This window comes from Zalophus californianus, chromosome 9 (genome assembly GCF_009762305.2).
Source record: "Zalophus californianus isolate mZalCal1 chromosome 9, mZalCal1.pri.v2, whole genome shotgun sequence".
Lineage (NCBI taxonomy): Eukaryota > Metazoa > Chordata > Mammalia > Carnivora > Otariidae > Zalophus > Zalophus californianus.
This window is the reverse complement of record NC_045603.1, coordinates 3,971,807-4,040,693: the sequence shown is the minus strand read 5'-3', so window position 1 is coordinate 4,040,693 and position 68,887 is coordinate 3,971,807. Positions and strand designations below refer to the sequence as shown.

General features: G+C 61.9%; 1 protein-coding gene across 2 annotated transcripts; it reads right to left on the bottom strand.

Moving 5' to 3' along the window:
* Window positions 1-9,545: 9,545 nt before the first annotated feature.
* Window positions 9,546-55,942, bottom strand: WNT7B (Wnt family member 7B). 2 transcript variants are annotated; one of them, XR_004820291.1, is made up of 5 exons: window positions 55,625-55,942; window positions 34,946-35,172; window positions 18,608-18,879; window positions 10,591-12,091; window positions 9,546-10,174 (listed from the first exon to the last, which is right to left on the bottom strand). XR_004820291.1 is itself a non-coding variant. In XM_035729286.1 (4 exons), exons 1-4 carry the CDS (start codon window positions 55,705-55,707, stop codon window positions 11,612-11,614), a joined length of 1,062 nt encoding a protein of 353 aa, XP_035585179.1. In that variant the 5' UTR covers window positions 55,708-55,942; the 3' UTR covers window positions 9,546-11,611. The 2 variants fall into 2 exon arrangements, 1 of the variants encoding a protein (XP_035585179.1); XM_035729286.1 differs by having other exon boundaries at window positions 9,546-12,091.
* Window positions 55,943-68,887: the final 12,945 nt, after the last annotated feature.

Sequence of the window (68,887 nt, the reverse complement as noted above, 5' to 3'; positions counted from 1 at the left end):
TCCAAGGGTCCTGGGCAGACCCTAACCAAGTTGGAGGTGAACCCGACAGCCCTGGGCAGGAGGGAATGGGTGGGGACAGAGCCGTCTCGAGAATGATAAGAGACACGGCTTACCGAATGTTTACTGAGGCAACACCTCGAGGGCGAGGGAGGACCCACGGAGCCAAGGACCGTGGTGACCCACATGGCTTCTTGATGGCTCTGGAGTGTGAGGGATGCCAGCCCAGGCCTGTTTCGCCCCATCGAGGCCCTCAACTGCCTGGTAGCCCGTGATGCAACAAGAGCTTGTGTTTCTCTCCAAACCCAAATTCTGGGTGCCGCAGTTTCTGGTCTGCCCTCTGCCTTGGTGGACTTCTCCCTGCTTTGCCCACTTCTCTTCCGGGAGAGTCTGTCTTCATGGAGACTTCACGGAGTCTCTCAGCCTCAGGGACATCCAGGTTCTAATCCCAGAGCCTGTAAGTGTTTCCCTCTATGGGACATGTGATTAAGGGAGGGTTTTGAGATGGGGGATGACCTGACCCTGGATTGTCCTCGGGCCTCAAATGCCATCACAGGGGACCTTCTGAGAGGGAGCAGAGGGGGGTCTGGTGCACACGGAGGAGCAGGGCACACAGAGAGACGGGCAGATGCTGGCCTTGGAGGCTGGAATGACACGGCCATAAGCCAAGCATGCTGGCAGCCGCCGGGAGCTGGAGCGGTCCTCCCCTCGAGTCTCAGAGGGAGGCAGTCCTGCGGACACCTTGACTTTGGACTCTGGTCTCAGAACCCCCAGAAAGTAATTGTCTGTTGTTCAAAGCTACCCTGGCTGCTGTCATTCATCAGCGCGGCCCTGGGCAAGGCGCCCAGCACGCAGGGAAGCCAAGTTGCCATCCTCGTGGTGCAGCTCAAACATTGCCGTGCCTCTCCCTGAGGCCGTGAGCCCCCTGGGGATGTCCTCCTCACGTCTGCTTCCCTGGGACACAGCTCGGGAGCTGACACGGAGCAGTCAGAATGGTGCTCCTCAATAGGGCCGTCTGCCCCCCCCCCCCCCCCCCGCCACCGTTGTTAACGGAAGGGGCTGGGGGACTGCAGGGAATCCGAAGCAGGGGAAGGCTTCCGCAGAGCAGGAATTTCTAGAATGCCAGATTTCCAAGCCGGAGGCCCGTAAAGAGAGGGGCCGGCGGTCCAGGCCGGAGGGACACCAGGCTGAGCAAGGCGGGAGGCGGGAAGTTGCCTGGCTAGTTCCGTAAAGGACAGCAAGGGTGGGTGGGGCCCCGAGAGGCTCCTGGAGCCGCAGGGTGGGGTCCCCAGGAGGGAGCGCAGGGTGGGGCGTGTGGGGACAGGCGAGGCTTCCTCCAAGCCAGCGTGGCTCAACCAAGCGTGTGCTTCAGGCCCCAAACCCGCCACCCGAGCCCTTTTAAGAATAAAAACAAATATTTGTGTTGCATGTTGTGTGTGTTGGGGTTTAGTTTTCCTCTGGAGGCTAAAAATAGGTGCATCTTAGCGTCCCCGCGGGGATTCCTCCCCCTGCGCCCCACCCCGCGTTGTGCAAGGCCTGGCCGGGCGCTCTGGGGCTCGTGCCAAGTTTTGACTTAACTGCCAGTGACAGGGGTATGAAGGTATCAGAAGATGATTATGGGATGAAGGTACCCATTACGGCTGCGCAGGAGGCAAGTCCTCGCCGGCCAGCCACACCCAGGTGGGCAGGCGGCAGGGCCAGGGGCACGCACCCTTCACCCGACAGCCGTCACAATCACCCACCCGCCTTTCAGCGTAAACGGACAACAATAACATGGCCTGATGGCGGTAGTGCAGGGCACCTGGTGCAGAGCGGGGCATCCCAGAAGAAGTGACCTCAGGGCCACCAGGAGGGAGGTCGGAGGGCCCCAAGGAGGGTGGAAGGGAGGGGTGGGTGAAAAGCCTGAAGGCCTGTGGGGGATGGAAGGGAAGTGGGGAAATGTGATTGGCCAGTTCAAGGGGTCTGAGCAGGGTGGGGGCCCACCAGACGGCCCAGGTGCCCCAGCTGCACAAGGCGGCATTCCAGGGGTACAGCTGGAACATGAACCTGGGGGTCCTTGGGGAGGGGGGTCGGCCAGGCTGCAGGGAGGAGTCCCGGGCAAGAGGCCCCAGGGAGTCCCAGAGGGACAGACGCAGTTCGGCGGGATGTGCTGGGTGCCTCTGGTGGGAGCCGATGGCCAAAGAGATCAGTGGCCACGGCAGCCAGAACGACAGACAGCTTCCTGGCCATGAAAGCCCCGCGAAGGGGACAGGGGGGGACCCTGGGGTCCCTGAGGCCTAGCCTCAGTTGGGGGCCAGCCAAAGGCAAGAGGCCCCCAGGAGGAGATGGAGAGGGGAAGGGCACCAGCTGAGGGGGACGCTTGAAGACCAGGGAGAGGCTGGGACCTGGGGCTTCCAGGCCCTGAGCCAGAATATAGTCCTGGGGACCTCCATAAGCTGTAAAGTGTAGTGACTACACGAGGGCAGGGCGCTGGTGTCTTCCCAAAGCGCTGCATATTTCTTAGCAGCCCCGATGCCTTCTCAGGTACCTGTCTTCCCCGGAGAGACAGTCAGGCTTTCACGTCAGGGAAGGATAGGGAGGGGTCTGCCAGGCCCTACAGCACCCCTCCACTGATGAGCCTGCCCAGTGAAGGGGCCCCTGAGCAGGTGGGAGGTAAAGGGGCTCCCCAGCATTAATGTTTGCCTGTCAGCTTGAGGGGCACGTTCGCCCCTCTGTTCCTCAGTTGGCCTGGATGGTGGGGGGGGGGGCGGTGGGGGAGGGGGTGGCTGCTGACTTCTGCTGACTCATCACTGGCCACCCCGTGGGACCCTCCTCACAGTCCCTAGGCAGGCATTCTCATCCTACCTTACAGAGGGGAAACCGAGGCAGAGTGGGGCTGAAGTCCCACAGGCAGGACGTATGGGACCCAGAGCCCCAGCGTGCTCCCAGGCACAGCTGCCCTGGCCACTCCTTTGATCCACAGGCTACACGGGGGTGGCGGAAAAGGGCAGGTGTTCCTCCAACATCCCTCTGAGCAGCAGGGGGGACTGCGTCCTGGTTCCTCCTGATCCTGCACGAGCCCTGGGGTAGGTCCTTCCCCACTGCCCTCAAGGGACAGCCGGGGTGCCCAGCCTGGGCTGAGCCTGGAGTTGGCCTCCTCTGGCCTTCCCCTTTCTGGGGATTCCTGTCCAAGGCCTGGGACAGGAAATGCATCGGGAAATGCTGCTGACCTGCCTGCCAAACCCACCCAGAATCCTCTGCTTCTCCCACGGCACTTCCCACCTGGACTAAGTCAGTCGCCCCCTCACCCTGTCTCCTTACTTCCTGGCTACAGGGAGAAGCCCCTGAGACCTTTCCCAGCAGAGAATCCTATGAGAGATGAAGGTAGACCCACAGCCCTACCTGCCAAAAACCTTGCAGTGCCTGTGGCTGGGAGAAAAAGCTCAAGACCTCACAGGCGCCCATGACCCAGAGCTGCTGTCTGTCCAGCCACTTCCCTGCTCTCCCTTCCCTCACTCTGTTCCAGCCACGGCGCCCCTGCAGCTCCCCCAGCCTGCCCCTCATTCTCTTTCCTCCACACCTCTGGCCTGGCTGTCCTTCTGCCTGGAAGTCCCTCCACGTCTTCCTGGTCTCCCTCATGCGCTGGTTCATCCACGTGGCCCACTCTGACCCCGCTCATCTGACGTAACCTGCCCTGACTTTTTCCTTCTGCCATGCCAAATACTTGATGGTTCGTGATGTTTTCCCATTCTCGGTAGACGCTTTTTGCCTAGTGCACCCTCCAGACCATCGCCCCCCCACTTGGTGGCTTCCCCAGCACCTGACACATGGGGGTGCACAATATTTGTGGAATGCATGAACAAGGGTGAGGCAAAGAGCGTCTCACCTCCAGAGGGAACTCCAGTGTCAGGGCAGCCTTCTCTGAGCCTGGCACAGTCCGCCCTCCTCCCCGACCCAGAACTGTGATGTCTCCCAACCACAGAACCTAGAGTCCTGGACCCAAGCTGCACAGCACATACTCTCCAAGTCTGAGAATCGTGGGATCAGAGTACCAGAGAACTGCATACCTCCCTCTCCATTACATGGAGATCAAACCATACTTGGATTCCTCCAGTGACTGTCAGGAACTCCCTCTTTATATAGCTTTGGCTGTGAGAAAGTTCTCCTAATATGGCCTGAGGCCTGTCCCCTGCTGGGCCTCCCAAGGCTGTCCCAAAGTCTCCTCAATGAGGCGCTGGCTGACCCTGATGGCCTGCAGGCCCCTCCATGAGAGAGGGGCCCTTTGAGTAAGGGAGCACCCCACTCTGCATCGGGCACTCCCTTCGTTCCCAGAGAGAATCAGCTCAGCTATGTTGCCACCAACTTCCCCGCCTCTCCCAGAGTGCTTGTCACTGAGATTTAATCGATCTCTCTTCCCTGGGAACCCAGAAGGGGAAGCGGGTGTTAATCACCCCGCCCATGTCAGGACACATCGACAAGGCCATCCCCACTCTCTCAGCAGGCAGGGTGTGCCCTCCCAGATTGGAAGACAAGGAGAAGCTCAAAATCCTGGTGTGGCCTTGTTAGCCCAAAGAGGCCAGCCCTGGGGGTGGCCTGCTCAGGGCTCACCCAGGCTGGGCCCATCCTGGCTCTGATGAGGACCCTAGGATCAGCCAGTCCAAACAGAGCAACTGAGGCCCAGGGAGGCCTCTCCTCGAGTGTTTTCACTGAGCCGGTGGGACCTCATAAAGCAGCCCAAGGCCTGGAAAACCCTTGGTAACCAGCAGCCCTGGCCCTCTATGGAGCCCAGCAGAAGGACGGGGAGGTAGCCAGGAACAGCCTCAGGAGGGCCCCCCGTGCCCAGCCCTCACTCCCCACCCCCTTCACAGCCCGAGGGCCCTTATTTGAGATACTTTTCTACTGGAAAACCGGGGCTCCAGACAGAGTGTCAGGGAAGCCAGCTGGTATACAGGCCCTTTGCCCAGAAGGCATGGGATTCTGTCGGCCACACGGGGAAGGGTGCCCGGAGTGTTCCTGCCAGATGCTGAAAACCGTGAGGTTCAAGTGCAAGGTTCCCTCATGGCCTTCCAGAGCCTTCCGGAACCTTATCAGGTGTGGGGCGGCTCTTCAAGCTCTGTTCTCCCCCCTGCCCAGCCCCCCAAGCCGCAAGCTCCCCCATCCACAGTCACCCCAGGCCACGTTAGAGCCTCTCCCCTCCAGCCTCGTGCCCGAAGCATCGCTTTTCCTTCTGCGGCCCCCTCCCACCCCCTTTCTCTCTTCCCTTTTCTTCTGGGCCTCGGCCTGGACGCCAGCTCCTGTAAGAAGCCTTCACCCTCCACCCCAGCGTCCACCCAAAGCTGGGTTCCACACTCCTCTGCACTCCCAGGCCCTACTGCCCTCCGCCGCAGCCCTGGGTATGGGGGGGCACTGAAGGGGCCTGTTTGTTCACCCTTCTGACCCCTATCCCAGCCTGGGACTAACTAAGAGAAGAGCTCATCTCACATTCAGCTCTGGAACCCCCGGGCCGTAGCCAAGCGCTGGGCACTGAGGAGCTCAGCAATGATGGACAAAAGAACGTGTGAATGGTTGGATGCCGTACCCTGCTCGGTGGAAAAGCCGGGGGCTCAGGAACCAGAAGTGAGGGTTTGAGCCAGAAACCGGGGGACAGACCTTAGGCAAAGCCCCCCTCCTCACCAGCCCACATTGGGGTGGATGGAGTACACAGGCCAAGCCAGCGGAAGGGCCCCGGTTGTGGCCCAGACCCAGCAGCTCAGACAGGGGGCTTCTGGAGCTGCAGACACCTGGAGAGGCCTCCCCAGGTGTCCTGCCCGGAGGTGCCAGCCTAGACCCCCTACTGGGTCGGTCCTGGAAGGACTGGCGTCCTAAAGGCCACCCTCAGGCCTCAAAGTGGGTGGGTTGGCCACCCCCGAGAGACCAGCGGCCCCAAGAAGGCCACCTGTGTCCACCATCTGGAGGGTGTCCCAGAGCTGCCCTGTCGGCCACTGGCATCTGCCTGCAGGTGGAGTAAGAGGACCCCTGATCCTGGACCTGCACGGCCTGCCTCTGGGTTCCTTCCTTGCAAGGCCATGAGGGCTTTTTTTTTTTTCTACCCCGTCCCAGACGGCTGCAGAATTCGTGCCATGTCCAAAGACACAGGGGAAGGGCCAGGCAGGGGAGCCAACCAGGCAGTTCCGGCCTTATCCCGGGCGGGCTGTAAGGGAGCCCCAAGCCCCAGTGTCTTTGCCAAACCCCGACCACCGCCCAGGCCTCTGTTGGGCCCTGCAGTGGCTGCCAAGCCCACAGCCCTCTCGGGCCTTCCGAGACTCACAAGGGCCTGGGACACCCAGGCCAGACTGCTGAGTCCCCGGGCCCTGCAAGGCCAAGGACTTGATGGGCAGGCAGGCAGCACCCCAGAGAAGGAAGGTGGACACAAGCTCAGACCCAGAGGAGGGAAGAGGCCAGGACGCGGCAGCAGGCGAGCTCCAGACTGACATCCAGCTGGACCTCTTGGCTCCTGGCTGTGCCCCATTCCTGGCTGGCCTGGTGCCTCCCAGGAGCAGCCCTGGCCGCCCCACTCAGAGGAACTCGCACTTTCCCTGTTTGCCTGAGTACGAGGAGCCCCAGCCTCCGCTCGCCTCTCTTCCCCAGCCCACCTGCCTCCCAGCTCAGGGGAGGTGTGAAGTTCACCCAGACGTGTAACCCAGATCCTGCCTGCTGCCTGCAACCTGGTCTTTCCAGTTCTGTCCTCGGCCAAGACAGAGCATGGCCATCACCTCCTCCCCAGGACTTGCCTCAGCCATTCCCTTCCCGCTCGTCTCTGTACGGCCTTGGGCAAGATCCCAGGGCCTCAGTTTCCCCTCATGGGGGGAGGCATATGAGTTGGGTAGAAGGAAGACCCTGGAGGACAGGAGTTCAAATCCTGATTCTGCCTCTGCCGGCTATGTGTGACCTTGGGCAGAACGCTTTTGTTCTCTGTGCCTGGGTTTGCCCATCTGTAAAATGGAGCTAGCCCTGACCTGTGTAGGGAAGGGGTATTGTGAAGGTGGTGCGTCCCTGTGAACCAGACCCCGTGTCCGGCATAGTGGGAGTGTTCAGGGTTCCATAAAGCCTCTCACTTCTAAGGCCCCTAGGCCTGCTGGGTGCAGGGACAGTCATGGCAGCGACAGCCCTCTCTGTCAGGGTAAAAACTGGGCTGGAGGGTGAAGGAGGGAGCAGGGCCCCAGCAAGCTTGCTGGGAAGGTGGGCATTATGGGAAGGAGGGGTGTGGGCAAGGAATGTGGTAGAAAGGCCATCCCGGTGGGAGGGCACAGCAGGGATGGAGCCCGGGCAGGGGCAGGAGGTGGTGTGGAGCTCCATGGGGAGCTCTGGGGAGGGCTGGCTTGCCAGCAGGGCAGGGGGCTCTGTATGGAGGCAGGGTGGAGATGGGCTGTAGGAGATGGACTCTGAAGGCCACACCAAGGAGCAAACCTCTACCTACCAGGGCCACGGGACCCTGTGAGCTCCCACCACAGACAGCATCTGGGTGGACAGCCTGCGCAGCCCTGGGCGGGGGGCAGGTGGGAAGTGGTCCTGGTGCTAAAGCTCAGCTCGTGAGCGAAGTGTGGGCAGGGGCACCCTCCACACAGAGAAAGAGGGAGCCGGGCCTGGCCGGGCATTTCTTGCTCCCCTATACCCATTCTAGAGAGGAAAACTGAGGCCCAGAGCTGTGCAAGCACCCACCCAAAGCCTTTTCCTGTCTTTCAGGCTGTCTCAGCCAGCAGCTGCACCTGAGAATAGGTGGCTGCTCAGGGCAGGGGAGCCAAGTGAAGAGCCAGAGCCCCTGGAGGTCAAGGCCAGGCATGAGCCCCCACTGTTCCCGGGGCCCAGCCTCCAGCGCCACAGAACAAGTGAATGCGCAAGAAATGAATGAATGCCTGGTAGCCTGCCCACATCCGACACCTGCTTGGTGACTGCCTCTTGGAGCACAGCGGGAAGGCAAGTCTGGAGAAGGAGCGCCCCTGGCAAACGCGGAGAGGCAGGAAGGCACCTGGCATGCCCGGGGCCAGCTAAGTGCAAGGCGACCAGAGCCGAGGGGACAGGGACGCCACTCGGATGGGAACGAGCCACTGTCGGGGCTGGAGGCTGCCTGGGGATGCTCCTGAAATCTTAGCCTCAGAGGTGGAGCCCGGGGCTGGGGGTCAGGTGGGTCCCCAGGCAGGCTGGGCCATGTGAGCTCGATGCCTCAGGCAGGGCCCCTCGGAAGGATGTGCCGGGCGGCCCTGGGAGGCCGGGGCTGGGGTTGAACCATGGCCAAGAAGTAAGTACAGTCTGGGCACCGGGGCCGAGGCATTCTCGAAGCTCTTTCCTCATTCCTGGCCCTGTGGGAGTAGCCGGACCCCGGCGTTCTGCTGCAGCCACCGCCGCGGATTTGCTTACCGTCTCGCAGGGAACCGGGGCCTCCTGCCAAACTGCCCAGCCCAGGCCCCAGCCCCACGGGCCCCACTAACCACCAAGTGCTGGCCTGGGCCACCTCCTGCTCTCGGATGGGGAAACTGAGGCCATATATCGGGTAGGGCCACCCTAGTGGCTGTCCATGCCCGGGTGTCAGAAGGGAATGGGCTTCGGCTTCAAGTCCAGGGATTTTTGCATCTGTCTCCCCGTCTCCACACCCTCCAGGGACACGTGCTCCTCCAGAAGCCCACTGGGTGGCCCCTCCACTGGGATCTGGGTCTGGGGCCAGGCTCCGTGGGTGCCCCGGCGGGCACAGTGTGGACGGGGCCTTGTTGGATCAGCGGTTCCGCCCGATGCCAGGCTGCCGGGACAGCGGGCAGTGGCCAAACCGGCCCCGCCGCATGCCTTCCAGCCCTCGGCAGGAATGCCATTCATCCTCCTGTGCTCACACGGTTACCACAAGTGCGGAGGCCTGGTGGCACCCAGGCCTCTAGGGAGAAACAGCAGGGCCTGGTGGCCAGCCAGGGGCTGCCTAGCTCCCAGGGGCCCCGGGCTGTCTTCCCACGCCCGGAGAGGGCTAAGAGCACCCCAAGGGGGGCACTTGAGCCAACCCCCCCCCCCGCCAAGCACAACTGATGGACCCGTAGGGATCCTAAGACCTGTCGGGGTCCAAAGCAGAAGGGAGACACAGAGGGAAACAGATGGAACCGGGGCCTCCTGGCTGCGGGTCCCCCACCTCCAAGCCCCCCATTCTCCTAAGAACAGTCCCCACCCAGCCCCGTGAGTTGATTCTGGCACCAGACCCGTGGCCTCTTCTCCCCATACCCGGAGCCCAGGCTGTCCAGAGAGGCCTCCGGGTCTGTGTCCAGCCACCACCAGTGGCTCTTGCTGGGTGGGGTGGCCCCCAAATGTGCCTGGAGGCTTCGATGGCTCAAGGCCTCCCTTGGGACCTGGGCAAGGTAGAAGGACGGAGGTACATGGGCACAGAGCCTGCCCAGCCTGCAGGGAGAGGTGAGGAAGTCAGAAAGGTGGGGCACCTGAGGGCCAAGGCGCTTGAGACTCAGGGTCCTCCGTGGACAGCACGTACGTCCCCACCCCCAGGGGAAAAGAGCTGCAAGGGCGTCGCATGGGTTCCACACACACTCACTTCTGATTCCAGCTTTATTGGAGCCGGGCGCTCCCCTCCAGGGAAGGCAGGACACAGCCCATCCGAAACCCACCAGCTCTCCTCAAGTGTGAGCGCCACAGGGACACACGGGGCCCTGACCGCCACCGCCCCACCTGGGCCACATTGACCCCCTCTCCCCCAAGGGAAGGGCTGCCGCTGACAGACTATGGAGGAGGGTCTCGGCAGAGGCGCCTGGACAGTGCGCTTGTCAATGGCATCAGGGGTCCCAAGAGTCCGTTTCAAGCAGAAGGAGGAGCCTGGCTCGGGGGAACGCACGAGGCTGTCCCCTCCCTCCAGTACCCAGTGTAGGTCACAATAATTTAAAAGACATGATAGACATTTCAACGCTATAAACAATATAAGTTAACCAGGTTCCTTGGCAGAGGGCGCCGGGCCCGTGGACTCAGAGTGTCCTGGGACCCGGGGAGGTGGGGGGGCCGGGGGCGGGTCATTCACCGTGGCCTGGAAGTACCCGGAACAGCAGCTGATGGAGTGTCCTGGCATCGTCGGGGGCACATGGGGTAGATGGCAGGGCCGGGCCCCGGACAGGGTCACTCGGCCCAGGCTAATGTCTAGCCCACTTGGCTTGTCAGCTGCCTGAGGACACATTTCCACAGGTTTCTGCAAGAAAATACCATAAACCTGGGGCAGGGGGTGGGCGCACGGGCAGTGGAGGGCAGCACACCAGAAGCCACCTTGCCTCCTTGCCGGCAAGTCACCCCCTCGATGCCTTAGACTCCCCAAGGGACAGTGGAGTGCTCACAGAGGACACCTCAGCCCCAAGTCCCAAGGCTCTGGCCTCTCCCCACAGCATGCACGGTTGAGACCTGAGCGGGGGCCCCTTCTCGAGTTTCAGGGTGAGCTGAACTTCAGGGGAGCGTGTGCACCCTGGGAGGGTCTGGAGGGCAGACACCTGCCGGGACAGCAGGCAGGGCCCTGGCCAAGTGACACCCTGGATCCGAGCTTTCCCAGCATCGGAGTCAGGGCCCAAGGAGGAGGACTGGACACGAGGCCGCTAGAGGAACCCCGGCAGGTACCTTTGGGGGTGCAGGTCCCCGTGCAGCTGACGGCAGGGGAGGAGGGGCACAGCCAGATCTCTCAAATCACGGGGCAGTCTCATGCCACCATGGGGGTCCCCAGAGCACGCAGCCCAGAGTCATAACTTTAGGGTCTCTGGCTCATTCTCGAGCCCTTCTGGGCCTCAGCGCCTGCATCTGTCAAAGAAGGAAGACAGCCCTGAACCGTCCCCACCCCGCCATCCCACTGCCAGCGCAGGGCTATCCGAGGGTTCCGGCTGGCTCCCAGCGAGGGGCAGAGGGGAGGGTGAGGAAGGGCGGGGAGGGGGCTCTGTAAACTGAGGCTGCCAGCCTGGCAGGGGCGCTGGGCGGGTGACAGCATCGGGGAGGGGACACAGCACTCCTGGAGCCTGACGTGGGTGACATTTTGCTTTGTGTGATATGACGTTCAAGAAGAAAGGTCCCTGTCCATGGCTCTCCTCAGAGGCCCTCTCGGGGCAGGGCCAGAGGGTGCTGTGCACGGGGATGCTCCGCCGGGCCAGAGAGGCGGGGAGAGGAAGCAGAGGGCCACCGGGGATGCGCTAACACGGAGTACAGAGTTAGGACTGGCTATGCCTTGGTGCTAAGAATTCTCTTCTGATACTAAGAACACATAAATAAACTTTGTCAACATCTGCCCAGACCACCCCGAGGCCCCGGCGGCTGATGGGGTCCCGCGTGGCGTCGGCCGGCCGGCATGGCATTTCCACGTCCGTCCGTCCATCCGCCCGTCGGTCCGTGCCGCCAGGTGGGGGAGGGGGACGCTCGGAGTCTCGTCACTCTGCTTTTTCCAGGAGGGTTCGCTTCCCCAGAGAAAAGCAGAGGAACTCCCTGGGCCCCAGAGGGACACCAGGGCCGTCGGCCTCGCCCTCTCGGCCGGGTCTGGGGCACGGCTCGGCCACAGGAAGCGCCCAGCGGGGTCCGGAGGAGCCCCTGGGGGCGGCGAGGGGCGCCCGGCGCGGTGTGCGCGTGCGCGTGCGGGCGGGCGGTGCGGGCGCGGCGCTCACTTGCACGTGAAGACCTCGGTGCGCTCGCTGCAGGTGTTGCACTTGACGAAGCAGCACCAGTGGAACTTGCAGTTGCACTGCCACACCTTGGTGTACTGGTGCGTGTTGTAGCCACGGCCGCAGCACATGGTGTCGCAGCCGTCCGCGCCCAGCGACGTGCGGTTGCACAGGCGGCCCTGCGTGCCCACGCTGCCCGTGGCCGCGTCCTCCTCGCAGTAGTTGGGCGACTTCTCAATGTACACCAGGTCCGTCTCCATGGGCTTCTGGTAGCTGCGCAGCTGCTTGATGCGCAGGAAGGTGGGCTGCCGCAGGCGGCTGGCCCGCACCACCTCCACCTGCACGGCCGCGTTGTACTTCTCCTTGAGCATGTGGCCCACCTCGCGGAACTTGGGCAGCGTGGTCCAGCACGTCTTGGTGGTGCACGAGCCCGACACGCCGTGGCACTTGCACTCCAGCTTCATGCGCTCCTCCAGGACCTGCGGGCGACAGGGCAGGAGCTCGGTGTGCGTGGACCACCCCCCCCAACCACCTGGGCACCCCACCCCCACCTGCCCTTGCCTCCAGCCTGGCCCCGAGCCGGCACCCCGACTTCCCGCTGCAGGACCACGCCGGAGTGCCTCCCCCTCCTGAGCTTCCCTCTCCTCATCCACGTAAGGGGGCTGCTGACCGTAGGTCCCTACTGCGGGCGACCTTGTGAGGGTCCAATGAGAATGTCCAGGACTTGGCACAGCACAGTATATGTTTATCAAATGTGGTTCACTGAATTCTCACAATCCTTCAGGTCAATGCGCTGATGGGGAAACTGAGGCTCGGGAGCGTGGGGCTTGCACCCAGCCAGGTGGGGAGGAGGTGCCTGATGGTGATCCCGGCCCAGCTACAGTAGGTGCTTATTAACTGCAGATCCCCACCTCTCCATCTCTGTCCTCCCTGCCCTCATGCCCAGGGTAGGGCCCAGCATGTAGTTGGTGCTTAATAAATGGCTGTTCAGTGAAAGCGTGGTATTTGCATGGAGCTCTGTGCGCGTCTGCTGAAGGATGGGAGGGGGCGGATGAGCAGGAGGTGAGGGCACGGGTCAGCGAGGCCCAGGCGTGCCACCTGCTGGGAAGCCAGCCCCCGACAGTGTTGTTCTTTCTTCCCAGCTCCCCGAGGGCCCACGATGGGCGCAGCCGTGTGTTTTCCTTGGGCCTCCCTCCGTGGTCCCGGAAGGCCGATTCCCAGAGCCAGCCCTGACCCCAGGTACTCATTTACCTGGATCGAAAGGGCCCTGCCAGCCGGCCTGATTAAAGATGGGGAATCATTAGCTGCCGCCCCACAGCTGAAGAAGGGCCATTTGTCAGCTGTCCCGGCTCTGCTGGCCTCACTTGGGCAGCCCAGCCCTGAGGGAACTTGGCCACCCCCTGCCTCCTGGGCCAGAACCCCAGCCCTGGCCCAGACTAGGAGCCCCACAGTGAATGAATGAATGAATGAATGAATGAGAGGAATATCCCACAGAGCCAACCACTATCCCGATCACTTTCCCTGCCCTACCCTCATGGGCCTCTGGTCCTGGGCAAGGACCACGGGGGCTCGCAGTCCAGCACGGGGAACGGAAGAGGAAGCCTACACAAACCGTCAGGTGGGGGCTCTGGGAGCCGCCCCCCGCCATGGTAAGGGGGGTTCCTGGAGGAGGGGTGCCTGCATGGAGTGTGGATGGAGAAGGAGGAGCTACTCATTCGGCAGAGAGGAGGATGTTCCAGGAGGGTGCAGTGTAGACAAGACCACGTGAGCGTCACGTGGGTGCTGGGGGGGCCCTGAGGCTGATGTCCTGGATCTGGGGTTGGGGGGGGGTCCCTGAGGCTGATGTCCTGGATCTGGGGTTGGGGGGGCCCTGAGGCTGATGTCCTGGATCTGGGGTTGGGGGGGTCCCTGAGGCTGATGTCCTGGATCTGGGGTTGGGGGGGCCCTGAGGCTGATGTCCTGGATCTGGGGTGGGGGGGGGTCCCTGAGGCTGATGTCCTGGATCTGGGGTTGGGGGGGGTCCCTGAGGCTGATGTTCTGGATCTGGGGTTGGGGGGGCCCTGAGGCTGATGTCCTGGATCTGGGGTTGGGGGGTCCCTGAGGCTGATGTCCTGGATCTGGGGTTGGGGGGGTCCCTGAGGCTGATGTCCTGGATCTGGGGTTGGGGGGGGCCCTGAGGCTGATGTCCTGGATCTGGGGTTGGGGGGGCCCTGAGGCTGATGTCCTGGATCTGGGGTTGGGGGGGTCCCTGAGGCTGATGTCCTGGATCTGGGGTGGGGGGGTCCCTGAGGCTGATGTCCTGGATCTGGGGTGGGGGGGTTCCTGGTCCAGCATTCTGTGGATGATGTCCTGGGGGGGGAGACCCGGGAGGCTGGGATAGGAGGAGGGGGGGAGGCTTATGGTCCACCAGGGAAGGACTGAGCAGGAGAGGCCCCCAGTGTCAGGAGGAAGGAATATTCCAACCCGGAACTGCAGGGCCACTGGGTGTCTGGGTTGAGGGCATGGACCAGAAATCTCTGGGGTCTAGGGAAGGGTGGGACCCCCTCCAGGGGAAAGCATATCCTCTCTGCTTCCTGCCCCTCCCCCCTCCCTCCCCCCCACACCATGTTCCTCTTTGCTTCAACTCCCCCCTCCCCAGAAAGACCCTGCCCCCACCAACCTGCCCTTCAAGGCCAGGAAGCTTCTCTTGCCCCGGCCGTCCTGCCTGCCATGTCCGCCCCTCAGGCCAAGAGCTGAGCAGATGGGTGCCCCTCTCAGAGTCCCCAGCGTGGGGGGCAGTGCACCCCACCCCAGGCTGCTGGCCCAGATGATTCCTCCTCAGATAGGCCGTGATGGCCTGAGACCTGCCAGGGGTGTCCAGGCCAGGTGACCCAGGCTGCCCCCCACCTCACCCTGCCACCTGCCCCCACCTCCCTGTCCTCACCAAGCCCTCGCAGCCCTGCCCCCACCGCCTGCTCCGCTGTCTGCCCGCCCAGGCACATTCAGCCCCTGCACGGCCAGGCCGGTGAGAATCGGCAGATGAAGCCGATTGGGCAGCTGTCTGCAGAGCAGGGAGCCGCATCCTCGCTTGGCTGGGTCCCCTGGGACCGAGCCTGTCCTGGGAAGTGATCACAGGATTCAAGAATGTGCCGTTTCCGTCTCCAGCGCCCTCAAGATAAGAGTGACAGCGATGGTGGCGCCAGCCCTGCTGCCCCAGGAGACCACCCTGGGAGGGTGCAGAGTGACCCGGCCTCGCCCAGGGGAGTGGGGCCTCGGTTTCCCCCCGACCCGGGTCACGTGGGGGTGGAATGGGGGCCTCCAGGAAAAGGCCGACCTGGTATTCTTTCTGGAATAAGGGTGTGGCCCAGGCTCTGGGAACAGTGCTCAGTTGTGGCCAGGCTGAGGGTGGGGGGGTGGTCACAGTCCTGGCACCCACGGAAGCCACGTGACCCACCATTCCGGCAGTGGCCTCGGGCAGGTGGGAGGGAAGTGGCACACGCCCTGGGCCGTGGTATGCCTCACACATTTGTTTCTGGGCCCTCAGTGGTGGCCTGACCCTCCATGGGTGTGTGAGGCCTGGGCGGGGGGGGGGGGTTGGTGAGGCCCACGTCGGCTTCACCCTCTCGTCCAGGCCGCAGTGTGATGGGCATGGGCACCGAGTGAAGAGCCCAGGCCATGAGGGAGAGAGGGGGCCAAGTGGCCCCAGTTGCCTGGGGGCCCAGCGTGGCCAGCAACTTCTCAGCCGGGGACTTCGCATAAGTCACCTCTCCCTGGACCCTGGGTTTTCATCCAGACAACAGGAATGATGTGCCCCTGGGGCAGGACCAGCTTGGAGCCTAGACGAGGTCAGGTAAGAGCTGTGGCCGCCTAAGGGGGGGTCCTGCCCGAGCTCCCAGTGCTCGGGCCCTTGTCAGCGATGGCTTCAGACCTCTGTCACCCACGAGAGGAGCCCGGAGCCCTCCTGACGACAACCCCCAGGCCTTCCCAGCTGGGCAGGCTCCTGCCTTACGGGGTCGGTAGGTGCAGAGATCCGCTGCTCAGGCATCACCGCCTTCTGCACTTGCCGCCCCTCTACTCGGGACCACACAGCAGGGTAGCTGCTCGGTAAAGGCCACGCTGCCCACGAGAGGGCTAGGCAGGGCGGCCTTGGCCTAGATCCCGCAGAAGCCGGCAGTGAGCGGGTCTCCTGCTCAGCCTGTCTGACCCTGGCCCACCGGGGGCATGGTGGGCTGAATAATGTCTCCCCACTCGGAACCTCAGGATGCGACCTTATTTGGAAATAGGTCTTTGCTGGTGTAATTAAGGCTCAAGATGAGGTCATCCTGGATCAGGGTGTGTCCTAACCCCAAGGACACATGTCCTTGTAGGGACAGAAGAGAAATTGGGCCCAGAGCTGGAGACCATGTGCAGATGGGGGCAGACGATGATGAGGCTGATGAGGCCACAAGCCAAGGAGCCTCTGGAGCCGCCGAAAGGCAGGTAGGGTCCTCCCCCAGAGCCATCAGAGGGCGCGGCCCTGCTAACACCTGGATTTAGGACTTCTGGCTCCAGAACTATGAGAATAAATTTCTGTTGCTTTTAGCCCTCCAGGCTGTGGGACTTCATGTGGCACCAGTGAGCTTGCTTCCCACCCAACTTGCTGAACTCTGGCCCTGGAGGGCCAGAGGTAGCCTAGACAAACTATGATGGGGACCAGGAAGAAGATCCGGACTCAGTTCTTACGGAAACCTCAAAAGCCACAGCCCCCCACCCCACCGCTACCACCATGATCAGAGCTGCTGGGAGCAGAAGGACCCCTGCCCCCCAGGGCCACGGCTGCCACCACCAGTGGCTTTCGCCAGGGGCTCAGGCTACATGTGTGCTCCACAGCTCAGGATCGGGGGCTGTGGGAAGGACAGCGGGGGAAGGGGACAAGGTATATTATGTCCACTGTACGGATGAGCAGACTGAGGCTCAGAAGAGGACTTGCAGACAGGCAGGGACAGTGCTAGCCCTGGCCCGAGAATCCTGGCTGCTGACCCCTCGAGAGCCCTTTCCTGAAGCCTCCCTGCCCTGCCGGGCCCTCTCCCCCACAACCTGCCTCTCCCCTACTCCCCGTCTCTGTTTCCAGCTTCATGGTTCAAAACCCGACGTGCTGACCCTCCTACACGCAGGCCCCCTGGCCCTCAAGCCACTAGCATCACTGCCTCAGGGACCTGCCATGACGCCCGTGGCCCAGAGGCCAGAATCCAGCGTGGCTGTCGTGGCCCCCTTCACCAAGAAGCCCGTCCCATGCACCAGCCTCCTCACCTGCCCCTGAGCTGGGCCAGCAGCCTCACTGCACCGCACATGTGACGCGAGGCGCACCCCCACCCCACCCGCCCCAGCCCCCCAGCCCTGCCTCGGTTGTGCTGGTCCCTCCGCCTGGAGGGCCCTTCCCCACATCTCTGCTGCTTCCTCGGACACTTCTCCACAAGCACTAACCAGAGCTCAGGGCTCGGGAGCCACCAGGGCCTCTGCTGCCCACTGTGGGCCTCCGTGTCCTCATGCGTGAAATGGAGATAGTGAGACCTTCCTCCCAGGGGTGCTGGAAAGCCCCTCCTTGGGACCTAAGCTACGGCAGAGGCTCAAGGGGCGGTGGTCCCGTCGAGGGCTCAGTGCACCTCCTCCTCCAGGGAGCCCTCCTCATACTTCCAGGGACGTGAACCTTGCCTTCCTCTGCCTCCTGTGGTATAGATGGAGATCTGACTGTCCCTACAGGCTGTCTGCGAGCTCCTTAGAGGCAAGGACTGTGTCACTCCTTTTATTCATCCATCCGTCCAACCATTTGCCAACAATTTAATAACCACTGGTTGCTTACGACTACAAGATAAAGTCGGTCCCTTGGCCTGGCCTTCAAGGCCTGTCCCAGCGTTTGCTTACTTCTTGAGCAGGCTGCCCCTGCTCCGAGTGCCCTACTCCTTCTGCCTGGGCTCTTCTCAGCGCCGACGTGTCCTTCAAGGCTCTGCTTGGACATCACCACCCCCAGAAACTTCTGCTCCCTCCCCCAGGGTCTCCATGCTCTCGCAGCTCCTGGCTATGTCCTCTGCACCCCTCATGTGGACCTGGCTGGTGCCGTGGGAGTTCCTACGGCCAGGGCGGTGTCTCCCTCCTCGTCTCCCCTGCCCAGCCTAGCTAACGCCTGGCACAGAGAAGGGGCAGGGAGTGTTTGTTGAGTGAACAAGTGAGCAACGGGTGGCCTCTGCAGTGGTCCCTGGGGCAGAGGGCAGGCACACCCGTCTCATGCCTGCAGAAACCCGCAGGCCCTGGTGCCCTGGGCGCAGCCCCCGGGGCTGGGGAGCCAGACCTGGAGAGGCGTTCCGCTCGGCTGGTGCCCTATCTCGGGCCATCTTGCCGCCATGGCGGCCGCTCCTCCCAGCCCAGTATCTGGGGCCCTCATCTCCCTGAGACGGGGCCAGGCTCGCCCTGACTTCTGCCCCAGTGTGGTCCTGCCCGGACGTCCTCCATTATCGCCCCACCACACTGCTCCGCCCCAGGTGTGAAGCTGGCAGCTCCTCGCAAGCCCCCCGCTTGGAGTTTCCACTCTTCCTCAGGCTGCTCCAGCCTCCGGGGAACATCCCTACCTCCAGTCTGTCAGGGCCATCCAAGCCAAAGGCGGCCTCCTCCAGGAAGCTTTCCCGGTGTGCTGGTACGACCCGTCTGGTACCAGGGCAGGGATACAGTACTGTGGCCCAGGGGCCACCCCCACCCTCGGCCCTGGTCTCCGCCCCGCCACCCAGCCGCTGAAGACCGGAGCCCTACTCCCAGCCTCAGTCTTCAGACCTCTGGAAGGGGAAGAGTCAGGCCCGCAACTTAGAGCTGCCGGGAGGGTCAGGCAGGACGTCGGGCCCAGTGCCCCCAGCCACACAGCTCCGGGGCCCCAGCCCCCAAGCACCACCCCCCCCCCCAGAGGCTCAGTGCAGGGCAGAGCCCAGGTGGGGCCACAGCCGCTCCCCCTGCCCCGACCGCTCCCCCACTCCCACCCGGGGCAGCCCTACCTTTCTGCCGGCCTCATTGTTGTGCAGGTTCATGAGGCGCCGCGCGTTCTTCTTGATCTCACGGGCGTCCACGAAGCGCCGGGAGAAGTCGATGCCGTAGCGCACGTCGGCCGAGCAGCCGCCCCACTTCCAGCCCTCGGCCTGGTTGTAGTAACCCTGCTTCTCGCGGTCACACCCGCAGTTGCTCAGGTTCCCCTGGCTGCAGGCGGCCGTGACGGCGTGGGCCACGCCGGCCGCGGTGATGGCATATGTGAAGGCGGCCTCGCGGCTCCCTGCGGGGGGGATCGGGTGCGCTCGGTGAGGCCCCGCGGGTCTCAGCCCCGTCCTGCTGCTGGCCCGCTGTGCGCCCCTGGCCTGGGCGCTGGCCCTCTCTGAGCTGCTGGCTCAGCAACGTGGGGCCGACGGATCCCATCTCGCAGGGCCGTGGTGAGGACAGTGCCCCAGCCCTGCCACCAGCACGTGAGACCACCGTCACCTTGTCTCCCTGTCCCAAGAGCCTGGGCTGGAGAGGTGTAGTTTCCCCAACGTTGGCAGAGAGCCGTGGCAGGCCCTGCGAGGAGGCCTGTGGGGTCTGGGCCCCGCCCCCCTCCCCTCTGCCCGCCTCTGAGTGCTGCTCTTCGAGAACCAGCCACTTGTGCTGATCTCCGTGGCACACTCACCCACCAGCCGAGAAGCAGGCAGAATCCACGCAGCTCGGAGCGCCCCGACTCCAGGCTCTTTGTTGCCTCCTCCCTGTCTCTGACCACCCCGTCATCCCATCACTCAGCCCCAGCTCCCCGGGCCTCTCCTCTCTTCCAGCACCCCGGCCTGGATCAGAGACCCCCCTGAACTGCCCAGATCTTGGGTGCCAGTCCTCCCCGGCTCCCTCACGCCCCTGCCACCAGCCCGGGGGCCCACAGTGCCGTTTGGGCACCTCTACCCTGCACCTTCACTGCTTCTCCTCTGCCTGAGCTGGGAAGGGAAGGCCCTCCGTCCGAGCCCAGGGGGCTTCCCCGTCCCTCTCTCCCCGTCCTTTGTCCAAAACAACAACTCTTTCCTTCCGCTGCTGCTCATGTGCTCCTGGGTTCTCCTGGTCTTTTTAATGGAATTTCCTTTCCCTTCCCAAATCCTAACGACCTTCCAAGGCCAGTTCCAATGCCGCCTCCTCCAGGTAGCCTTTCCAGACTGCCAGCCAGCAGGGGGCCCTGGCTGCCCCGGCTCTCTCAGTCACAGATCTGACTCCTCTTTGCACTTGACCCCGTTCACCTGGTTAGCTCTGTCGCTGGGCTGTCCTGGCCCCATAGGGGCCCATGGCCTCCCAGATGGATGGGTCCAGCGCTAATCCATCTTTATTCTCCACGGGCTCTGGCAGCGCCCTGGGCATCCTGCCTCCCTGGCCTGGCCTCTCTTGCCCCTGAGCTCCGAGGCTCTCTGCAGGCCACGGGCAGGTTTGTGTGGCCCTGAGCGGCTGGCACTCTGGGCGTGGAGATCAGTGAGGTCCCTGTGCTTGCCCAGACCCCATGCCTGTGACCACCGCTATCCCCGTTACTGGAGCTACAGGGATCGCGCCCAGATTGAGAGAGGGTTGAAGGTCAAGTCATGTCCTTTCCGTGAACATCCATTAAGCACTGCCTGCATGCCCCCTGTGATCGGCCTTGAATATGTGCTCTGGGGTCCACCTCCTCACCTACCAGCCTGCTGGCGGGGAGCTTCCCCTGGGGGGCCCTCCCTCTGTGAGGTTCCTGTTCCCTGGGGTTTCTCCCATCTGGGCTGAGGACCAGGGTAGGACCTGCTGGTCTTGGAGGCCCAGTGTAGAGGAGGCTTTGGTTGACCTCTGCTGCCAAGGAGGGGCCAGGGCTCCCTGGAAACGTCCCTCCTCTGAGAAGAGCTAAGGGAGAGTGGTGTTGGGCATTCCTTCCCCCCCAGCAAGACTAGGGTCTGCAAAGGACACAGGGCTGCCACAGCCTTCCTGTCCAGCCCCTGCCCCTCTCCGGGTGCTTGCTGCCCACACCCGCCCCCCCCCCACCCCACCTGGGGTCAGTGCACGACCCCCCACGACCTGCCGACCCGCAGCATAGGGTTCTGCTCCCCTGCCACCACTCCTGTGAGAAGCGTCTCTCAGCACTACTGCCCTTTGGGGAGCACCGAGGAGCCCCCGGCTGGGCACGTCAAGGTGGGCTGGCTGGGAGCTCCCAGGCAGACACAGGGTCAAGCACAGGGAGAATATGGGGCTCACCCTCCCTGGCTTCAAGTTAGGTCCAGGTGATCTGAAAGGAAGGGCATCGGGTTACTGAGCTCCCTGCTGTTGCTGGCCTGCTGACAAGCTCACGCACATGGACGCATGAGGCACACACGGCAGGGGAGCGTGCAGTAAACTATGTCGGGGGTTCCAGGAGAGAAGGTGACCACAGAGCTCTGCGGGAAGGGGCGCAGGGGTCAAGGAACCTCAAAGGGTGTCCCCACCTGCCTCTGTGAGGGGCGGAGTCAGGGAAGGCTTCCTGGAGGAGGTGACACTTTCGGTAAAGGGAGTCTTAACAAGAGGTTAAAGTTAACTCCCTGCAAGTGCATATGAGTGTGTGTGTGGCATGTGTGAGCGTGTACGTGTATGGCGTGTGTCTGCGGAGTGTCTGTGTGGCCTGTGGCCGTGTGCAGTGGGTGTGTGCACTCCTGGCAGTGGGCATGGCAGGACCAAAGGTGCCAAGGTGTGAAACAGTTTGCTGACCTGGAGCTAGAAGTATGAGCTCAAGCGTAAGAAGGAAAGAGGCCGTCGAGATCTAGGGGGAGCCAGTCGTGGGTAGCCGGAGACATCCCCTGAAGCGCACGGTGCTTTCTGTCCTGGTGCCGGGGCCAGGGCGGTGGACTTGGTGCCCGAGCCTGCTCTGGCTCTGGGAACGATGGAGAGAGCCGACCCCAGAGCTGAGCTTCCCAAATCATTGCTCTCACTCACCAGCTCTCCCTGGGCGCCAGACACCCTCACACTCACGTGTGAGCCCCTCAGACTAGGGGTTAGTGGCCGGAGCAGGATCTGAACCCAGGCAGTGGCATCAAAACCCTCCAAAGCGAGGGAGGGTCTCTTTGCAGCTAAGCGACTTTGGGCAGAAGAGAGGACAGAAGAGGCACCGACGGGGGCCCTTGGGGAGGAAATGCTGCTTTTGGACGATCTGTGAACCCTGGGGCCCAGCGACTGGTCAGCAGGTGAACGCAGGTGGGAGCCAGCCTCACAGGGGGCAAGTCCCAAGCTCGGCGCCTGGGAGGTGGGGCGGAACTCACAGGATTGCGCAATCACACCCAGAGGCCTGGCCGACGGCGTTACCAGTCCCGCGACCAAGCCCTGCCTGAGTTGGGACGGTGTGGGTGTTCCCTCGGAGGCCCTGGGACCTGCCACCCGACCCTCCGCTGCCCAAAATTCAACCTGCTGCCTCCCACGCCCCGCTGTCCCGAAGCCCCCAAGCAGGTAAACAGGCACAGAGGCCCGTGCGCTTGGAGGACATTTCTCGAAAGCCTCCCTTCCATCCATTGTGCGAGTTCCTGGCATCCCCTGGTTCATACCCATGCCCAGCAGACTCCCAGTTACTCATCAGTTACTCACAGGGTGGCCACTCCCACTAATTTCTTTTTTATTTGGTTTTAATGAGCCAAACCCTCTGTCTCGCCGTGAAGACAAGGGGGCGGTGATCGGGGAGCAAGTGGCGTTTGGGGGAGAATCACGAAAGGTGACATTAGGTCTTAGATCGGGGGCTTCACGGCCCCCTGCTCTCTGCACACACACCTCATGTCATTCACACGACAGCCCCACGGGCTGGGAGCATCACTGTGCCCACCCACCCACAGAGCTGGATGCTGCCTCGTGGGGCTTCACAGTGTGTGCGAGCATGGGGGGTGGGGGACAGTCACTCCTGGGGCCATTTGCCAGCCCCCGGTGCACTGCCTGCACATCCTCCTCCCGAGGAGAACGAGTGGGTGTTGGGTTTATAAAGAAGCCCCTCGAACTTCTGGGCTTGCTCAGCAAACGCGGGTAGCTCGCCAGACCTCTGAGACGACTTCAAGCCCCTAGGATCTGACCCCACCCATCCCCACCTGCCATTCCCCCCAGCCTCGCTGGGCCAGGCCCACCCGGGGGGCAGATGCGGCTGCCTTCAGTGCACACCACTAGCCTTGAATAGAGGATCCGCCTGGTTCCCTGATGCCTGCCCAGGTGGGCGCTGGCCCGCTGCCGCCCAGGTCCACGCGGTCCACAGCTCCCCGCGCTCGGATGCAGCGGGGATGCCCCTGCTCCCAGGAGCCCCGACAGGGTGAGGCAACCTCCTCTGCGCTCCTGCCAGTGCCCCTTGGGCTGTAGGGGTGGAGGGCTGGACCCAGGTCTGATGACTTTGTGTCCCCCCCAACATTGTCCCCAAGCCCTGCACACGAGCAGGTCTGGGGCTGGGCGCTTTACACACTTTGCCTTCTTTTACCTCCATAGCAACACCCTGAAATCAGTCCGGTTGCTCAGACCATCTCAGGGAGGGACGGGAACACGGAGCCAGCCTCCAGGCGGGAAAAGCTTCGCTCCAGGTGACGGGGACAGCGGCCATCTGAGCTCAGCAGCTGCTTCAGGTGTGTCTGGTGACGGGGAGCTGGGTAAAGGCTGCACGGGTGGTCTGCTTGCGTCCAGCAGCAGTTCGGGGGGGCACACATTATTCCCGGGAGGCCCAGGGCCCCTCCTGGGATCCAGAGCCCACCCCAGCACGGATCCGCACCCTCCGACGCCGGAGCCAGCATCCGCATCCGGTAGTATCCCTGGGAAATGCTAGAGGCAGGCAGGCTGCTCGTTGGCTGCCCCCACCTCCATGGCCTCATGAGCCCTGGGTGGGTCCCTGCACACACTGGCCCTGAGGCAGTCACTGCTATTTCCAGGGCCATCTGCTTCTGGTGCCTGGCAGGTCAAGGCGAAAACCATTGCAAGAACCTGCAAGGCCCAAGGTGTCAACAAAGCAGAGTGAAGAGTGGGACACTCAGGCCGGAATAGGCAGGAGAGCACTGGACCTGGAGTCGTACCTGCTGTGCAGCTCTGGGCAAGTCACTCACCCTCTCTGAGCCTGTGTCCCCAGCGGCCCAGTGGGACTCACAATTCTCACCTGCTCCACTGCCCCAGGAGCAGCTCTGAGAACAAACAGGACAGACGGGCATCACCCCAAATGGTGAGCAGGCCTGAGGAGGCTGGGGTTGACCAGGTAAAGCCCAGGGCTTCCAGAACAAGCCCAGACATCACTCTGCTTCCTCCCAGGGGCTGGCCCTGCCCCGCTACCCCCTCCCCAAATATTCTGGATAAACCGAAAATATCTGGAGCAACAGAACCCTCAGAAACCACTGCCACATGGGTAAAAACTGAGGCACCAGGCCCCCTTGGGGGCTACCCAGCTCTATTCCTTCTTTCTGATGGATTGTTCACAGCTCAGCCCTCGCTGACCCTGCTGGGATGCCAGGCTCAGAGAGAGCAGATGCAGGCCCCTGCCCGCTCCATGCCCTCACGGTGCCAGCCAGACCTCGATACCCCGGGTGAGGGGACCTGCCCGGGGCAGTGGGACCTAGTCCCTCCGTCATCCCCTCACTCTGACCCAAAGGAGGACACCGGGCACCAGGCAGATCTTGATGAGCAGCTGCCGGAGGGGACAAATGTCTCCTGAGCAAAGTGGGACAGAACTGAGCACTCCCTACCCTCCTGGGATGGAGCTGGGGGCTGAGCCCACCCTCCCCATGCCCCAGATGCTCCCCCCACTGTCCACTCAAAGCTACCTGCCACTTCGGGATGTGGCGTACTATTTTTAGAAGGCCATAACTGAGCTCCTAATGACCTGATTAACTGCAGGTCTGGGGAGGCAGGGTGTGAAAGGCACTTGGTTCGCTCTTGGAAGGCAGGCCAAGAATCTGGGACCTCAGAGCTAAGGACCACCCAGGGCCATCCCTCTGTCTCCAACCAGGAGCCGGGGGCCCAGACAGAGTGCGCATGCTGCCCCATGTCACACAGCAGCTCGGGGAGTGGGGGAGTGCAGACCCGAAGTTCTGAAGTGACTCGGGGTTTCAAAGGTCTGGGGCCACACACACTCCGGGGGGGAGGTCAGAGTCTGACACCTGGAGTTCAAGTCTAGACCCTAAAATTGGCCAGTTGGGTGACTTTGGACCAGTCAAGGGGCACTTCATGTCTCTGTCTCCCCACCTGCCAAATGAAGATAATAGCTCTGATATGGCCGGGTGGCTGTACCAGAGGGCCTGGGGGGCAGGCCTGACCCCCACGAATGACACGCCACACATGGGGTCTCCGTGGGTGTACCTCTGCGTGCATGCACACAAGTGTGGCCCTGGGCATACACCGGGGCTTACGCATGAATGTGGCTCCCATGAGTGTGAGCAAGCACGTGCACCTGTGCATGTCCCGGGCTGGTGGCCAACGCCGTTCAGTTCCCCTTGCCTCTCCACCAACCTGTACTGGCCCCTCTTAAATATGGCATTTCCTTCTTTATTTTTAAAGATTTTATTTATTTGAGAGAAAGAGGGAGAGAGAGAGAGAGAGAGAGAGAGAGAACAAGTGGGGGGTGGGGCAGAGGGGGAAGCAGGCTTCCCGCTGAGCAGGGAGCCTGAGGTGGGGCTTGATCCCAGGACCCTGGGATCATGACCTGAGCCGGAGGCAGACACTTAATGACTGAGCCACCCAGGCGCCCCAATATGGCATTTTCTACAACTCAATAATAGAAAGGCAAACAACCCAATGACAAATGGGCAAAGGATCCGAAAAGACATTTCTCCAAAGACGGTATAAAAACAGCCAGTAAGGACAGGAAAGATGCTCAACATCCTGAGCCATCAAGGAAATATAAATCGAAACCACAGTGGGATGCCACTCCAGCCCCACCGGGATGGCTCAAACAAGACAGACAGACAATAATAAGTGTCAGTGCGGACGCCAGACACCAGAACTCTCACGTGCTGTTGGGCGGGGGGATGGAAAATGCCACAGCCATCATAGAGTTACTGCAGGACTCAGAAATCCCCTGCAGGGTGCAGCCCCAGGAGAAATGAACACACAGAAATTTCTATGTAAATACGGCAGCGGCGTTTGCAACAGCCGGTCCGGTGCCCATCGGCAACAAATGGATAAACAAGAGGTGGGCTGGCCACAAAACAGAATAGTCCCCCGCCACAGAAAGGACTCAAACACAGACACACACTACAACAGGGAGAGATCTCAAAAAGATGTATGGAGTGAAAGACGCCAGCCACAAAAGGCCACCTAGTGTATGATCCCACTGATGGGAAATTTCCAGAATAGGTACGTCCCTAGGGACAGGAAGCAGATGAGTGTTGTCAAAGGCTGGGGGCTTGGAGGATGACAGCTGAGGGGTGCAGGGTTTCTTTTCGGGGTGATGACAACGTTCCAAAATTGAAGGTGGTGATGGGTGGACAGCTCTGTGAAGAGACTAGAAACTACGGAATTGGACGCTTACACAGATGAATTGTGGGGTATGTGGATTCTACCTCAATAAGCTGTCTTAAAAACATACAGCACTTGATGGTTTTTAGGGGTTGCGCACAACTAGTCCTCGATTTAAACACCCATGGTTAGGATGCTGGGCTCAGAGTAGGTAGGTGACGGGCCCTAGGTCACACAGCAGGCCAGCCACAGAGCTGGGATCTGACCCGGGACCCCAGAGTCATGCTCAGATTGCTCCCTGCCTGCCGGACAGGGAAAGCACGCTGTCCTGCCTCCCATCCCACTGACCACGCCTGCGACTTGGGCTGGCCGGCGCCCGCCCCTGCCATCCTCTCTTACCATCCGGTGCCCCCAACGCCAAGCACAGCCTGCCCTCCGGCCAAACCCCCAGAGCCCCAGGGGTGAGGCCCCCAGCTCAGGGCCAAGCACACAGCTGGGAGGGGCTTCCCCGAGAGCATGGGCAGAGGGCCATGGTCACCACGAGGGCCATCAGGACAGGTGCCTGGGGGGTGACCAGGGAGGGCCCCTCTTGGGGACATCCTGAATGATGAGAGACATGAGCCATGCACAGGTGCAGGGAACAGTGTGCAGGCAGAGGATACTGCAAGGTTAAGGCCCTGAGAAGAGAACAAGATGGGCGTGAGCAGTCTGACCCCACGAAGAGGGTGAAACATGAAATGGGCCACACCGCGTCGACTTGGGGAGCTCAGGGGGAGGGGGCTGGACTTTAAGAAGAGGGGGAGCCCCTGGAGGGTGCCGCTGTGACCGACATTGAAAGGGCCCCTCCAGCTGACTGTGGCCAGCACGGTGGGAGCAGGGCACAAGGGTCTGGGTAAGAAACACTGGTGGCCGGCCAGGTGGAGGCGGTGAGGACGGCCGGCTTGGGACACAGTCTGAGGGTGGAAGCAACGGAGCAGCAGGTGGACTGAGTGAGGGTTTCAGGAAAGACGAATCCAGAAGTCTCCCGAAGTGGGGCCTGGGCAGCTGGGCACCAAGACTGTGGGGCAGAGGACCAGGTTTGGGGGAAATCAAGGAGCTGCCTTGACCACAGGGAGATTGGGGCACGCAGGACACAGTGGAAGCGGAGGCTGGGCACTCAAGCCCTGCCTGGGGGGCCCCTGGCCCTGCTGCTCACCATCACGGGTGCCAACCCAGGTGGAACCAGGGGCCACCCAGCCCTTCACTCCCCTCAGCCTCAGTGTCCCCATGTAATACGGGAGTGAGGCCAGTGCAGCGGGTTCTAAACCTCTTTAGCAGGGAGCTTTTGGATCTCCCCGAGAAGCAGGTCAGAACAGGGAAGCCGGGGCTGAGGTGGGGTAGGGCCATGGATGGTAGGGATGGAGTGGGGACCCCGAGTCTTCCAGGCCTGAGGCCTGGCCACTGGGACACTGCGAGCTGGTGAGTGCGCCTGAGCCCCCGCGCCCACCCCACCCGGCCCCCTGGCTCTCCCAAGCCTAGAAGTGGCTGTGAGAATACTGTCCCCACCTCCCGTCTATGGGTGGAGACGCTGAGGCGAGGGAGACCAGGAGACACCCCAGGCCAAGCCGGCATCTCCTGGTGTCACCCAGGCAAGCAGGTGCAGCGCCCATGTCAGGTGTTAGGATGCACAGGAGCTGGGGGGAGAAGCCCGGGGGCCCAGAGTGGGGCCAGCGAGGCTTCCGGGCCCCTTGGCCCCAGACGGGGCTCAGTCACCGGCCCTGGGCATGCAACTGCCTGCCTGAGCTTATCCCAGCACACGCGGGGCTCAGGCTCAGGGGCTCCGGAGGCAGGGACAATGGGGGTCCGGCGACCCCAGAGACACCTCCAAGCCCAGCGAGGTCCCAAATCCCTATGTGTGCAGTTGAAGATGGCCTGGGGTTCCCGCAGGGGCCTGGAGGGCCAGGGCTCTGCCGGGGGACAAGTGGGCGGGCTGCCTCGGACGCTCATGCCTGTCCCTGCACCTGTTAAAGAGAGGTAGTGAAGCATCCACCCGCAGGGGCCCATGCCGCGTGAGTGAGTGCAGTGGGGGGCTCGCAGCAGCTGGGCGCGGGAGGGGCTCCATGCCCATGGGCTGCTTTCACTCTGCGTCTCAGGACGGGCTGAGACCCTGGGCCTGGGGCAGACGTGTGGGTGTGCGTGTGTGCACGTGTGGGCGTGTGTGCACGTGTGGGCATGCCTCTATGTCTGTGCTTATGTTGCCCTCTGTCCCTCTTTCTGTGTGTCTCTGTCCCCATCTGTCCCTCTGTTTCTTTCTGGCCCCACCCAGGCCCCCACCCCAGCTCACCTGTGGCTGAGTCAGTGTCTCCACACGAAGCTCTTCCCTGCCCTTGTCATAAACAGAGCATTGGAAAAAGCCACACCAGGTCCGAACATGCCGGCATCCCCGAGTGCCCGAGGCCTTTGTTCTGACCCAGTGAGGCCCTCACATGCCACGCAGCAGCCGTCAAGGTGGGCCGCGCTCCAGCTGGGTACGGGGGTCAACGGGTGGAGAAGGGGCAGAGCCTGGCTTAGGACCACATCGTGAGGGGCAGCATGAGCTGGAGCCTCGGGATCTGTGTCCCAAGCTGGGATGGCTGTCCAGGAGCTTCCACCCCTCCCCGGAGCTTTGGGGAGCCTGAGAAGGCCTCTCGTGCAGGCCTGGCTTCCAGCAGCCCCTCTTGTTAGGGAGGTCAGCCTCGGACTGCCTGCCCTCGTGCACAGCCCCTCGTCCCGGCGTGTGGGAAATTAGCAACTGCTCATGTGTGAGGACGCGGTGGCGTCCGAACCCCTTCCTCCCCGAGGCTATCCTCTGGCCCCCTGGAGACTAGAGTCCTGCTGGGACACCGGGCTGGCCTGCCAGGTTCAAATCTCTAGGCCCTAGCGCTATGTGACCTTGGGTGTGTCATGAGCCTCTCGCGAGCCTCCGTCTCGCCATCTATGATATATGGACAGTAGAACATGGGATGAGCCGTATGGAAGGGTCCACCCACAGCCGGCCTTGGAGGCGGCTGCAGCTGTAACAGAAATCATCCTCTCAACACCGAAGCAGGAGGATGGGGCTTGGAGACCGGCCGAGGTCCGTCCAGGCCTTGACTTTCGGAGGCCAAGGGTGAAGGCCTGCCCACCCTGTGATCCGGGTCCTGCCTCCGTAGACCAGAGCCCAGAGCCCTGGACCCCTTGTCCACTAGACTCTTGGGCAGAACCCCAGTGTGGGCGCTCAGGAGGTGGAGGGCCTTCCTGCCCCAAATCCTGAGGAGAGACCCCAAGTTCTGGCTGAATCCTGGCCCCAGCCTCAGCCCACCGGTATGGGTGGGTAGACAGACCAGGAGAGCACGAGCCTGTGACCAAGTTACACAGCGGGCCCCGAGCAGCTAGCTCGCTGGCTCCCCCGGAGCATCCTGGGTGCAAGGTTCCAAGCCCAGGGCCAGGTGGTCTTCGCTCCACCTCCTGGCGCCCTTTCCCAGGACTGACATACAGCAGGCGCTCAATGAATGCAGGCTGAACCCCAGGGGCCACCAGGACAGTCACCCTCACACTCCTGCCCTGCCCCAGGAAGCAGCCGGCGAGTGACCCTCTGCCCTCCGTCTGCTGCGCCCCGGGCTGGAGGAGACAGTCGGATCTGGGTTCGAGTGTGCACGCCGGCCCTGCCCAGGCTGCGTCTGGACAAGCGTGTGCCCCTAAGCGCAGTGCCACCCAGCAGAAGTCTCGCGTGAGCCACATATGCCATTTAAGGAACGGGAGGATAAGCAGGTGGACTTCATTTTGGTAACATCATTTATTTAGCCAATATACCCAAACATTACCACGTCAACATGGGCTCGTTGTAAAGATCAGTAGAGGTATTTTACTTGCTCTTTTCCTTTGGAAGTCTTCAAAATCTGTTGTGTACCTGACACTTAGGGCATTTGTCCGTTTGCACCAGCCAGCCGTGGCCCTGGAGCCCTCGTCCCTCCCGGGAACCAATGTCACACCTCCCCTGGGCCCGGCCGGCAAAACCCCAGGCAAGGCGCCCGGGCACACAGTCAGCCCCCTCCTCCAAGGATTCGCCAGGGCTACTTTGGAAGCCTCGAGACTCTCATCCCTCAGTCAGAGGTAAGTCACTCTGCCCCCTCGGATTGTCCAGGAACCAACGGCCTTTGCTAAGCCCCTACTGCAGACCCAGCCGCCAGCCCCAGGCAGCCACGTGAGCCAGGATTAGGGGCGGCCCCTATGCCTGGTCATGTCTGGGGCTGCACATGATGGGCGGGACTCAGTGTTGCTTGGCAGCGGGGTGGGGGTGGGGGCAGGAGTGCACAGAGCTGCAGTCCCCATGCCCCCTGCCAGTGGGTCCCATGGGGCTCGGGGCTCGGGCGAGGGGTGAGGCCGTGGCTGGAGGGTGCCAGTGGTTGAGGGAAGTCCCTCTCCTGCTCAGAACCCTCCCTGCCTTCTGTGGGGCCCTCGGGGTCCCTGCGGCCCAGCTCTGCCCCCTCTTCTGGGCTCTGATCTTCCAGCCTTCTGGTTCACCCTCTTACAGTCCCTGGAAAATACCATCCACTTTCTGGCCTCTGAGCCTTGGCATTGCTGTTCCCTCTGCCTGGAACCCCCTTCCCTGCGCTCACCCCAGGCTGGTCTGGGTCACCCGAATTCTCACTTGGGTCTCATCTCATAGGTCACCCTGTCAGGGAAGCCCCTGACAACAGTCCCAACCCAATTACTGTGCCTGTAAGAAATGCTCTGTCTTGCTCTGGGTCACTGGGGGCCCAAGTTTCTAACAAGCATCCCTGGAAGACAAGTTCACCCCCCAGCTCTCGTGTCATTCCCCCCTACCCCAGGACAGAAGAGTTGAGGACACATTCACCCCCCCTCCCCAAGCTCATTGCCCCCTAACAGAAGAGATGGGTCAAGAGGGGCCTGGCCATAAGCATCTGTCGCTAAATGGGGAAATAGGCCTGGGGTGGGCTCAGGTTGCCAGAGGGTGGGGGCCGCCAGACACGAGGTGACACCATGGGTGGGTCTTGACTCCCTGAAGGGAGCAGAGCAACTGGTACCTGGGGGGCCTCAGGGCAAAGCCAGGGCAGCAGCATCATTAGAAAGATCTAGCTCAGGCGCCTGGGTGGCTCAGTTGGTTAAGCGACTGCCTTCGGCTCAGGTCATGATCCTGGAGTCCCGGGATCGAGTCCCACATCGGGCTTCCTGCTCAGCAGGGAGTCTGCTTCTCCCTCTGACTCTCTTCCCTCTCGTGCTTTCTATCTCTCATTCTCTCTCTCTCTCTCAAATAAATAAATAAAATCTTAAAAAAAAAAAAACTAAACATGCTTTTAAAAAAAAAAAAGAAAGAAAGAAAGATCTAGCTCATGTGGCATGGTGAGCTCCCCGTCCCAGGAGGTGTACAAGCAACAGCACCAGGTGCTGGAAAAGGGATTGGAACCTTGCACAGGGGTTCATTTGCCCATTGAGGGGTTTCCCTTCAGCTCTCAAGATCTAGGCACAGCCCAAGGTCACAGGCAAGGCCTGAAGGGGGCCGTCCCTCCGACCCAGGCCATCCCCCCACTTGGGGCCAATCATTAATTGGCATCGCTTGAGTGGCTGCTCCCACGAGTCCCCCGGCTGCCTGCCAGCTCATGGCCCGTCTCCCATCTCGTGCCCGGGGCAGCCGCATGCCTCTGACATGGGCTGGCTTTGCCACTCGGCCCCACTTCCTGCTCGTGACTCCCAGCCCCTGAGTTCTGGGAGGAGCAGGGGCCTGCTCAGACCACCATCACGGTGCCCACAGGACCCCGCAAGCCAGAGCCCTCCTGGCTGAAGTGGGAGCTGGGCCTTCCTTCCCGGGGGCCAGCCTGGAGCCAAGGAGGGCTTTGAGCAGGGCAAGAGGCCTCCGCCCAGGTGGTAGGGAGCCGGCCCCTGCCACCCCCGGGGCAGAGTGAAGGGAGCGCTGAGGCAGGTGCTGAGCTGGCCCGGGGCTGAGAGACTCGGGATGAAGCTCCAGGATGTGTCTGGCCTGGCTGTGGACAGGAAGAGCCAGGGAGGGGTGAGATTTCCTTCTCCAGAGAAATCAGATGTGAATAAGCAGAGCAGAGGGGAAGGGCCTCCCAGGGTTACAGGCAGTGGGGGCAAAGTCCCAGAGGAGGAAAGGGTTGGCATGCTCTGGGAAGAGGAAGAAGTCAGCCAGGGTGAAGCCAAGAGAGGTGGGGGTGATGTATGACAGGGATTACCCAGACTCCAAGCTAAGGAGTTAACTTTATCCTGGAGCAATAGGGAGCTACTGCAGGTTTTGGAGGAAGGGAGTGACATGGCATGACCAGGGCTGGAGGGGAGGCAGGGGGAGGCACTGACAGCTGCCAGGGGAGACCCAGAGAGGCAGGCCCTGCAGGGGCTGTGGGGCAGGGTGGAGGGATGGACAGGGAAACACCGGGTTTCTGCTGAGACAACAGGAACTCGGGTCAGGGGGAAGGCCAAGAACAGCAGATTTAAGCAACAAGATGCTGAGCATGTTGAGCCAGAGGTTCCCAGGGAGCGGCCACACTGGTCTTGGTCCCAGGGGAGAACAGATTGGGGCAGGGCTCAGGGCTCAGGAGACCCAGCCAGAGAGACCAGAGGAAGCCAGGTGAGCTGGGGCCCCGGCAAGGAAGGGGGGCATCGGTCAGCCACATGAAGGTCGTTAACGGCCTGGACAGGGGTGGCAGGAACAAGACGGTGAGGGATGGGGGCGTATCGGGTGTAGACAGCTCTGCCGAAAAGTTTGCCTCTGAAATGCTCATGGAAGGGAGAGGAGGTGCCTTAGGTGGGCTCCCTAGAAGCAGAGCCTGAGACGCCTATTCCCAAGGGGAGCTCAGGGCATGAAGAGCACTGCAGAGCACCCCCACCCACAAGGGCAGAGTTCACACCCTCTGCACCAGCCCGTCCATGGCTGTAGCTGACCCTCCCCGCGGGCCAGGCTTGCAGACCCTCCCAGGCTCCTACTGGGCTGAGGGCTAGTCTCCAAGGAGGAACAGCTGTGAGCTGTTAGCCGTGATCCAGGGGATATGTGACGGCCAGTAAAGGTAATCTGGGTGGGGACTGGCGGTGTCCACTACGGGGGGACGGCGCGGGTCATGGGCTGGGGCCAAAGCCACTCCTCTTGGGCTTTTTATTGGCATTTATTGTGGACCACCGGTGAAGGCCCCCCCCCGCCCCCGCCTGGGACCTGACCATGAGAAGGGGCTCTGAGTGGCTGCGTCTCCCTCACTCCCTGTGTCTCATGGTCCCGAATAAAGTCCGAGCCCCCACCCCTCTGCAAGCCATGGGACCATGTCCACTGCCCATCTCTCCACACAGTGAAGAAGCAAGGTGAATAGGCCAGGTGGCAGGTGGGGACCTGGATCTGAACCCAGCTCCGTCATGGGCAAACCTTGTGGCCGCAGGCGACCTCACCACTCAGCTGCATCCTGGGGGTGCTCACAGCGGCCTCAGAGCCCAGAGTCTCAGGGGTGAGGGGCTGGGGAGGCAAGCGGACCCCTGGCAGCGAGCAGGCACCAAGCAAGCACTGGCGCCGACGCCCCCCCACCTGCGGAGGATGGGGCAGGCAGCCCCGCCCTCCCCAGCTGGCACCTGCAGGGAGGGAGCTGCACTTGGGTGGTGGGGCCCCAGGGAGGGGGTGGTGCCACCCTCCCACCTGTGCCAGGTGCCACCCACAGGCTGCTCACCGCAGAGGGGCCCCGGGGGCTTTCCCCTGCGCCACCCCCAGCCCTATGCCAGGCGTTCCAAGCCCCGCAGAGCTTGGCTCTGGCCTGGGTCCCGGCAGCTGTGGCTCCTTGGCCCGCTGGGATCGGAAGGATGTGTTGTGCCTACAGGCTGGGGTCTGAAATAACAGGGCACCCCCTGCATGCCTGGCGCGGTGCCCCCAAGTTATCACGCCCCCATCTGACCCTCCTGGAAGGGCAGGTGGCATCACCTCCCCACCCTCACCAGTTCAACAGCAGTTTATGCGTACCTACTGCGTGCTGGCCTGGGAGAAGCACTAGGGACCCAGATGAGGGCCCGCTCGCTCAGAGCTCACGTTACAACTGAGGACACTGAGGCCCTGAGCGGCCCGAAGTGCCATGCCCAGGGTCACGCAGCTGGATTCCAATCAAGGTCGGGCTCTGGAAGTCCCACTTTTCCCTGTAAGCTCCCCCCAACCGGGCCTCAGTCTCCTTCTCTGTAAAATGGGCACCACGGAGCCTCCCTCGGGGCTCTGTGAGGACACGGAGATGGAGCATGTGACCTAGGGACGGTATATGGTGCAGTGGGACACAGCCGGCAGAGACCTGGCCAACCCTGCTTGGCATCCTTCAGTTGCTGCCACTGCCCATAGCACTGGAGGCCCACCGCCTTCCCCAGCCCGACTCCACCTGCACCCCCCCCCCGCCCCCCTGCCCTGCCCTCCAGCCCGTCAGACTCCTCGGCGCTCCCACACGTGTGCACAGCATCCCACGCGTCTCTGCTTGCACTCTCCCTCTGCCTGGAACGCCTTCCACATAAATGGCACTATTTGCCTCCAGCCCCCACCCCCACACCAAAACCCCACGCAGGAAGTCCTGCTCTTATCCCATTTCCAGGTACAGAACGGAGGCAGGGAGCGACGAAGAGGCGTGCCTAGTTCCGCTCTGCCATCGAGCAGGGCGCGTCTCTAACCGCTGCGTGGCGCTGCCCGCCCGTGGGCTCACAGCCTCGCCGGAGCGCCGTCCTCCAACCCTACGGCCCGGCAAGACACCCCTCGGCCACTCACACGGTTGGGTCTCCCTGGGGTGCTGGGCCCCCTCCAGGCCAGGCTCGGAGAAGGGCGCAGGGCAAGCTGCTCTAACAGAGACACTGGGGCTGGTGTGGCCCGGGGAGCGTGCGCAGCCCCATGCAGCCTTCCGTGGGGACGGGGGAGTGGCCTGGCCCCTGGAGCCCCGACCGTGGCTGGGTCCCTGCAAGCCCGGAGGCGCCCTTACCTACTCGGAGCTCTTGCCCGAAGACAGTCTTCTCGCCGAGGGCGGAGCAGTTCCAGCGTCCGAAGCGGAACTGGTACTGGCACTCATTGATGCCCATCTGCGCCCCCTCCCCGATCACGATGATGGCATCGGGCCGGCTCTGGCAGATGGCGCGCTGCCGCGGGGCCAAGCCAGGAATCTTGTTGCAGATGATGTTGGCTCCCAGGGCCACGACGGACGACAGTGCTCTGCGGAGAGGGGAGAGGACACGGGCAGGTGAGTGGCGGCACAGGGCCCCTCGCCCTCCGCCTGCCGTCCTGCCTCGCTCAGTCTCTCGGTCAGCCAGTGGGCTCCGGGCGCCCACCATGTGCCAAGTTCTTCCTAGAGATTCCCTAGAGAATCCATTTCCCATGGACCAAAACGCATGATCCCAGCCTGAAAAGGCACTCACGCCCGTGCCTTCTCAGCCTCAGCGTGGCCAGAGCCATGGGTCACAGGTCCCGGGAGTCAACAGTCCCACGGAAAGCAAGAACCCCAGCTCCCCGTGCCTCTGAATCAGACACACAGACCCTTCGGGTCAGAGAACCTCGCGCCTGGGATTCGACAACCGTCAGCTCCAAATTGTCTGCAGCTACCCCCGAGAGCAGCCCCAACTCCTGACCCCTGGGCTTCCCCATCACTTGTAGCTCCTGGGCCGGGAAGGCTGCTGAGCTGGCTGGCCCTGCTGAGAGTCAAGCCCACCGGGTCCTGACTCCACGTGCAACCCGTCTGTAATCTTGGGAAGGTGCTCTGCCTGAGCCTCAGTATTCACATCCATGAAATGGGAGTGTAAAACATCTGACGCCCCCCCCCCCCATCACCACTTCCACCACATAGGCTCAGACCGGACAACCACAAGGAGAAAGGCGGCACCCATGGGGCAACTGCAGTTGTCATTCACTCGTTTCTGGACGACTGGGTAGACTCGGGGAGGAATCAGGAGCTCATGTGAATTGAGCATCTACTGTGTGCTGGGCTGGGCAGGGTCCTCTTTGCAACACTGTATCCTCAGAGTGGTCCCCTGGGCGCACAGTGTAATTCATCTGGCGCCCTCCCAAGACCGGAGGGCACTTGCCAGGCTCACTCTGCTCACTTGAGGTGTTACCGGCCTGTTTATTTTCTGAGGGGACCTACCGTACAGGTAACCATTTTGAAGGGTACAGTCTGCAGCACTTAGTCATGTTCCAAGATATTTTCACCACCCCCAAAATGAAACCCCATGCCCCTCAGCAGGCACTCCCGATTCTCTCCCCTCCCCCAGGCCCTGCAACTGGGAATCGCTCTTTCCATAGAGATGCAGTCACATAATATGTGCCCTTCCGTGTCTGGCTGCTCTCACTTCGCATCGTGTTTCCCAGGTTCGGCCACATTGTGGCAGGTGTCCGTGCTTCCGTCCCTTCTGTGGCTGAGTAATATTCCATCACGTGCAGGGACCACCTTCCGTGTATCCACTCACCAGTTAGTGGACATTGGGCTCCCACCACCTCTGGGCACTTGTGAACAGATCTGTTACAAACACGGGCATATAAGGTTTTGTCTGAGTCCCTGTTTTCAATTTTGGGGGGCATATTCCTAGGAATGGAATTGCTGGGTCATGTGGCCGTTTGTTTAGCTTTTTGAGGAACCACCAAACTATTTTCCACAGAAGGGGCACGAGTTATTTGGTTTTGAGCACCCAGAGGAGGGGGTGGACAGCAAGTAGGGAAGGAGGTGGGGGCTGGTTTGGGCAAACCTATGGGCAAACAGCCGAGTTTCAGAGTGGCATCTGGCTTCCAAACCAGAGACCAGACTGGCTTAGTGAGGGACAAAGTGTGGGGATGAGGGAGACCACCAGGGGCTCCCCAAGCTGACATCCATGGCCCTGGCCTCCCAGTGCCCTGAGTTCTCTGCTCCTGCCCACTGGCCGCCAGCCCCTTTCTTGAGAGGAACAAGTCAGTGTTTTTCCAGGGCAGCCAAGCACCCACAGCCAGCTGGGAAAGTCCCCGTGTGGTGCGAGCCCACAGCACGTGCTGCAAGCTGGGCCCCCCGGCGACACTCAATCCCCATGGCCTGCCCGCCCCACTCACTAATCTGGCCAAGACCCCCCTGGGTCTCCCACGGGCACAATGGGCAGAAATGCCCGAGGCTGGCATGGAAGAAGAGCCTCTGGGCGGGCTGGGCTGGGAGTGCGCTGGAATCTGGGGAATTCAGCCCAAAGTAATTGTAGATGCTCAGAAAACCGACCCGGGGAACTGAGATGGATGGGAACCAGCCTCCAGGCCTCGGGACGGAGCCCACTTTGGATCCTGGATGCTAAAAGCAAGCTCCCCGTTCCCAAATTCTTCCAGCAGTCTCTAGGCTGCAGAGCCCCCCCCCCCCCACTGCCTGGGGTAAGAACCCTGTTGGGGGTAGGAGCTTGGACAAATGGGTTCTGAATGGGGGGCACCCAGTGGACTGAGGATGGACCCCAGGGGCCGAAACAGTCCTGGTCTCCTGCCTCCAGGCAGACTCCCAGCCCCCGCCAGCACCCAGGTCTGACCATGTCACTCCCCTGCTCAAAGCCCATCCATAGCTCCCCAGGCTCCTTGGTGTAGAATCAGAGGCCTCCCGGGATCTGGCCTCCGACCACCCTGCCACCTTTGCTTGTGCTGGTCCCTCTGCCCGGGATGCCGTTCGTTCTCCCTTTTCTGTCCGGCAAACTCTACCTGCCTCGTGCCCAAGTGCAAGTCCCCTGAGCTCAAACCCCTTGGCCCCCAGGCATGGAGGAAGCACACGGTGGGCACCTGTCTCTCGAGTACCACCCTCACCCCTGGGCCCCCACTGTGGCCCTTTTCACAGCCTTCCCAGCAGACCACAAGCACCTGAGGACAGGGCCAGGTCCCAGCTAAATCCGGGGTTCCCAGGGCTGCCCCCTGTAGCTGCCCATGACTGTTTGTGGCATTACTGAACAAATGAGTAAATACTCAGATAATGTCTGAAAGAGCTCCCGCCTCTTAATAACAAAAAGATAATCAATTTAAACATGGTCAAAGGACCTGAATAGGTATTTCTCCAAAGAGCCGTAAATGACCAACAAGCAAGTGAAAAGATCCTAAATTCACTCATGAGGGCAATGCAAATCAAAACCAGCGAGGTGCCACCTCACACGCGCTAAGATGCCCCTGGTCAAAACAAGAGAAAGTGCCAGGTGTTGGCAGGCTGTGCGGAAATCGGAGCCCTCGTGCATCGCCAACAGGAACGCGGGCAGCCACTGTGGATGACAGTCAGGAAGTTCCTCAAAAAGGGAAACATAGAATTACCATAGGTCCCAGCAATTCCGCTCCTCGGTCTATGCCCAGAACTGAAGACAGGTATTCAGACAGAGACTGTCCACAAGAGCCAGAAGGAGCCAAGACCCCGGATGTCCACCAGGGGCGGAAGGGGCAGACAGACGGTGGTCTATCCATACTGTGTATGGAATGCTACTTGGTCATGAGCAGGAATGAAGTATGGATCCATGCTCCATGGAGGAACCTCAAAACTAGTACGCTGAGTACACAGACACACAGACTACACATTGGATGATTGCATTTGCATGAAGTGTCCGGCAAAGGACAGAAGGTGGACCCGTGGTCGCCTGGGGCTGCAGGGAGGAGGCACCGGGAGCGCCGGCTTGGCAGGTGTGATGACAAAGTTATGCAGCCCAATTGAGGTGATCAGGAATGCACTTATACCCCTCTGAGTGACACACTTTCAAATGGTTAAAGTGGCAAATTTTATGTGTATTTTAAACACAATTTTTAAAAAGTCCATCTACACACAGGCCTTCTGCACCTTGGACATCAGTGGGATGGGTAGCTGGGGACAAGAAGGGCCTTGCCCAGCTAATCCCGCTTGTATGCTTTCCCAGGACACGTGGAGCTGATGGAGCAGGGGGCACGGGGGCCCCCAGCCAGCCCCCAGCAGCCGGTGTGCAGGCCAAAGGTGAAGTAAAGGCGTCGGAGAAGACAGTCACACAGTATTTTGTGCCAGGAACATAAATACTGAGAAATGGCTAATTCAGAAGTCAATTTGAAACTGTCTCCCTTAGAGTGTGGGGGTTTATCCACTCACAATTTAAATACACCCATTCTGAACGCCAGCCGCAGACCCCGCGGGCCTCTCCTGGGTCTCAATCCTCTCTCCTTACATCCCCATGTTGTAGCTGTGCAGACCGCAGCTCAGAGAGGCGAGGGGATGTGCCTGAGGCTGCACAGCCAGGCTCAGAGCCTGGTCCCTGATTCCAGAACTCAGGCAGAGGCAGCGTGGTGCCCCATAGCAGGGGCATACCAAGCACCAGAGCCTAGAGCGGGAAACAGTGCCCACTTTTTCGTCTTGAAACACAGCTTTAAATCTTTCTCCTGCTCAAAATCCTCCAAGGTCACTCACGAATTCAGTTCCGGGTTGATGGACAGCTTCCACTGCTGGAGTCTGAGGTCTCAGCCACCCTGCCCCTTCCCTCCCCTACGGCCCACACGCTCGCAGCGAGCCCGACCACTGCCCTCCCTGAGAAGGCCTGGCCCTGCCAGCCACACCCCTAGCCTTGGCCACACTGTTTCTTCCACCTGGAGGGTCAGGCGGGGGCTGCAGTTATGGGAATCCTCTTTAGGGAATCCACCAGAGTGGAAAGGGGCAAAAATACATGGTAACTTGAAATTGGTGATCTGGAGGAGGGGCAAGGAGGGTGGAAGGAGGGGGGGAAGGGGAAAGGGGACATAGGGGGAGGGAGAGGAGTGGGGAGCAGGGAGGAGCGGAGGAGGGGCAAGGAGCAGCAGGGGAGGAGGGCGAGTGCAGGCTGCGTCCTGGAATAATTGGCAGTTTGGGAGCGAGTTTGGCATCTCAGCCAGCCGCCCTCAGGGTGGGCCTGGCTCTCACCCCCAAGCAGCAAGATAACCCCGGGTGGCTTCTCGGCCCGCAGCTGCCCACCAGGTGCCCCAGGAGAGCTAGCAGGGAGGTTGCGAGTGGCCCTGAGCACAGAGAGGCCGGGCTGGCCGCTCCGGTTTCAGTCGCTGACTTTTTCCGTGGAAAACTCTGCTCCAGATTCATCTCCTTGCGCTATTCGGGGGCCTCGGGACAAAGGTAAGATGCGGAGGAGCGGGCAAAGCTGAAAGTCTGGAACTGTTCCTCAGCCCTGGCCTGGGCCAGCCCCACGAAGGGAGCCTGCAGGACAAGGGGCTCCTGTCTTGTCCCCGGGGACTGATCTCCAACCAGAGGTGCCGAAGCTGGCAGAGGACCTGCAGGGACGCGCTTCCCTGTTGTTTCCTGGCACTGGGCACGGGGTGCCAGCAGGGCCTGCCGAGGGACAAGACAAAGAGCTTCCTACCTGCCAGAGGCCCCAAGGGATCAGGGCTGCCTCTAGGACTAGGGGATGCCAGAGGGTGAGGGGCGAGGTGACCACTGCCAGGCGACAGATGGTGCAGAAGAAGCCAGGAAGGTGGGACGCTTGCTATGACATTAGCCGGGTACCACATCACCCACCGGGCAGCCCTGTGGGGCAGGGGGTGGGAAGGTGAGTGAGACCTTTGGTAAGTTGCTTAACCTGCCTGGGCCTCGGCTTCCACATGCGCGGAGTGACTCCTGATAACACTGGTCCATCGGGGCTGCTGGGACGAGTACATGACGTGAGCCGATGACGAGAGGGCACCGAGGTTGGCCATTATTAACACTCACTGGGGACCCATCACTGACCTCCATTCACTGAGCCCCCGGGATGCCGTCCCTCGTGGGGATCAGGGACCAGCCGTGCTTATCGCGAGGACCAGTGCCCACACGGGCAATTCGGAAGCCAGTGGGTGTCCACACCCACCACTGCACCCACCACAATTGGGTTCATTCCTGGATCGGCCCTTCCTTCTGATGCAGCGGATGCAGTCCAGGGTCTAGACACCCCGGGGAAGCTAGTGCTCACATTCGCCACAGGGCAGGCACAGGTGTCTCCAGCCCAAGCTGGAACAACCACTCGGGTGTCCATCAGCAGGAGGATGACGGAGTTGACATACTCACACGGTGGGAGGCTACGAAGAGCTTACGTGTGACAACGTGAGTGACTCTCCCCCACTGCCGAGCGGAAGAGCCAGGCAGGAGAACATAAGCTCCAGAAGTCAGCAGTTACCCTTAGCTCGGAGGCACGGACAGGGAGGGGGCCCGAGGGAGCCTGCTGGGTTCCAGACTGTTCTCTAGCCCTAGCTGAGAAATGGTTTACGTGAGTGCCCACACACGTAAAAACGCATCAAGCTGTCCACTCGCGATTTCTGTACTTTATCTAAGTTATATCTCAACAAGAAAGCAAAATGTGGCAATACAAAACGTCATAGGGCTGGCAAAATCAGAATGAAAACTCTCGCGTTTTCTTATAAAAGTTAAAATAAAGAAAATACACGTAAGAAATACAATATGAATGTTAACAGTCATCCCCTCGTGCCTTGTCTGTGTGTGCCGGGCCTTGGGGGGTCCTAACCTCTCCTGCAGCAGGTGCTGGTGGAGACCACTGTGAGCTGGGCCAGCCACCCCCTGCAGACAGCGCTGGGCTGGGCCAGAGTGCAGCCCAAATCTGGTTAAGACCTCGTCTAGGTCAAGCCCCACTCTGGCCAAGGCCCAGCCTGGGGGCTCCAAGGGGCAGCCCCCCTCCACTGACTTCCTTGGGGAACAATACCTGGGCGACCTCACAGTCAGGGACCCTGAGGCTCAGCGAGGAGAGAGATGGGGGAGCCAGTGTCCCCCCTGTGCCCAGGGACTAGAGCCATCCTGTCTTCCCCCGTCTCCACAGAGGACACCGCTGCTTCACTCAGGAGGTCACAACCCTCCAAATCCTGTCCCGGGAGCCAAGTGTCTAACCTAAATCCCTCACGCCATTCAGAGTTAGTGCCTCAAGGCCGAGTGAACACCTACCATGTGCTGGATTCTGGGATAAGAGTTTCCCTCAGTGGGAAGGCGTTCTATTATTATTACTATTATGGCCGTCGTTGTTGTTGTTCTACTGCTCCCTCAGAATGGGAACCAGAGGTCCAGAAAGGCCCAGCCACTTGCTGAGCAGCTCAGGGAGGGAGGGTAGGGAACAAGGTTTGGGACCCACACTTCCTGACCCCAGACGCGTCTGTGCCTCCTCATCCCTGTCCCTGACCCTCAAAGATAATTAGGGGGTGCTCACTTGTTTACCTGGAGAGCCAGCCTCCCCCATTGGTCCCTAGGGAGGGCAGGAGGCTGCCCTGGGGGCCAACCTACGCCGGGGAGCCTTCACCAAGTGGTTCCTGAAGGAGGACCCCAATTCGTGCCAGCGGCTGAGTCACGAACTCTCTCCAAACAGGCCAGCCCCCGGCCCTGTTGCTGGCCCCAGGATGGCAGGAAGCCTTGTCTCATCCCCCACTGTGCTCCACGCTGGGCACCGACCCTCAGTGGTCATCACGGAACGAGTGAATGAAAGAAGGGCAGAGTGAATGAGTGGAATGCACGAATGGAAGCCTTCACACCTGCTGAGGGGGCCCCTTCCAGGGACAGCTACCCCAGTGGGCACAGGGAGCAAGATGCAGCTGAGACATCCTCAGTGGCCCGGGGGGCTGCAGGCTGGGTGGGCAGGCAGCTGGGGGCACTCATAGCATACCCCCGCTTTCCCTTAGACTGCTACAGGTTGATTAAAAATTAGCTTTTATTCCCATTTTACGTATGATTGAGAAAATGTCAGCCTTCCATGTGAAGGCCTAGCGCATCAAGTCGTGGGAGGTGGGCAGAGTGGGTCCAGGGCCTGTGGGGATAAAGCCACCCCAAGGTAGCCCTCAAAAGGGCTTTGATCCATTGGCATTACCAGGCACTGGACAAGTTGTGCCTTTTTTATTTAAAGAGCCAGAGAGAAATGCTGTCATCACAAGCCCAGGACCACGTGGCAGACCAGCCTCTCAGACCCCGGGGAAGCCTCGTGCCATCTGATCTGTGCACAGGGCCCTAAAACTATGGGCACCGATGTGGCCGCGTGTCCTGAGGAGGCCGCAGGACCCAGGCAACTCCACCTCAGTCCCATTTCTCTATACAAATTCCCCAGCAACCGACCCCACAAACCACAGGCCAGGATAGAGATGCCCCAGTGGAGGGGGAATGCCCCCCCCCCACATCAGGGCCCCCTACCCAGCCCAGCCCGAGCTCCTCTTCTGCACCTACTCTCTGGACTGAGCACCAGCTGTAATGCAGCCCACCCCCACTCCCAGGCTTCTGGGCTGGGGCAGCCCCTGCCCCGAACCAACCACAGAATCCTGGGAATGTTCCTAAGGCCAGGACCGGGGCAGCCCTCCATGGGGAAGACGCAGTATCCAAGTGCTTCCCAGAACTCAGACCTCATGACGGAGCCTGCTGGACCTCAACATCCCAGCCCCCTCCCCCATAAGCCACAGGAACCAGAGGGGGGCCACTGGGGGACACCTGCCCCTCCCTGGGTCCCCCTCCCCCTGCTCAGGTGGCGAGTACCACTTCTAGGAAGGTCAGCGGTGATGAGAAAGGGCTTCCCCATGGGCAGCCCACCCTCCGCCTCTGCCCTCTGGGCCACCCACCTCCCTGCCCCGCAGAGCTGGACAGCAGCCCCGGAGCCTGAGCCGGGCCTCCCAGCCCTGCGCTGTCAGGGATGTGTGTGTCAGCCATGAGGTCAGCCCCAGGCGCCCCCTATTTGCTCCTCCTCCATCACTCCGCCCTTGCACCTTCGTTCTCCTTCCAGACCCACTGACCTCCCCACGGCCGAGCCCTTCCTCCTCGAGACCTTTCCACCCACCCGCCCCCCAAGGGGCCAGGACTCTGTGCTTGACCCCCTCAGGCCTTTCTAAAGACATTGAAGGTAAGGTTTATCCACCCCCACAAGCTATGAGTTCCCCAGGGCAGGGATCCCCAACACGGCCCAGCACCCACCCCAGCCCTGAGCTGGCCTTGGACATGAACTCCCAGCCCAGCCCCAGTGCCCTGGGAGGTGGGGACAGGCTGGTCGGGCCTGGGCCAGATCCCCTGTCTCCCTCTGGGGCCCCATCCCCGGCCCTGGCCCCGGCTGCCCAGCTGCCCAGAGCTCCTACAGCCCACGCTCCTGGCCCCGGGCGCTTTATAATTCTTCCTTCTCGGGCATCCTCCGGCAAAATATTTGAAGAATGTTCTAATTATCTGCGATCAGCCAGGGAGGCGGGCCTGGGTCCACTTGTCCAGGAAGTAACTCAGCAAATACCTAGGAAGATGGCAGCTGGCCCCCGCGACCACCCACCCCATGCCCCCCCCCCCCAGCTTCTCTCTCAGGTGGGCAGGGGTCAGCCCAGAACTTCCCAGCCACAGGTGGGCCGGAAGAGGCTCTTCTGCTCTGGAGCCGGTGGGAGTCCCGAGAGCCACAGCTGGTGGCAGCCTCAGTGCTCCTGCCTGTCAAATGGGGATAAGAATGTCTTCCAGGTCTCGGGTCACTCTGCAGACCGCTCAAGCCACCAGCACAGTGCCAGAGCTTGGCACCAGCGGGGTCCCCACAGCCCTCCTCTGTGGGGTGGAACAGGATGACACAGAACAGATGGGGCAGAGCTGGACACGGCCGCTGCAAAGGCCCGGGGGCATTCAGCCCACCTGTCCTCCTGGTGTTCCTTAAGTCTGCTCACCTCCCTCCCCTGCTGGGGCTCTCGGTCCTGTTCAGTGGGCAGCATGGGGCCTGGGGACATGCCTGGACCTCGGGAAGGCCGCCCTCACGGTCTGTTCTGAGCCTCAGTCTTCCCATCTGAAAATAGGGATGATCAGCCCTGTTTTGGCCAATGGCTTCTCCCCCTACTGGCCTGGGCGGGAAGAACTTGGAAGGGGTGGGGGGATGCCCTGCAGGGGAGGGACAAGCCAAAATGACCCCCCTCCCTGAGTGGTATCCCCCGCCCTGCCCCACCCCCCCACCCCTGCCCCGCAGCAACTCAGGGTGGACCTTGCCGGCCTCACTTTACAGATGAGGAATGGGGCTCCCAGAGAACACCCAGAGGGAGCCGCATGGCTGCTGGGCAGGGGTTCCCCAGTGGAGGTGCCGAGAGAGGGCGGAGGCAGGAAGGGGCCCAGCTGGCAAAGGAAGCCATCCCTCTACCCCTCCCTGCCCTGCCCAGGCCTCAGTTTCCCATCTGCCTGTGTAGTGAGGGACCAAAGCGATACCTGTGGCTGAATCCTAAAGAGGGTTCTTGGGGCTTGGGGTCCTGTGTTCGGGGTCTGCTTGGCCGCTGACTCTCACTGGCCTCGGTTTGCCCATCTGTCCAATGGGGAGAAGAGCCCCTGCTCGCAGGTGGGGCTCCTGCAGGCTGGCTCCCTCCACCACGGGTCCCCCCTGCTGCAATCTTTCCAGCCCACTGCCCCGCTCAGCTCACTGCCCGCAGTGTTCCCGGGGAAGAGAGCGGAGCGTCCGCCTGCTCCCTCGCGCCCCCGGCGGGCGGGCAACCGCCCGCCCTCCCCACATAGCTGGCATTCCTGGCCTGGCATTCTGGGACCCCACCCTGGAGGGAAACCAGGCACTCCTGGGAGAAAGCAGGAGTGGACCCCAGTGGACAGGGGTCTTGGGCAGGGCTGAGGCTGCTAGAGGTGGGCAAGCACAGCCAGGGGGGCACGGGGAGCTGCAGAAGAGGGGGCACGGGGTCCGGAGGGTCCATCCAGCCCCCACATCTGTTAAGTCAGTGAAACCAGAACCTCATCCGCTCCCTGTGACCACAAAACCGCAGGTCATTGACCTCTGACCTCAGAAACTTCCAGACCTCTGTTGGGCATCCAGGGCCCATCACGACACTCCTGACTTCAGGCCACACTGACCAGCAAGGAGAGAGGTGCCCAGACCCCTCCAGCAGCCAGGCAGGATTCCAGGCCCAGCTTGGTGCCTCTTCCTCCGAGAAGCCTGCCCCTGGTCTCCCCTCTGTCCTCCCTCCCAACATGGTCACAGCTAAGCCAGCCTCCTGAGGAGGCTGCTGGGGGCTGAGGTTCGGCCATACCTGTCCGGCCAGGCCATGAACATACTTCCTGCGATTTCTGTGGACCTTCCCAGAATTACCCCTGGCCTTTCTCCTCACTTCCCGTGGTACAGGGGTGGACGCTGACACCACAAAGGTGCATGACAATTGAGGCCACATAGGGGATGAGACCCCCAGACCTGGCCTTGGCCTAGCCCCTAATGCCCCAGATCTGTCACACCAGGGCACCCTGCAGGCCTGGGTGACCAGGACGGCAACCTGAAACCTCAGGACAGAGGGGTGGACAGACAGGCGAGGGGAACAGGCGGGAGGAAGCCGGCACGGCATCTGGCCCATGGCCGGGCTGGGAGTCTGGGAACCTGATGGGTCGGCCAGCACCTCAGCCTTCCGGGCTACTCTGGACACGGTCTGAGCAGTGGGTTCAGGGGCTGAGTCCCTGTAAGCAGAGGACACCGGGCCATCACCTCGTGCAGAGTGCAGAGCAGGGCTGAGTCCCCAGTCCCGGGACCTGGCCTCAGGCCAGCATCCTGGGGGACCCCTTTCCAGGAACGGATGAAGGTGGGGGCCTGCCTGGGCCACGGGGCACCTCAGGGCAGAGCCCAGCCCCAGTCAGGCTCTCCCCAGCTCTACAGCCCTGCCCCCTGCTCTCACCAAACCTGGGGACCCCTCTGGGCCAGAGCACCCCAGGCAAGGCTCCTTCACCACCCACGTCACTTTTTAAGCATCCCACTGCTCCCTGTGAGAATTCCTGGGCCACCGGGGCACCCCAGCCAACTGCCTTGGCTAGGATGCTTTATGGGACAGGGTGCTCACTCCCCCACCCCAGGAGCAGCCCGCTCCGCCCTTCATTAGTCTTGGCTGTGATGAGCCACATGATGTGGCGAGCGGCTATGGGGGCTTGCGCCTTCAGAACCCCTCCCTGGGCTCAGCAATCCCCCCTCCCACCACATGCCCTCACTAAGTGGCCCAGAGTCCTGAGCACCGCCCCTGCCTTCCGCAGCCAGCCTCCACCTCTCGTCCGAGGCCACACAGACACCTAGCAGGGGTTAGGTATCAGCGCCAAGAGGAGGACCCAGCCCTGCGGGCTTTCTCCCCACTTCTGGGCTCTCTGCCCCAGGCCCTAAGGACGTGTTTCCTCAGCCTCCCCCTCCTGCTCTCCTCCTCCTCCCCCTGCAGGAATGTCCACCTCTGAAGGGAGGCAGTGAGAGGGAGCCAGGGGTCGCTCTGGGCTCACACTCAGACTCGCCTGGAGCCCTCGGCTCTCCCCACCCCTCTGGAAGGGGCTGGCAAACAACCTGTGGCCCAGGTCCCCTGGGGCAGACGCTGGGCAACAAGGAGGATGTCCCCAGCAATGCAGTCATCACACCTCACTCCCTGCCTCTTGGCTCCTGGAGCTGCCGTTAGGAGATGATGGAAGGGGCGTGGGGGAGTCCACCCTCCAACCACCACTCCAGCCACGGCCTGGAGTGAAGCCCTGCCTGATCACAAGGCCAGGCAGGCAGGGTCTGCGACAGAAGACACACGGGAGCCCCGGGGCAGCTCTCAGCCCTCTGCCCAGCACCCCTCCCCAGACAATGACCAACAGCAGGCTTGACCTGGCATAACCTGGGGTCCCCCACGTCCTGTGCTCTGAGCTACTGGGCACAGAGTGAGCAACCAGAACCAGGCTGCTGACTCCGTGCCCCCCAGGCTCCCCGATGTGTACTCCTTGGCACCTCCTTGGCACCCCCCCCACAGGCTGGCTGCTGGTGCCCTAGCCTGTGTCATGGGTGCAGGCATCGTGCTCCACCACGGGCAGTGCCACCAAGGGGGGCAATGACTCTGCCAGGGCTGCGAGGGGGGCTTGGCCCATAGGTGTGGCACTCGAGCCCACCGTGGGGCCTGACATGGGTGGATGGCCCACAGGACGGGCCCCCAGGGAAGAAGGGGATGGCAGGTGATAGACGTGGGCTCCTTCCAAAGGGGGGCGTGTCGGCAGCACCTGGAAATTCCCGGCGCTCCCCGCCAGCAGTGAAGTCACCCTGGGCAGACCTGAGTCAAGGAGTCAGGAAATCACCCAGCCCCCTAGCCCACCCTGTGCCCACCCACGCGCACTGGGGGCCGGCACACCTGGGGCCATCCACTGGGCAAGTGGGTCCTGAGCAGGTCGATGGGCCTCGCTGGGACCGACACAGGAGCCACCATCCGACCATCCAAGAGGGTGTTTCCTGGGCACCACCTTAGCACCAAGTGCTGCACTGAGTGCTAGACGGTGGGGGCGGGGGGGCAGGGAGGAGTGACCTACTTGCAGCTACTACCACAGGCCCGGCCTCCAAGTGTGCTGACGGCACCCCCTCTGCCACACGCTGCCCCCCATCCACCCCGTGGGTCCTGCCTCAGGGAAACCCGTCCCCTGTCCTCAGCCCCCACCCGCATCGGACATGGGCGGCAGGACCAGCCTCCCCCCCGCCCCGTTTCCCCTGCTCGGTGCGCACTCATACCCAGGGGCCCTCCTTAGCGCGGGTGAAGCAGCTCATCCCTGCGCTGCTTGAGACCTGCCCTCCCGTGGCTCCCCAGGCCTGGGGCTGCGCTATCACCACTGTGACCTCACCTCCCACCGCCGCAGCCTGCTCCCCGGGCCCCCTGCCCGCCCCACGGCTGCCCCTCAGCCAAGAACGCCACTCTCCCCAGCACATTCTTTAGGGCCCAGGTCGGAGGCCACCTTCTGTGAGGGGTCTCCCCTGATCCGCCGTCACTGCGGATGGGTCGGGCTCCTGCTCTGTAGGACCCCACAGGGCTTTGTGTACATGACGGGGAAGGAGGGGCGCTTCCCAGTTACACCCGCATACACGGACAGCCTTGTTCGCCTGGCTCGGGGGTTGCAGTTGCTGCTAAGAAGGGCAAGCTCGGAGTAGTGTGGCAGGCCTGGCAGGAAGGGCAGGCGGGGACAGAAGGGGCCTGAAGCACTGAGACTCACCACCCACAGCGACAGGCCAAGGCAGAAAACGGGAGGGTTGTGGGGGTGCCTGGGCGGCTCAGTCGTTAAGCATCTGCCTTCGGCTCAGGTCATGATCCCAGGGTCCTGGGATCGAGCCCCGCATCGGGCTCCCCGCTCTGGGGGAAGCCTGCGTCTGAACCCTCTCCCACTCCCCCTGCTTGTGTTCCCTCTCTCGCTGTGTCTCTCTCTGTCAAAGAAATAAATAAAATCTTAAAAAAAAAAAAAAAAAAGGAGAACGGGAGGGTTGCCCGAAGTCCATGGTACATGGCAACTACACACATGCTGGCCCAACTTAGAAGCTCATGAGGGGCCAGCGGGGACCACCTTCTCTCTCTGTGCTCAAGCGAGTCTCAGGGCCCCTTGGATTGGGGCCCACGGCGGAGAGGGACCCCGGAGCAGAAATCTGAGGGCCTCCTGGTCCCTTCACACGCCTGGAGGGAAAGGTGTCCCTCTGGTTCCAAGTCTAAACATGTGGAGGTGGGGGCGGGGAAGAGAGAGAGACAGAGAGAGAGCCCTCGCTCAGAGCCTCGTGACTCCTGGTCCCTAGACAATTCTAACCAGCCGGAGTAGTTGGTTTCTCTTACAAACAGTGAATGAGAAGACAGACAGGCCTGGGTTTGAACATGAGCCCAGCCACCTTGAGCGTGACCTAGGGAGTTACTGGGCGCTCTGCCCCTCACACTCCTCACTTCACCCCCCCCAAGGTGGGGGCCCCTGCTTAGCTCCCCCTTTCAGGCAGCCAGGGAGGAAACAAATTCAGAGCAGACCCCAGCTGGTGTGCACCCCTCAGCCCCGGGACAGAAGACCTCTCCAAGACAACCTGAGTCTTCCAGAAGTGGAACGCAGAGCCGTCAGGGGTCTGTCTGGTGGGCAGGCAGTTCCTTCTGGAGGAACTCCCATTCAGAGGGGCTTTTCGTCTGTTTGCCACTTGGGACAGTGAGGGCTGAAGTCTCAGCTCTAGACCCCTCAGCCCGGTGGCCCCCCACACCCCGGCAGCCCCAAGACCTGCTTCGGGGCGGGCAAGCTGAGGCACCGCCCACCCTTGTTCCAAGGCTCCTTCCCCCCGGGGCCCTGCTCACTCACAGCCCCCACTGGGCACGCAGCAGGACTGCAGCACACAGGGCACCTCTGGTCTGAGAGGCTGTGGAGGAGGGTCTGGGCCAGGGGTGGCCTCGGGGGGGAGCGGTGAGGTCTGAAAAGCCCTGGAGGCCCCTCGTCTGATCGGGATGGGACTGCCAGGGGGTGCTGACGTAGGCCCTTCCGGACCACGGCTGATGCCTGGGGAGCTGCTTGCCGGTTCGGCTGGTGTCCTCTCCGTCCTGCTATGGGCACCTCGCCGGCTTCGGGATCTGCAGGAGGATGGCCAGTTGGCTGCATGGTTCTAGTGTGTTCCACTCACATCCTCCGACCGAGTGCTTCGTGGTGTCAGCAGCGCTCAGAGTCTGACTGCTCCGCCTCTGAGGCTATGGGATGACCTTCCCGGGGCCTCCACATCCCTAGTCACAGAGTGGGCCAGCCACACCCCGTGGCTGCCTTGCACAGAGGACGCGTGAGTGCTGGCCTCCTTCCAGGCATGGCTCTTGCCCAGCATCCCTGGCCCTCAATCCTGCATCTGCTTGTATGCCTCCGGGGCTGGAGAGCTCACCACCCCCCTGCCAACCACAGGGCTGGCCCAGTGGCCCAGGCCTGGGGCACCCCCCCAAGTCGGAGGCTGAGGATACCCCACGTTGAGGGCAGGACCGGGGAGGGGGGGGCCGGGCAGGCTGAGCAGCTCTGTGATGGAGACAGGGAAGATGGAGGAAGCGCACCTGTGCCCACCCCCACCCTGTTAGCCAGCCCAAGGGGAGGCCCCAGACCCGCGCCAGGGAAGGAGGACAAACGGAGGTTTTGTCCTTGACCAGCGGGCGGCCAGCACCACACAATGACCCTTTCATCAGGCTGAGGGAGCCCTGGGTCGAGGTTTCATCTGACAAGAGAGAGCTCCGGGCCTCTCGTCCCTTTGCTGGGGAAGTCGGGGCCGGGGGGGGGGGGGGGGGGGGGGGGGGCTGAGCCCTCTCTGAGCCGGACCCAGAGCCATGCAAAATGGAGGCTCCAGGGCAACTAGATGAAGCCCCTCCATCTGCCCCGGTCGGGGGGAGAGGTCCCGAGAGTCTAGGTGACTGGCCACGGGCCTCACAAAAAGGGGCCCTGTTCTGGGTACCCCCCAAACCCGAGCTGATGGGGGGTCTGGGTCTGTACAATCAAGACCTCCGCCCCATCCCATTCCCTCCCCTGCCACCACCCTCGGGGTCTCGCCCAGGCTAGCCTGACAACAGAGCCTTGGCCCAGACCCCCAGCAGGAGTTCTGGGTTCCCCACAGGCCATGTGGCCCTGGCCCCCTGCCCCCGGAGGCTGGCGTGAGGCTCCGGGCGACATGGTGTGTGATTTGCTGGGTCTGTGTCCACAGCGTCCCTAGAGGAGCCAAGTGTGGAAACACTGAGAAGTCAGGGCCTCAAAAATCGCTTCCCTTCACGGTGGTCTCCTCCCCGCAGAGCACCTCGCACCTGCCAGGATCACCCCTGGAGGCCCCAGGGGCCCGGGCATGCCTTTCTCTGTTGGACCACCGTAGGGCGAATTTCTTCCCAAAGGCAGTGGCAGAGCTGGTTCCAGAGCCGGGACGGCCATTTTCCTGGGTTCTATGTGACCTCCAGAGCGCCTCTCTGCTCACCTAGGTGCCACCTCCTCTAGGAAGCCCTCTGAGACACCCCAGAGAGTTCAACACTCTCCCCTGAACAAATACAGCCACCAGTCCTCCCTCTGCACCCCAGCTGCCCAGCCTCCCTGCTCCTAATGGCTGAGAGTGACCCCATCTCTTGAGCACCCACTGTATACCAAGAACCCGGCGGGGCACATCTCTGCATTTGCTTGCCAAGTCCTCACGGCCACTCCAGAAGTTTGAGTCCCACTGGCCCTGGCCCCCCAGGGCACAGCTGAGTTACAGAATGCACCTGGGCAGCAAGAGGAGGAGCAGGGATGGGAAGCCCAGAGTAGGGAGGCCTCAAGGGAAACTCGGTCAGAAAATGAGCCTTTCCCTTGCGGGGGCCTCAACACGGCTGCAGGGCACACCTGGGCCTGGAGGAAGCACATGAGCACCCACCTCCCCTCCTGGCCCTTCCTCCCCACACACATAGGGTCAAAAGTAACCTCCAGAGCGCACCATCCGCCCTTTGATTAGCAGTTGATGAGCCGTGCCCACGTGGCAAAAGCTCTGGGAGCACTTTGTGATGGGAGAAACTCCATTTCTGCAGCCCAGGCCAGGGGTCCCGGGGAGGTCCCCGGCGCTAACCCCCTGGATACGCCACTGCATGGAGCCACACGTGCCTTGGAGTCTCGGTGGCTTGTGGGCCCAACGTGAGCCTGCAGAGAGGAAGCATCTCCATCTCCCGACCACCGATGAGGAGACTGGGGCTCAGAGAAACCCCTGGACCTGCCCAAGGCCACACAGCAGGGCAACTCCCACACCTGGACAGACGCAGCCTGCAGGCTGGGAGCTGCTCCTCCCAAGGGGAAACCAATGCACACGAAGCTGGGCGGTCCCGTTCTGCTGCCACACAGGCTCCAAGGCCAGGGGAGGGGGCCTGATTCAGCAATGCCCGCCCCCCGGGGTCGTGCCCACAGCGTTTCTGGGACTGCGGTTGGCACCACCAATAAAGCCACAGCGGTGGAGCCGGGAAGAGGCCCAGCCTTGGCAGGGCAGTGGTGAGCGCCCCCCAGTCCCCCCCACAGCCAGGTGGTCGGTGAGTAACCGCCCCGTCACCCATGACTCACTCAGCTCCCCGGAGCGGGCGGTCACCATGAGAGGCTCGTCCCGGAAGACCTGGGGGGATCACGGTAGCCAACCTCCGCATCTGGGAGAGGGAGGCCAAGACCGGAAGGGACCTGCCCAGGACAGGAGGACAGCCTGGTCCCGGCACGAGGCCCCCAGACCAGCTGACCAGCACCACAGCCCTCTTCTTGGCCTGCGGCCCCCCCACCTGCCCTCCCTGGGGCCCTCGCTGATCCCCCACTGGCCGTGGAAGCTTCTGCCCTGACAACAGTGGCGCAGAGAAGGGTAAGGCTGGCCAGAACTGCCTCACAAGGCCAGCCAAGCTCAGCATCAGGCGGGGGCTCAGGGCCCTTCCAGGCCAGCACACCCGTCCGACCCAATCAGTGGCAGGGGCCCAGGCATGCATCTGGGATTCGCTATGCACGGACCACAGCCCAAGACAGGGAGCTGGGAGAGCAGCCCAGATGAAAAGGGCAGGATCAATTGTCCACCAGTGTCTGTGATCCCAGCAGTGGGATGCCTTCTGGAAAGTTCTCTGAGGCAGAAAGGAGCCTCCGCCCAGGGCCCCTCCTGCCCCTGGCATCCTCAGATCCCACAGGGCCAACCTGCCTAAGTATTCCCGGGGGGAGTGAGGTGGGCTTACTGTTGACCCCCAACTGTTCTCAAAGCACTTTTGCAAAGGCCGCCTCAGCTGCACCCGGATATCAGTGCAGAGCCACCCACGAGGGTCTTCCCACCATTCTCACTGTCATCTGCAGCCCCGGGGCCCTGCTCTCACCCGTGGCCTCCTCCAGGGGTAGGGGAAACCCCAGAGCTCCTTCTCTTGCTCCTGGGAGCAGCTAACTGAATCTCTCCCCAGGAAAGCCTGGCATCAGCACTTTCTTTCCCCGGGGTGGAGAGGGGGGCTGATGGTCAGGCTGGGCTGGTGCTGGAGCAGGGGTCGCCGAAGGCAGGGCAGGGGGCAGAGTCTGCTTTGCTGCCCCCCACCACCTGCCCTGGACCCCCGCACTGGCCCAGGAACGTTTGGAAAACTAGCGCCTTTGGAGAATTTTTCCCAACAAAGCTGTGGCAGTGAACATGCAGGGAGCGAGCCCATGTGGGCACAGATGGTAATCACTGCAGGCCGGGATTGGGGGAGCCAACCTGAAGGAAAACTTGGGGTCTACCTACGCATACTGGCCACCACCTGCCCCAGAGCCCCTCACTGCTGCCTTGGTCCCGCTCTCTCCAGCTCCTGAGCCCCTTGTCCACCTTCTCCTCTCAAATTCTTACTCCAGACACCCCCTGGAGGACTCCTGGTTTCCTACCCCTGGACACCGCCCCATTAACGCCAAACCTCAGCCAGCTGGCTCCAAAAATGGTTTCTTAAGGCATAGTAGCTGCTGATTCTCTAGCTTAAGATTGAGATGCGGGGATTTTCAGGGGGAGGGGGAGGCTTCCCGACCTCTGACCTCTGACCTCTGAGAACCGGAGGCTGGGATTCCAAGGCCCCCTTGGTTGATCCATTTCCCAGGAGGGCTGCAGGAAGCAGGACTCTCCTAGCCTGATTCCCCAAAGATCAGGAGGTCCCAATCCGGCCCCTCTCCTTGCCTGGGGCGGCCTGTCCCCCCCCCCCACCTTCCCCAGGCGATGCCTCTGCAGCCGGGCTGCCCGCCGGGCCTGGAGCACTCTCTGCGCCTGGACCTTGTAATTATGTCCCACAGCCCGGGAAACCGCGGGCCTCGCAGCATCTGGCTGCGGTTGCGAACTTTTGTTTCAAGATGCGCGACTATTTATAGAAGGAAAACGGGTAGGATAGTAATTTCCTAGGAGCTGGAGGAGAAATTGGCTGCGCCTCTATTAAAAGGGGGTGGGGGCACGGCATTTATTAGGATTGCGGGCGCGCGGGAGGTGGGGGTGGCGCACGGAGCGGGAAGGCAGCGCCTGCCCCCTCTGGCCGCGTTAGGCGACCCCGGACGTGGCCCGCGTGCAAAGGAGGGGGGAGGAAGAGGGGAGGAGGAGGGGAGGAGGGGAGGAGGGGAGGAGGGGAGGAGAGAAGGGGAAGGAGAGCTAGCTCTGAGGTTTAATCAGTAGCATCCAGCTTAAATTCCCCCAAACGGCGGTTCCATAAATCAAACTTCTTTTTAAATCGGAGGCCAGCGCATATGCGTCCCATTAGGAATCGGGCGAAGCCACTGCTGCGCCGACGCGCCCCCTCGGCTCCCTTGGCCCGGCCCGGCCCTGCCTGGAGCTTCCCCGGAGCCCGGTGGGCGCTGCGGGTCCCGACGCACACGCGCGCCCACGCTCCGCGCGCTGCCTTGCTTGGCCAGGACCCCAGGGCGCATCTCGGCCAGCCGCACGCGCGCTGCGCGTCCCCCTCGCCCCCAGGTGAGGAGCAGGCAGTTGCTGGGTCGGGCGGCTCAGCGCGGCGGGAAGGCGCGAGAAGCCGCAGCCGCCACCGAGGACAGCTTGGGCGCTGTCTGGTGGGGCGCAGAGGGCACGTGTGCGCCGGTGTGTACGCGGGGGAGCGGGTGTGTGCGTGCGGCTCTCCCGAGGGCGGCCCAGGCGGGCCGACCCCGTGGATTTATACGGGAAGGGGATCCCGCTGGTCCGGGACTCCCGGGGGGACCGCGCAGGGAATCCCCGCGCCGCCGAGCGCCCTCCCGCCCTCGCGCTCGGTGCGCGCAGTCTGGTCCACCCGGGCAGTAGGGCCTCTGGCGGGCCACGCTCTCTCTGACCCCAAAGCCGTAACTTCTCACTGCTGCGGCCGCCCCCCACGTCCTCCACCTCGGCGCCTTAGGCAGACGAGGAGACCCAAAGTCCCAGCCTACCGAGCGCGTCGGGCACCCGGTGCCCCGCCCAAGGACTCCGCTGCCGAGTTTCCTACCCGCCTGGCCCCTGCGCTGGAGGCCGAGGAGAGGGCTTCCTCCACCACCACCCCCTCCCTGCCCGCCCCGCGTGCGGCCCGCGGCACTCACAGGTAGCTGCCGCTGGACAGGATGAGAAAGATCTGCGGGCAGTACACGGAGAGGAGCGCGCCGCGCGGCGACAGCAGGAGCATGGTGGGCCGGCGCTCCTGGAAGGGCTTGGCGGGCCCGGCGGGCAGGGCGCCTGGGCCAGCTGAGGCCGGGGTCTCCGCGGCCCTCCCCGAGGTGGGGCGGCGACACCAGGCGCTAGGGACCCGGGCGCGCGGGCCCCAGCGCAGTATTCGTCCGTGCCCCGCCGCCAGGGCCGAGCATCGCGCTGGGGCTGGGGCCGGGGCCGCGGCGGGCGCTGGGGCTGGAGTGTGGAGCGAGGGGACGGGCAGTGGGCAGCGGGTGCGCCTCGGCGGCGGTCTAGCCCTCCGTCCGTCGATCGGTCGGAACCGGCTCTGTCGCTCGCTCTGGCTCAAGTCTCCAAGTCTCTCGAGGCGCGCAGCTGCCATTGGACGGGCCGCCCCTACATCCGCCTCCTCTGCGGGCGGGTTTTTTAAAGGGGAGGCTGACCGGAGCGTGCGACAGGAGCCGCCCCCAGGGCTTGCCCAAGCTACCTTGGCCCCTGTCCCCCCACCTCCCCGCCCAACTTCAGCGAACCGCACAGCTCTGGCCTGCTCTGGAAGGTGCACCTGGGGGGAGGCACCGCCGCGTAACCGCGCGGGGGCGTGCGCTCCTCTTGGGGGGCTGTGCTCGGTAGTCTGTTCTCGTGTTCGCATGCATGTGCCTGCACGTGCCTGTGTGTGCCCGCGGGAGCGTGGGCGCGTCTGTGAGGACGCAGGTGTGTGCGCACAGATGCACTGTGTGTGCTGCCCCTTCCGCTGCGCGCGCCCCTGGGTTTGGTTAGGCTGGCTGTTGAGTCGCACACTCTCACCCTAACCAACCAGGCCCAGCCAGGCAGGGTTCACCTGTGCACATGCGCACTGGTGTCTCTGTAGGGTCCTGCCTCAGTGCCTTTGGAGAGGCAGTGAGAAGGCACCCCTAATTGGTTCACAGAGGCCCCCAACTTTGGCTTCCCCATCTCACTTCATTTGCTGTCCTTTGAGGGGTCGGTTGGGATAGGTGTAGGGAGGAGCAGCTTCGCAAGGACACACTTCCTAAACAATCCTTCTTCTTCCAGTGATTTTTTTTTTAAAGGCCAGAAACCCACCTCCTATATTGAGGTTTTGAGTCCCACCTCCTGTTGTCTGCCAAGCCTGGCTATATATGAATGATCTTCCAGATACAGTGTAGACCCTGTCAGCTGGGGCAAAAGCACAAGGCAGGGATGATGACAAGAGAGGTCTGTGCAGATATGGCCAGTGGTCCAGGGGTGGGGCATTTCCCACCTTCTAGACCTGGCATGCAGATTCATGCCCAGCATCCAGAAGCAGGGGGCTGCCCCCTTCACCTTCATCCCACCGGATCCCTCTGCCTCTCCCAGGGTAGGAATGGAGCAGGGCCGATCCTGGGACTTTGTAACCCCATTCCAGTGGACAGAGGATGCCCGGATTCCAAGGGCTTGTCCCCGCCCTGGCTTGGCCTCCCTGAGGGCTGCAGCCTGGAGGCTGTTCAGTCCAAAAGTGAGGAACTGTGACTCCCCAAAGCCATCTGTTTTGAAATTGCTCAAAATCCAAGGCAAACCGACTCTTGAGGCCCTGATCCCCAAAGGGATTGTGAGGCCGGAGTTCTCCATCCCTGCTGGTCTGGGAGCTTCCCCCAGGGGCTACATGTCTGTGTGGTGGCTGTGTGTGCACGAGTGGGGGAGGGTCCCCATGCACATTCATAAACGTACACACACAGGTGTGGGTTGGGGGGAGGGCATGATCATGGAATATCCCCCCAGGGCATGCAATCTCTGACGTTTGCTTGGAACGTCTATGGCCCCAAAACCCACTACCTGGAGGAGTCCCCAGGGTGCTGATACTGAGGTCATTAATAGTGAGGAAAGCTTGGCTGTGCTCACAGGTGTTTATTGGGCCCCCCTCCCCCCAGGGTGCAGGCACCCAGGACGAATCTTCACAGTACCCGGTGAAGGACGTGCTACTGTGATCCCACTTCTCAGATGAGGGAGGCAGACGAAGAGATTAAAGCCTCCAGCCAAAGCCACCAATGAGGAGTGAGGGGGAGAAATGAACCCCAAACCTCATCTTTACTGCACTGGACTCCCAAGTCACTAACCCCTCGGGTCACATCTGGGCCCAGCTCCCCCCTCCTCCCTGCCTTGTGTGGCCAAGATGGCTTGTAAAGAAAGCAAGACCCCTGCTCCAAGGTGGGCAGGCAGGTAGCGGCCGAGGCTGAGTCCCCTCCCCTTAGCAGATCCCATGGTGGCTCCCTGGCTTTCCCGGATGTGGTTCCACAAGGTGTTTGGAGACTAGGTTTTCTCCTCTCCCCCCAGGAGTGTGTGTTTTAGGGGGCACAGCGGGGACGGGGGGAGCTTCCCACACCAGGACTCCTGAGTGGAGGCAGAAGGCAGCACCTGGCTCTCTTGCCCTCTCCCAGAGAGGCAGGCACACAGGCCAGGTCTCACTCACTGATCTCTCTCTACTCAGACATGGGCCACCACCCTGTTTAGGATGGCCAGAGCCACAGTCCCATTTACAGAGGGGAGAGGGAAGCTGCCTTGTTTCCGCAGGTTGGTAGGTCCATCATGTAGGCCTCTGAGCCCTGCAACCAGCCCTGGGAGCCCAGGTCGGGCACCACCTCAAGCTCCTTTTGCTGCCTGGGGTGGGGAGGGAAAGGTCATAGAGCACTTCCCACAAGCTGGGGGGGCCGGGTGGGGGGTGTTCTTTTGGATGACTCCTGTTGAGAAACTGGTGCTGGTGCTAGGAGGAGAGGTCAGTGGTGGAGGCCGGAGCCAGTCCCAGCTCTGCCTCTTACTCTCGGGGACAAGTGACTTGGCCTCCCTTGCTCAGTTTCCTGATCCTTAAAACGCGGACCTAAATCTAGGATGGCCAGGAGCAGACAAAGCCTTAGACCAGAGAGAGCCTCATTAGGGGCTGCCCATTACTTTGGGGGGTACAGCGAGAGGAACTGCAGGGGCTGCTGGAGATCCAAAACAGTGCGTCCCTCCCAACCCCCACCCCCTGGCGGACTCAATGCAGGCACCCTCACCTCCACAGACAAACACCCAGGGACACAGCCTACACAGACCCACAATAAACAGAACCACCAGCAGCGGTAGGCATGCCAGCCCAGGCCTGCAGAACTGAGGCTAGGACAGGGTCTTTCAGCCCTGCCTTTGCAGCCCCTGGCCTCAGTTTCCCCATCTATAAAATGGCGGAGGGGGCGACAGAAGGACCGGCAATAGACGAGATGATTATCAGGTGGTGCTTCTACCTCTCAGCCTGGGAAGCCGCGTCTCCGCCTCCCGCCGGGCTGTTTGCCGGCTCTGCTCTGGCCAGGGGCCGGCCTGCCTCCTGGCCGCCGGCGGCGCACAGTAGGGGCGCAAGGCGCGGCAGGGCCCGCGGCCGTGGGCGCCTCCGAGCGACGTGCACCGCACCCCCTCACGGTCACATCGCTCCCCCCACCCCCACTTTGAGCAAGGCCGAGACAGATTCTGTCTAAAGGAGATCGCAGCTCAACAGGTAAGGACTCGGCTGGGTTCAGGAATGTGGAAATACGACTCGGAGCAGCTACTGCTGCGAGCAGCTAGCGCGGCCCGCCGGGCGCCCGCCCGCCCGCCCGGCCGGCCGCGCGAGGGGGAGCGCAGCGAGAGGGGGCCGGGCCGAGGGCCCAGGGCGGGCGGGGGCGCGGGCCCCGGACCGAGCCCGGGGCGGCCGGGCCCGCCGCGCGGCCCATCCCGAGCCAGCCGGACGAGTTGTCAAGGCAATTTCAACACGTCCGGGTGATGGATAGGGTCGAAGGGCCCAGGCAGGTGCCCCGGCCTGCAGGCTCGCTGCCGGGGTGCTCGCCCCCCCGCCCGCTCAGGTCTTCCCGGCCGCCCGACGCCCCCGGCTCCTGGCCCCGGCGCGCCCTCCAGACGGCGAGCGCTCGGCCCGGGCTCGGCGCCCAGCGCAGCCCGGGGGAGGGAAGGCGCGTCCCACCCCCAGGGCCTGGAGCCCAAACAGGTGAAAGTACGCGCTGGGCACGCTCGCCGCTACCCGCGAGCCTGGCCGCCGCCGTCTGCGCGCCCTGCTCTCCTTCCACCAGCCCTGGACTCGGCGCACTTCGGGAGTACGTTCGTGGGGCTTGGGGGCGTCTCTGCTGGGCCGGGGCGAGGGTCCGACACACAGGCCAGCCCCGGATCCCCAAGAGCCGCCTGTGCCTCCTCAGGCCCCACGTCTCTGCTGCGACCCTCTGGAACCGGTTCCTCCCGGCTGCCCCTACCCGGGGCTGCGGCCCCTGCCCACGGGGATACTCACCCGAGCTTCACGTAGAGGACGCCAAAGCAGAGAAACACGTAGAAAATCCACTTGCGAAAGTTTCTGTGCATGATCCAGGGAGGGGGGCTGCGCCATAGACAGCGGCGGCCGGAGGGGACGCGCGGGCCGGGTGGGGAACTGGCAAGGGCAGGGGGCTTCGGTGGACCGCTCTCAGCCAGCGCTGCGGCTCGGGCGGCCGGCGACGCGCGGGCACTCGGCGCGCGCTGCCACCATGGTGAGCCCGGGGCGCCGCCGCCGCCGCCGCGTGCGCCTGGGTAGTGACCTGGGCCGGGAACCGCGACCTCGGAGCTGGGCTGAGAGATCGCTGGGCACGACGAGCGCCGGCGGGGGCCGGGCCGGAGCACTGCAGGCGGGCGGGCGGGCGGGCGGGCGCTGCCTCCACTGGGCGCAGCCGCCTGGGGCCGTGCGCGCCTCGCCGAGCGCCGCGGCGGCCAATGTGTCCGCACTTGTCCGCCTCCCCAGGTGACTCGCGGCCCCGGCAAGCGAGCTGCGAGAGAACGAGCGCGCCCCAGGTAGGAGGATCCGCCTCCCGCCCGCCCTCCTCGCTCGCCGCGCGCTCTCTCTCCCTCGCTCCCGGGCTCTCCCCTCCCTTTTCTCCTCCCTCCCCCGCGACACACAAACACATCCACCCCCCCCACACACACACACACCCCTGCCCAGGCCCGCTTCCTTCCGATCGGCCTCCTGGGACTGGTCAGGGGGAGGGAGATTGGGTGCGCGGAGTTGGGGGGGCGGCCCGCAGGGGAGGGTGCGTCTCTGAAGAGACACCTGCGGTGGGGCTGGCCGCTCCTCTACGCCTGCAAGGGTGGGGGTGGGGTGCAGGAGAACGTCCCGTAGAGGTGGTGGTGGCCACTGGGCTTCCAGTCTCTAGTGGGGGTGGGGGTGGCAGGGCGGAGACCACCCACCCCCATAGCCATTCTTGGCTCGCTTCCCCTCCCCCCAGCAATTATACGCTTGGGGTCCTCCTGGGCCACACCCTTAACCCAAGTATCGCTGCCTCCCTTGCAGACATGGATCAGAGCCCTCCCCCAGCACCCAGGGTCACCCCCACCTGTGCCAGAAAGACTACCTCAGAGGGGACAGGGAAGGGACAGACAGGCCTGGCCTGATGCAGGCGGATGGCTCGCATGCCGTCCTGCAGAAGCGTTTGGACTAAGCACCATGATGGGGACGGATAGGAGGATGTTGAGGGGCCCAATTGGCTTTGGGAGAGGCTCCTCGCCCCCAGGGGTTCCCTGCTTCGCTTCTTCCACTGCCTCTGCTCAGTCTCCTCTGCAGTGCCGGGCTCAGTGTTCACGTTAAGAGCCCAGAGCACGAGGTCTACCCGGCCGCGGTGCCTCGCACACCCAGAGCGGTCCAGTTTGGCACAGCCCCAGGAAGCTCTGTCTGTCCTGAGGGGCAGGCCGGTGACCCGCCGCCTTAACAGCCATCCTGGCCAGGATCCTCTGCTGTTCCGCGGGTTCACAGCCCTGAACGCCCTCAAGCGTGCCACTCTTGGGCGAGGGGATGGAATGGGGAAGCGCTTAATTGCCGAGGACCAGCCAGACCCGAGACTCGCTGGGGAAGGGTAGGGTGGGGGCAGTTGCTTCGAGCCACCCTGGGTCCCACCTAGCCAAGCCGGGGCGGGAGGACTCTAGCTCAGAGCCCACCTACCCGCACCCCTGCAGTCCTGCTCAACTAAGCGCCCCATTGCCTCTTAATCCTTTTCAATTCCCTAAACCTTTGCCAGGACCGCCGCGCAGGCCATTCCTTGGCCCCTGGATCCGAGGCCCGGTGGTGCCGCTGTACCGGGCCAGGTGGATGGGGAGGGTTCCCAGGTGAAAAGGGCGTTGGAAAGGAACCACAGGCAGGGAAATTGAGGCACAGAGAGACGCGAAGGGACCGTAGCAGCCTCACTCACAGTGTTGCCTGAGCCCCAGCGCCCCGGACGTCCCGTTCAGTGAGAATGGGAAACTGAGCGCTGGAACCGGAGGGTAGGCGCGGAGCCCCACGTAGCCGGCCTGCGGCCGGAGCGGGGCCGCTGGGGGTGGGGAGCCGCGGGAGGAGCTGCGCGCGCGGGCGGATGCTGCCACCCGGCGGCGACACCGCGGACGCTCGGACACGGGCCGCGGGCACTGCGGGGCCGGGGTGTCGCGGGCCTCCGGCCCACGCTGGCTGCCGGGCTGAGAAGTGAGGAGTGTCCCCGACCCTATTCTCACAGAGTCGGGGGACCACCCCGCGTCCCCACAGCCGCCAACCCCAGGCTCAGTGTCCGTTCATGGGGCGAATCCTCAGGAGCTGTGGGGCGGTGGTGGGGCTTCCCAGCTCAGGTCGGGGCGACCACGCCGGAACCCCCGGCCCCGCGGACCCCCCGCCGCCCACCCCAATCCGATCCCGAACCGGAGGTTGGGTTGGCTCCGGAAGCAGCCGGGCAGGGTGGGGCGGGGAGAAGGGAAGGTTAAGGCGGACGAGCGGGCAGGACGCCTGGGTTCGTTCTTGTTCTCAACCTGTCTCTGTGCCTCAGTTTTCCCGGGAGGACGGGACGTAAAGCAGCGCCTTTCCAGATGCAGAGGGACGGTAGCGCAGCGTCGTGCTGCCCCCTGCTGGCCGCGGCGGGAGGCGGCGCCGGGGACAAAGGTAGGCGGAGCAGGGCTGAGTTCAAGACCTGTAAGTCGCTCCCTCCACAGTGTGTGATTTCTCCTCGGTGTCTTCAGGGGAGTCTCTGAATGGCTTCAAGATTGGGAGAAATCTGGGATGGTAAGAGCTCTATGATTCCCCTTCCTCTGTGTGTGTGTGTGTGTGTGTGTGTGTGTGTGTGTGTGTAGATAGGTGCACACACTAACACACATACCAAACTAGTTCCTGCCCCAGGGCTTTTGCACTGACTGTCCCTTCTAGTGCGGTGCTCTTCCCCTGGTTCTGTGTGACCCCAGCGTAAATATCGCACATCGCAGGGGCCCACTCATTCCTCCTCCCAAACATATTCACTGGTATTCTCTATCCTAACAATCTACTGTTCTCTTTGTGACAGAGGACAATATGCCATTACTTGTTCCCTGTCTACCACCAGCCTGTAAGCTCTATGGAGACCATCTTCACATCTGCTTTGGTCTTCGCTCACTTAAGTGCTCAATAAGCAATTGTCAAATGAACAAATGATTTTCCAGGAGGCAGCCGGCATCCATGACCCATGATGTTACAAGCCATGGAGAGCAGGGACCTGACATTGACTCCTTTAAACCTTGCGATCGAGCTCAAGCACCGTCTCCAGCATCGACCACACCCCCTATTGCTGCCTTTCTCCTGCCTTGCTCTTGCGTCTTGTTACTGGCTTCACTGACAAGTGTTTTCTGAACCCCCACAACTCAGGTTACACTGAGTGTGTGTTGGACAGTCTAGATAAGGAGCAGATGCCCGACTACAGGACCTCACGCGTCCTTGTGCAACGGTGCTATCAGACTCATTGCACAAAATGAGGAACTGAGGTAGAGAAGGAAATGGTTGGCCAAGGTCACACCAGTTGGTGAAGCTGGGACTCGAACCCAGGCCCATCAGGCCCAGAGCTTGGGCTCCTTCCATTGCACATCTCAACCGCCAGGGAGACTTGGCCTGTGCCTCATGGAGTGGAAGATATGGGGCAAAGCACCCCCATCCTGATGCTGGGAGTCCCCAGTTCGATGGGGGAGCACAATGTGGCACGAGGCCAGAGGACAGCAGGTCCTGAGGAAGGTACCAGCAGCACTGGGCAAACCCCTGGGGTAGTGAGGTGCATGAGAAGGGCCTGGAAAGGAGTGGATTTGTGGTAACAGAATTCCTAATGGCCCCCCAAAATGTCCCGCCCTAATCCCCAGGACCGTGAATATGACAAGATAGCATGCCCATTCCCGTACATGGCAAAGGTGTGACGAGGCTACTAATCAGTTGACTTTTAGTTTGTCAAAAGGGATCATCCTGGTGTACCTGACCTAATCCCACCCACCATGATAAGCAGGGAATATTCTCGTGGCCTCGTGGCAAGGAATTCGGATGGCTTCTAGGAGCTCAGAGCAGCCCCCCGGCTGACAGCTGCAAGGGACCAGGGACCTCAGCCACCAGCTAAGCCCCTGCCTTGCCCACATGTGGGTTTGCACATTGCGAGACCCGAAGCAGAGAACCAGCCACACCTTGCCTGGCTTCTGAGCACAGAACTTTGGTGTAACAAACGCATGTTGTTTTAAGCTACTACATTTGCCGCAATCGGCCACACAGCAATATGAAACCAATACAGTATGATATGGACATGCAGAGAGAGGGAAGCAGAAATCCAAATGATCGAACAGTCTGAACAAGGGCTGCTGGGTGCTGGGAGGTCGTGAAGCAGAGTAAAAGATGAAGCCAGGAGGAGACAGGGGCTCAGACACAGAGAGGCCAGAATGCCAGGCTGAGGAGCATGGACTCAATTTCATGGGCACTGGGGAGCTATTGAAGATTCATGAGGGAGAGAGGCCCACCTGAAGTGGGCCCTGAATGCAGTGTCCCAAGCTTGCCTGACCAGCCAACCCCAACCCCTGAATCCAGACCTACTTCTGCAGGATGTCCTGGGGAAGGGGCTGGGGATCTTCATGATGAGTAAACACTCAGGTTGCTCCGGAGATCAGCACATTCCGGAAATGCTCCCATTGGACAAATGTACAAACAGTTGAAAATTCTGAGTCCATATCCCAGATAGTCTCTGTGCACAAGGTTTTCCAAAGCCCCTGTCAGGGGGTAGGGGAGAGTTGTGGGGAGGAGCCCCCCCTTTGTGGGAGGGGCAGAGCACCCTCTGGTGAGTGGAAACCAGAGCCCACCTGGGAGAAGAGCGTGTGGGAGACAGATGAGCTCCAGCAGAAGCCCGAGAGAGCCTTCCGGGGAGTCCTCCTGACTGCTCCCTGTGTGCTGCCAAGGGCTCCCCTGGAAAAGGGCAGACAGAGCTTCCCCCTTTCCCAGGGTGAGAATGAGGACCCCACTGCCCACCCAGAGCTTGACGAGATTGCATGGGGTGCCCAGAAGCCCAGAGAACTAGAAGGAGTGAGCACCTGGAGCCAGCATCTGTTCACCAAGAATAAAATGTGCAGGCTATCCTGTGACTTCTGATCTCTGCAGGGGTTTTGAATCCAGGATGTGAGGAGGCATTTGCTGGCGGGCTCAGGGCCACCTTGGAACAAACTTGCTGTTTGGCTCAAAGGTGGTAGGGGTCGGGTTGGCCCCTGCAGAGGGAAGCATCACCAATTGCTACCTTGGTGACTGGGGGTCCTCCACCTGTCTCAACAATCGGGTCAGTGTCATCACCTGCACTTACAGGTGCTGGGCAGACTGAGGAGAAGAGAGAACCCCGCCAACCCCAGCTGAACTGTGATGAGAGAGAGAGAGAGAGATCAACCTTTACTGTATCGATCCCGCGTGATGGGGATCTTGTCTGTTATAGCAGCTGGCCTGACTTAACGCTGACTAATGCAGACCTCGCCTGGACAGGTGGGCTGACTCCCCCTCGATGTGGCACTTGAACACGAAGAACCAACAACTCAGCCTCAGGGCCGGGAACGTGGCCTAGCAGCCCCTGTTCAGACCTCCAGCTTCCAGTCGCTTCTGCTGAGCCTCTCCCCCTGCCCACTAACACAACTACTGGAATACAGAAAATAAGTCTTGCTCCGAGCAAAGCCCCCATTGTGAAGCGTGGCTTGTAGGGGATCCACCCGTCAGTAGTCAGAGGCCTGCACCTGCCCCCAAGGGAAGTCGGATTGTGACAGCAGGAGGGGAAAAGAGGGGAAACTGTCCCTGCCTAGTTTTGAGGCTTCCCGACCAGGCTTTTGCAACCCAAAGGGAGGGTCTAAGAAAAGCAGAGAAAGAGTTTATATTGTGACGATACAATTGAGAGAGACCAGGCGCCACCTACTGGAGGATGGTCATTTGGCCTGGGTGAGCCGGAAGAAGAAAGGACATGGGACCCTCAGGATCTGGGCCTGGAAAGGCGGAAGGGGGGCAAGGACTAGGGGCCAGCATTGGGAGGACACTTGGGGACAGCGGGGGCCAGTCTTTGAAGAGTTGCTTGGACATGATCCATCCCTTGGAGGCTCAGCCTGAGGATGGCCATCATTAGAACGCCGCACACTTGCCCGGGTGGAGGAGCTGCGGTTCGGATGAATGACCCAACCATCCCAGGACAGAGGGGGTCCCCAGGATGAGAGACTTCCAGTTATAAAGCCACATAGTCCCAGGAAAACCGGGCCACGTTGGTCACCCTAGCTGTAGCACCTCTTTTTCTCATTGCTATGGATCCAGAACCTTCCATCAGTTCTCTGCAGCTGCAGCACATAATCCATGAACTTTCCATCGGAAAGACGTCTGTCTGCCTGGGACCCAGGATTTCCACTCCCTGCCAGATGTCCCTGTGCAAACACCTTCCCCTCCCTCTTTTCAAAGCCCCAGGACACTTAGAAGCCCCTCGGGACAGAGGGTGGGAGCAGTGATGGGCAGCGAGTATGGAAAGAAAGAAGGAAAAGTGGCCATATTGGTACTTGAGTGGGAGCGGAAGGCAGCCAAAGCCCTCCTCGGGCAAACGCACGGCTCCCACCCCGAAAGGAAAGATGAAAATGGGTGACCCAAGTCCTGAGAGTAAGAATTTTGATAAGAACTGTATTAATCCAGGATTCGGCAGACCTCTGCAAAGGGCCAGACAGCAAAGCGTTCCGGCTTTGCAGGCCCACACACAGTCTCTGTCATGCAGTCTTCTCTAATTCGTTCACTTTCTTTACAGCTCTGTAACAGCGTAAAATCCACTCCTCGCTTGGGCATTTGGCCCCTGGCCAGAGCTTGCTGACCCCTGTATTAGCCAGGACTTTTCCCATCGCAGATAACAAAAGCCACACTGTAAGGAATGAAAAGGGAGAACCACGGATTCTCATAACTGAAGCGTCCAAGGCAAGGATGGCTTCAGGCACAGCTGCATCCAGGGCTCAAATGAAATTACCAGGGATTTCTGTTTCTCCTGCTGTCCGTCCTGCTCACCTAGAAGTTAGCCTCAGCGTCAGGCAGGCCCTCTCCACCTCACCCAGCAGCCCCTCCCAGCTCAGGCCTCTGTCTTTGCGGCTCCACAACGGCAGAGGAAAGAGCTTCCTTTCCCACCTTCCAGCAGCGCATCAAGATGGACTGTCGCTGCCTGTGAGTGGTCTGGCCTGGGTCACAGGCCTGTCCCTGAGCCAGGCACCATGCCCAGAGCGGGAAGCACGGGCCTGGGTCCCCGGGGGTTTTGGAGTCCAGGTTAGGGTCGTTCTCATCCAGATGGCACAGACTCAGAAAGGGGAAGGGGTGGCCCCTTGAGGAAAATGGAAGGAAGCGAGTGAGTGCCGGGCAGGACGAGAGCCAGAGTCCACCACACATTATAAATGTTGCATTTAACACACACGTATAGGACAGGCTCCATTCATTCGTTCGACCTCAGTGCAGCCCTGGGGAGGGCTTTCCACTACATTTTACATTTTACAGCCCAACTCTGACCACTGACCTCTCGAGCTGTTAGGCTGGGTCAGGCCATGAAGGACACTGAAAGCCAGGCCAACACCTTGGACTCTGTCCTAGGCAAAGGCCGAACACTATGCACCCGGCTGCCCCAGTAAGCTGGAGGTTTTCAACAGTGGCACCATGGATGTTTGGACCTGGATCATTCTCTGTGGTGGGGGCTATGCTGTGCCCTGTAGCCCCCACCCGCCAGACCCGTGTATCGCCCCTCTTCCCATTGGGTCTCCAGTCATTGCCAATGTCCGCTGGGGGAGGTGGGGGCAGAACGGGCTGATACAAGGCTTGGACTTTCCTGTGTGGAGGATGCAGGTTCCACACCCACTGCCGCCCCCCCCCCCATGCTACTTACTGTGCTTCTCTGGGCCCCTCTAGGCCTTCGATTTCACAGCTTTGGGTCTGGAGGGTGTGGCCCCAGCTCCTTAGCTTAGTGCAGGAGACCTTCTCCCCAGGGTCAGGTCCTGCACTGACCTGCCCAGTCATCCCGCTGGTACCGTGTGATCCACTCAGACCCTAACGGCAGTGCTTAAACAAGATACGTGTGTATTTTTCTTTCCCATAAAAGAAGTTGAGATGTAGGAAACGTAGGACTAGTATAAAGGCCGTACATGTCATCCGGGACCCAGGCTCCTGCCAGCTCCTTGCTCTGCCTTCTTGAGCATGTGTCCCTTCACCTCCAAGTGCAAGACGGCTGCTGGAGCTCTGCCATCACATCTACTTTCCAGGCTGCACGATGGAGGAAGGACCAAAGAAGGACATGCCTTGCCTGATTCCTGGACACGCCTGCTTGCTTCTCACTGGCCAGAACTTGGTCACGTGCCTGGTCCTAGCTGCAAGGCAGGCTAGGAAATGTAGTCTTTTAGCTGAGCAGTACTACACCCAACTAAAATTAGAGCTGTTATGAAGGCAGATGGGGAGATGGATATTGGGGCACCCAATCACCAACCTCTCCCCACCCTGTGACCTACTCAGATGTCCCCAGCCTGGGTCCACCCAGCCTGTGGGCAACTCATTATTCAGACCTCCTCCCTGGGGGGTTCGGTTCTGCCTAGCCCGCAGCCAGGTCCAGGAATTTTGTGCTAAAGAATAAGGGAACAGGTGGACACCCCCCCACCCCTACTCCCAGCCATTCCTGTTCTCAAGAAGAGTGTTGAGTAGGACCCCCGCTGGGCTGATCCAGTCAAAGCCATTGACGCCGGCAGGGCTGGGGAGGTGCAGGAGAGAGGGTCGCGGCTCTGATGCAAACACTTCTGTTTTCTGCTCCTCGTCCCTGTGCTCCTACGTCTAGCTTCATGCACTTTTCATGCCTCCAAAACCAGGTATATTCTTTAGAAACCAGGACTGAGTCCCTAGCTTCCCCAACCACTCAGGGAGTGACTGGCGATCATTTGGGAGA

Bases quoted from the DNA above. Each gene is read 5' to 3' on its own strand.
- WNT7B (XM_035729286.1), bottom strand. From the start codon at position 55,707: ATGCTCCTGCTGTCGCCGCGCGGCGCGCTCCTCTCCGTGTACTGCCCG. The intron at 18,880-34,945 runs GTAAGGGCGCCT...TCCCCCCCGCAG, and splicing joins CGGGCAAGAGCTCCGAGTAG to GGAGCCGCGAGGCCGCCTTC. The intron at 12,092-18,607 runs GTAGGGCTGCCC...TGTCGCCCGCAG, and splicing joins ACAATGAGGCCGGCAGAAAG to GTCCTGGAGGAGCGCATGAA.